This window comes from Mauremys reevesii, linkage group 1, assembly GCF_016161935.1.
Source record: "Mauremys reevesii isolate NIE-2019 linkage group 1, ASM1616193v1, whole genome shotgun sequence".
In the NCBI taxonomy this organism is placed as follows: Eukaryota; Metazoa; Chordata; order Testudines; family Geoemydidae; genus Mauremys; species Mauremys reevesii.
In genome coordinates, this window is record NC_052623.1 from 38,295,731 (window position 1) to 38,367,559 (window position 71,829).

Below are 71,829 nucleotides of genomic sequence, written 5' to 3' on the forward strand. Positions count from 1 at the left end.
TGAACAAAACACCCAGACTCACAAGAGCAATACCCTGGTCTCACATTTTTTCGGCAAGCCAAATGAATCCTTCAATAACAAGGTTATCGCTACTGAGCTAACTCAAGTTTACCACACAGTAGTCCATCAACACTCCTATCGCTCATGTGACTGTGAATTGAAACTGACGCCTACCTTGTACCCAGATTCAACAATTGTGAAGCACCTGAGCTGTGGCCGGTCTAAAGCAGAGGCATTGATCAAAAATGTGCTGTCACCGCTCTCAACAGAATTTTTAAAAGACCTCAGCAAGCCAGATGGTCCCTATTTTTCAGTTGCCACAGATGCATCTAACAAGGGCAATGTGAAAACTTTCCCCTTATCACTGAGATACTGGACACCTGAATATGGGGTCCACGATAAACTGTTAGACTTCTATGAGCAAAGCGAAGAGATTGCAGAGGCAATAAGCAACACATTACTTGAAAAACTTGCGACACACAAACTAGACCTAAACAAAGTGTCTTCCTACTGTGCTGATAATGCAAACGTGAATTATGGAAAGTGACAATCAGTGTACCAGAATTTAAAAAAACAAAATGAAAATATCTTGCCAGCAAACTGCCCTGCCCATGTTGTGCACAACGCCGTGAAACATGCTAGCAAGACCCTACAAGTTGACATTGAGACTCTGATGATTAAGATGTTCAATCATTTTAGCAGTTCTGCTAAGAGAGTAACAGCATTGAAGGATATGTTTGACTTTGTGGATATGGAGTATGCCACTTTACTGTGCCATGTTCTGACGCACTGGTTGAGTCTTTTCCCAGCTGCAAACAGGCTTGTAAATATGTGTCAGGCTGCTAAGTGCTACTTTGTTTCTCTGGGCAGTGAGAAGTGCCCAAAATTTCTATGGATGCCGTTCTCAGACAGGGAAAATGGTGAACAAGGTAAGGTGCCTAGCAAAGTTGAGGTTCATTTGTTTTTCCTCCAGAATGTCCTGAAAATCTTCAATGATACTGTGCTCTGTTTGAAAAATGAGAGTATGACAACATGTGAAGTGTATGCCATAATGAATACTCTGAGAATTAAACTTCAGCAATGGAAAAATGACATATTCTTTGGCTCCAAAGTTGAAAGTGCATTAACTGAGATGCTGCCTGTCACTGCTGCATGTCTCCAGAAGGACTTTACGATGTGTCGATCCTATATTTGGAGAAGTGGTTTGATTTTTCAACAACTGGCTACTTGTTCAATACCCAGTGCTTGAACATCAAAGTTAATAGGGTATTTGAATACAAGGATCTGTCTGCAGCCATGACAGCTGTAAACCTTCAGATAACAGTGGATCTTGATCAGCTCTATGATGAGTACTGTATCATCGAAGACATCAACTCCATGTTGGAGCCTGGAAACTATTCAGTTGGGGAACTTTGGTCTCAAGTGCTGAGAAACAAGGACAGTAGCACTGAATTCCTGAACATGGCAAAGCTGGTGTCATACGTGCTCAGTATACCCATAAGCAATGCATACTCAGAGCATGTATTTTCAATCATGAAAGGTGCATGGACTGATGTCTGGAATCGAAGCAGCGTAGACTTGGTGCGGAGTGAAACCCTTGTCAAAATTAATTGCCAGATGAGTTGCAAGTATTTCTACAGCTTTGTGATTGCCCAGAAGCAAGTCATGACTATGGCAAAGTCATCCAAGAAGTACTAGACTTCTGGCATATCTGAGAGGTATGCAAATTGGGAAGCTGATTTATTAACTGAATAAAACACCCGGCCCTTTACCCCTGTTGTTTGTTTAGTGTACAAATAAATCTGTATTTCTAAATATGTATTATGACTAAGTCTATAATTTAAGCTCACTGATTCCAGACCTCTGTGATGTAGTTTGCTTCAGCTGTCAGTGGCTGAAGCTGGGGCTGAAGGCAGGACTAGGGGCCTCCCCTCTGTGACTGCGGCTGGAGCCAGAGCTAGAACTGGGACCCTTTGGTCCCCTGCCCTGCAACTGCATCTGACTTTGCAACCAGGATCCTGCGCCCCTGTCCTGCAGCTTCAGCCGGGGGCTGGAGCCGGAGCCCTGTGCCCCCGGCCCTGTGGCTTCTACTGGTGGCTGAAGCTGGGGCCATGAGTCCTTGCCCTGTGGCTTGTGGTGCGGGCTGCAGCAGGGACCGTACAACCCCTCTTGCAGCTTCCTAGGGCTGTGTGTCCCCTCTCATGGCTCTGATCAGGGCTCTGCACCGGTGTTTATCCTCATCATCATCTCCCCCCCTCCCCGCACCCTTTTCCCCACTCTTGCGATCTGGTCACCCTACAAAGAGGTGAGTGTTAAAACTGGTTAAAGGAATCAAATACATACAACAATTGCAGAGTTCTTGTATCAGGTTTGGAGCAGCGATGGAATAAACTGCTGGCTTGTTAAGTCTCTGGGTGCTTCCAAAGAATTGGAAGGTCCTCAGTCCCTTGGTTAGAGTGCTCCCATAAGTCCACAGTCCAGAAGTTAGAGCAGGAAGGAGGCAAAACTGAGATGTTCCTAGGGTCTTTTATAACTTCTGCCCTGTGGAAAGAAACATCATTGTCCCAAACAAAGCCCTCAGCATTGTTTGTAGAAAAGTACAGGCACACAAGATGGAGTTTAGTACCATGTGATCCAGCCACATGCCCTTGGATGCTTCAATGAGTCATAGCAGAGGCAAGTATCAGAGGGGAGCCATGTTAGTCTGGATCTGTAAAAGTAGCAAAGAATCCTGTGGCACCTTATAGATTAACAGTCGTTATGGAGCATGAGCTTTCGTGGGTGAATACCCACTTCGTCATGCATCCGACGAAGTGGGTATTCACCCACGAAAGCTCACGCTTCAAAATGTCTGTTAGTTTATAAGATGCCACAGGACTCTTTGCTGCTGTTGTGGCAGAGGCATATACCCATATTCTAGCTAGACAGTCCATCCAGAAAGTCCATTAGGTGGGAATGGGCTTCTTCCATGGCCCATTGTGTTCATTGATGGGCCATCAACTGAAACATTCCCTTCACAATGTGCTGGCTAGACTGGATGTAAATACCTTTGGGTATTACCAGGAGCAAACACAGCTGAAATACAGTTACATAGTCAATATTCAGAACTCCAGATAAAAAAATGATACATGCATACAAATAAGATAATCACGTTCATCAAACCATAACTTTTCCATTGACACCTTACATGGCATACTTTGTACAAGACTTATTGCAATTGTATAACAGTGGCAGCTACAATGATCTGCATGGTCATATATTACTCATATAACATCACACCTTGCTCTTAGATTCATATTGTTTAATGCAAAACTGGTAACTGATACAATTCCCACCATCTGTGATTTAATTATCGATTTGGTCTTTAACTCAATGGCCCCTAAGTACTGGTCCATGACTGAAGCGCCTAGGTGCTATCACAAGATACATACAAAATAATGATAAGTGTCTCGTGAGTTGCACCCTTGTCCTTGGGGCTAGTGACAGGAAGTGGAGGGAAGCGTTGGGCCCACTTGTTCCTATAAGATGGTGCTAATATCAGCAATATTGGTTGACATTAATGCTTCCCTTCAGGTGGCTATTTCCCTGGGGGAAGAGTACTGCGTATTGATAACCATAGTTGTCAGCTGAAGCCCTCAGATTTCCTTGAGCCCTTTCAGTCATATTGTAGCTCTGGGTGTGGGACAGAGACCATATTGGTCTTGTTGTTTGTAGTTCTCCATGTGGTGGGTCCACACTCACCCTTAGAGAACTGTCAGTAGCCTCTTATACCACTGACCATGGATAACTCACCCATAGTCCCCACCTCGGAAACAGGACCTCTTTAGAGTGCTGCTGTCCTTTTAACTCTGACAAGGGTCAGAGGGTTGTTTTCGGCTGTTGTTCTATTTTAAAGGCTCTGTTTTGTGCAATGCTGCAATGTTGTGTTTTGCAAACCCCTTCCCATCCTTTTTACCAAGTATGTGAGAGCACAAGAGGAAACAGTGAGATATTTTGGGCCGGGCTGTCGTCAGCACACAGAAGTGATGGCACACAGCTCCATATCTTGTCTCCATCATACTTGGATAGTGCACTGTCTGTGCTTCCCTCAGTGCCTGGCTAAGATTGGGAATTCCAAGATGGCAGAAGGAGAGGGGAGCATGAGAATGTGCTGAAAGTGGAGGGGTAATTCAGATTGAATTTTCTGCAGTTTCCATCTTCGCCAAAGGATATTTTCAAAACCTTCCTGTACTGAATTAAATGAAATGCAGCAATTCTTCCATTTAGATGCTGCAAGAATCACCAATGGATAGTGGCCCCGAAGTTGCCACTCCACTGGTCAGGAATGCCTCCGCCACCTTGGCATACCCCTGTACTCCAGCCCACCCTACACCAGTTGAGAAATCCTCTAGCACAGGGGTTCTCAACCTTTTTCTTTCTGAGGAAAAGGCATTTCAGGAAAAAGAAATTCCAGAGAAGAGCAATAAAAATGATTAAAGGCCTAGAAAACATGACCGATGAAATAAGATTGAGCAAAGAGGGCTGGGAGCTGAGGAGCAGCTTCAACCTCCTGCATCATCATCATCATCAGCAGCAAGAGATGAGGGAACGCCGCTTCTGCCTGCTCCATGGCACCAACCAAAACAGCAGCTGTCTCCGACTGCCCAGCTCCGGCTCCCTGCCTCTGACCTGGCCAGGGGGTAGGGAGAGAAGGAGGTGGAGAGAGGTGTGTGTAGTAGCCCCAGGACTGCCTGCTCTTGCACTGTTGCTTGGGGGGGGGCAACACTCCTGTCCTGTGCCCCCCAACTCTGCCCCATGGGGAGCATTGGGGCTCAGAAATTCAGCCCAGCTGCTCCCAACTTCAGTCCCATGGGGGGCACCAGAGATCAGGGATTCAACCCCACAGGGGGGTGTCAGGGATCAGGGCTTCAACCCCGTGGCTCCAACCCCGAGGCTCCTGGCTTCAGCCCCATGGGAGGTGCTTGGGTTCAGGCTCTGGGTTTTAGCCGTGGGGCCCCACAGCCCCTCTGAAAGGGTTTGCACACCCCCAGTGGGCCGCAGACCGCCTGTTGAGAACCGCTGCTCTAGCATAGGGGAATCCTCAGCTAAATGAAATTAAATAAATCCTTAAGAAACATACAATAGATAGCTGAGTAAATAAAATTACTTAACCAATGTGTGTTTTACTCACTTAACAGTAATGTTCTCACAGGAAGAGGAACATCCATATTTTACAATGTAGTTAAAAAAACATAACCCTCATGCTTCAGGACACATGGCAGTCCCTAGATGCCCGAGATTAGGAAGAAATTCATCTTAAGTGCAACTTATTCCATAAATGAGACTGGGTACCAGACTACATGAATCACTACTTTGATTTGGTAGAGTAATTCCTACATCTCTTATGTTTATTAGTAGAACTGGTAGAATACTGCAAATACAGCAAGTGTTCCCTCAAATGCTGAATGGCTGTTCATTTTCACTATTTGCTAGCATTCGTGTGAAAGGTTTCACTCCTATCCAGGAGGAGTGGCTATTCTTTGTATGAATACTCATACCCCATGCAAAGAAAAGTATGCATCTAAACAAGAATATTTACAATTTATTCATCATCTGCTATTCATTACTCTCCCATTTTAGAAATTACATATGCAGTTTTGAGGGCAACTATATCATAGAAACATCATCTGCACCCCAGTATTGTAGAAATAGGCTCTGGGCAACTAGATTTGCCTTAAATAGCTATTTTCATGGCTTTTCTGTGGGATCTTCTTCTCCTATTGCTTTATGTGTGTCCAGTGCTTAGATCCCATCACTGTTCTGCTCTCCAGCTGTATAGAGTTTAAGCTACTTGTTCTCCCTTTCATGGCTCTGAACGTCTCTGTGTCACCTTAACAGGAAAATGAATGTGTAATATGTAGGTGGCTATAAAGCATCAGGCTCTCCAGTAATGTTGCCATTTTGTTTTCTATTTTTAAAATGTGGATTCTCTTAGGAGTTAATTCTGGGCCGTAAACAGGGCTGGCTCCAGGCACCAGCATTCTAAGCTGGTGCTTGGCGCGGCAATCTGCAAGGGGTGGCAGCTAAACATAGAAGCTGCCGCCGATTTGCCGCCACCGCGGAAATGCACCTTCCGCCCTAAGGGCACACGGACTGCCCCCGCCGCCCGCTGCGGCAATTCAGTGCGCTGCTTGGGGCGGGGAAAACTGTAGAGCTGGCCCTGGCCGTAAATGTTCCTGAATGTAGAAGGAGTAATGCAGCTCCGCTGTATGACAAAAAGGATGACATGAAGCATCAGAGAAGGAGAGCTCAGCAGTTGGCCATAGAGAGAAATTTGGGCCTGGGAAGGGGAGAGATTTGACTATGACTAGTGGATTGATGAGAGAGGGGATCTATTGGCTCCACAGAAATTTTCCAGTGGCCATGGATGGTAATGCAGCCTAGAGCAGTGTGGTTGCTCCATTCTCTGCTTTTGAGTTGAGGGAAGATTTTTATCCCCTAAGACTCCATGTAATTTCCTTGGGCACAGCCCATTTGCTCAGCCTGTGCTTGGGAGCAGAGTGTAGCTCTTGAGCAGTGGCAATGATCACAAGACACAGGAAGTGGTAGGACAAATATAAAATACTTTATGGGTAATCGGAAGTCCAGCCCATAATAATACAAAATAAATTACATAATGACAGTACTCGAACATTCTGAAGTTATTCAGACAGAAGTCCCAGAGGCTCAGGCCAGAGAACAGTACAATTGTTTTGATTTTTAAGATCTATTAATAGATTAATAATACTGCATATAAAACAATTGTAACACGCAAGAAAGAAATCAATGGAATTAATCAGCAATTAAACCAGCTATTGCTTTTCATGACACTGACAACTCTCTTGACGTTAGGATCAAACTGGAACTGTCTTGTTCCTATGAAGAAATAGATGTTTCCTAGAAATAAAAATAAATTGAATGGTTATATTTCATAGGTGAAATGTTTTCCAACAAATATTTCTATAAAGCAAAATATAAAATTGGCAGTACCTATATATTAATTTATGTTAATTTCTGATCTTAGTACACTAGTGAAAATATGAATAATGATTGTCTTTTAAAAGATTTCTTCAACCTAGAGAAGCACAAGTATTCTAGCATAGTAAACTGTTTTTAAAGATTTGTTTTACTTACTACCATACTGGAAAGCAGCGTCAATATTTTTGCTAATTCCTCGGAACTCATTGATTATCTTCTTTGGATAACCCTGATCCATGGACTGCCTGTTTTCATCGTATCTGCATAGAAGAAATATATTTACAATGTATGGTAAATAAATGACATTTAAAAAGTTGAAAACAAACTCTGACACATAAATGAGACTATTCATGGTAGAAAATCCATTAAGAATGAGCTAAACTAACTGAACCCTTAAAATCCTTGCTATTCTGTTTTCAGGTTTGTGTACAAAACTTCCATTGAGCTTTCACCTCAGGAGTGCGTGTGTGCATATGTATAGGAGTTTTGGCCCTGCCCGCCCCGTGGCACTTCCCCGGGGCCAGGTCAGAGGCTGGAAGCCAGAGCTGGGCAGTACAGGGTGCTGGCTGCTCGCAGCTGATAAGAGCTGCCCAGGCAGGGGGACCCAGCTCGGGGGCCAGCAGAGCCCTCGGGGACCAGCAACCGTGGGGGGCCAGGAACAGAAGCCTGGGCCAGAGCGGTTCAATCCAGGCTACTGTGAGTAGCCCTGGATCCTGCACCTGCCCTGTGCAGCGTGCCCCAGCAGGCAGGGACACAAGCTGGGGACTGCTCCCAGTACCCCTCCAGGGCTTACTTTGCCACTGCTGCCAGAGCTGGGCACCCAGCCAGCAACTGCCACTCTCTCCACTGTGCCTTCAGAGCTGGATGGCTGGAGAGCAGCAGCTACGGGGTGGCTGCCGGAGGGCAAAGGCAAATTTTGGAGTGGCTCCCCCATGCCCCTGATAGTGTGATTCCAATTGTGATTCAACTGAATTCTAAACTGTTTTCAGAGGAGAAGCCGAAGAGCCATTATGATGTGATGCAGGTATTAGTTCAATGGAGTATTTATTGCAAAAGCTTACTGAGCTACTATGAAATATAAACAAACCGTAACCACAAACTACTGCATAATCACACAGCATAAACCCACTTGACTGTTCACAGTGAAGGAACAAAAATCCAGTATATTAATAGTTCGTTTAGCTTGAAGTTTGAGAGACACAGGAGTACAATTTCAGAATATTGCATCCTTTGGGTAATTCTTAAAGTATTTACTAGATAATAGTGTTTCTACAGGTTTTGTGTCTCATCCTCTAGAACGTAATTAATCCCTGCCACAGATTTCTACAGGATGGTTGGAAAAAACTTATAGAAAGATTAGCATTTTCTATCAGACTCCCTAGATTTTAAAACTAACTTCCATCGAACCCTATTCAGTTTTGTGGAATCCAATTGGTTTAATCCCTATTACATTTTATTTTATGTTTCCATATTAATCCTCCAAGCCTAAAGAGAGAATATACATTAAGTCTGTTGAACATTAAATCTTACCTCCAGTACTTGTCACCTACAAAGAAGTATGTTTTCCCTGAATTCTCATCATTGAAAGCTGCATTAATTCTCTTAACAGTTTTTGGGAAGCCCAAGTCATAGATGCTTTTTGGGTGGTTATACACTAAGTCATACCCACTGAGGACCCAATATTTGTTCTCTGCAAAGAAAAAATAGAATTAAATGTTTCACCAGCAGCTTCTGCTCTTACTAAACAACATCTGATTATGGCTTCTGGCTTAGTACTTTCATTACAATGATGATAACAAAGCAACTTAATTTTCAAGAGACATGTATAGCTGAGTAGTGATTCTGAGATTTCATTCTCCCCTTTACTTTCAGTAAATTAAGGAATGGCACTGATCTTTGTATTTTAAACATAGCATAAATCCTAGGGGAGATGTCTTTCATGGTCAGGAATTAGACCTTGGAGCAATGAGTCCAAGAAGAACCCTTCCCATACATTTATACACGTTATACATTTTGGGAGAAGACTCCCTGAATTCTACAAATTGTTAAATAATCCACCAAGAGCAGTTTATTGGGATGCAGAAGATACAATACTTGGGATGTGTTCAGATACTTTGGTGATGGAGGCATATACATGTCTAAATAGATGTATATACAGAAACTTAACTATTAAAAAGTGCATATGTCTTATCTAAATGATCAGGTCATCTTATGTATCTTTTCTCTCTCTCCCTCTCCCCACTTAAGGGTATTGTTATGAGAGCTGGTTGAACTATTTCAAACAGACATCTATTCTCATCAACAAACGGCCTTTTTACTAAAACAAAGCTTTTCACAAACAAGTGTCAGCATTATCAACATTTTGGGTCAGGAATGGGGATTGTGGAAAATTTTGTATCCTTTTTAATATTCTTGTCAAAATTTGTAATACAAATATTATTGAAATGTAATACAAATATTATTGAAATGTTTCTTAAAATGTTTGCTTACCAAAAGTGGTCTCTTTTGAACACTTCCACTTTCACATAAATAGGTTTTTATTTTTTGACCATCTCTAGTGGTTCTTTTCAGAACATTTACATTAAATAGATGAACAACCTTTAATTTCATTATTCACACATTTTGGGGGCTTTTGTAATTTGAACATTTGAGTCGTTTCGTGCAGTGTCACCTAAGGAGAATTGCACAGTCTGTGGAGCAAAGTATTCCCAGTAAATTCATGTATCAGAAGAACTAACAAATGTCAGATTCCGTTACCTTTAAAAAGAAAAACTTGATCCCTTTCAACATTTTCATAAGCAGCTTGAATTCCAGATGGCAGATTTGGCCAGAATAAAGAAATGAAATTGAGTTCGACCTCTGTCATCTGAGGATGCTTGCGCCAGAAATACCTGGTTTAAATAAAATTTGCATATTATAAACTGTTCCTGCACCTACCATAAACGTAATACAAAGGTGAAGTGTGTCTGATTCTGTCTCCCCTTAGTGTTTGAGCCACAGTGTGGAAAAGAGTCTGCTATGATTGCTATCTACTAGAACTAATCCTTTAGTAGTTTTGGTGCCGGAGGTCACCGGTTCTATCCCTGCCAATGACCTACAACGTGGTGGGGTCATGACAAAGTAGTGGCCCAGTGTGTCACATAAACATACCATTGCAAAACATGAGTTTGCAGCTGCCCTCTTTTCAATTGAATCTAGACTGATAACACACCTATCATTCCACTGATTAGAGTGGCAGAGTAGTTGGAATAGAGTCTAGGGGGGAGTCCTGACTCATCTTCACCAGCCTTAGCCAATAGACCTCCGACATTTAAGTTCCTCTCCTCTGATCAGAGCTGTGTATAGCAGAATCTGGGTCATAGTTCCCTTTGAAAACAATTAGAATTCCTTAGCAACTACAGTACAATGGTTGGTGCCCTTTAGCCATCTCACCATTTGATGCAGCCACTTTGGAAACAGCTAAAGCATTTTGTCATGCCTGAGAGAAATGTTAGGTAAATCTAGGCACCCATCATCAGAGAATTTGGGCCACCTTTTGTATGTGATTTTTATTGTTAGCGCTACATTTCTAAGTGACTGTTTCCCCTCATGCCTCATGGGAATTAAATGATCTGAAATATTGTTTCCTTGTAAGTACTGCAGTTCAAAGAAGTAACTCAGAAGTTCTTTGTTGTTACCTGCCCTTAAAGAACATCAGTTCTCCACGCATGCTAGCGACAGCATCAAAAGTCAGTTTGGGGTCGCAAGTTACTGGCGTTGTGGGTCCGGTTGGTTGAACGGGGGTATCTGACTGTCCTACATGAAGATTAAAGAAAAATTGGCATTATATAATATGGAGAAATACATCTGAAAACCAACATTATGAAGGACTTGGTGGACACACAAAATCTTCTCATGAAAAAGTGGGGGGATGTGGTCATTAATCAGGGTTCTGTCAAGTAACTTCAGGTCTGTAGAGCTCCTAAACTCAGCACAGGTGAGGCTTAGTTCCTACAAAACTACTGAAGTGTGCAAGAATGGGCATGCAGAGGAGCTGAACTTCAGTGAAACCACCTTCAGGGCAATTGCCCACCTCTAGTTAACAGGTGCTCAGCAAAACTAGAATTGCTCTGTGCAGCAACACTAGAATGTTTCTAGAATTAGTAGAATATTTCTTAAAATATACATTTATTATTGATTAAGCAGCATTCTTCATAAAAGTGAAATTAACCCAGCATATGACTAAAAGTTTATTTTTCCTACCATAGACCTTTTGAATGCCATTAATGTCATCCTGAGGAAGGCGAAATTCATTAGGCTCAGTGTAGGAATAGGTGGGGTACATCAGGGCACCAGGATCAGTAGAATGAGACAGACCCAGTGAATGGCCAAGTTCATGGGCAGCAACAAAGAACAAGTTGTATCCTGAGGAATTAAAAAAAATGTACATTTAAAATAGGTGAACTGTGTTTGAATCTGTAGTACAGCTGTCTAAGTACCTATACATGCTGGCCCCAAGCACAGTAGAGGCACTCGAGATTCTTTCAGTAATCCGCAAACATTATAATATAAATAAATGTAGAAGGAGAAGATTTTTTTATATGGACATATAAACCAATCAGGCCCCAGTTAGTGCTTCCGTTGCCCTTTCTGTAACCCCCCAACCCTTCAAAAATGCCCCAATTTTCCTTCTTAGACTGGTGTAAATCAGGAAATATGCCATTGAAATAAATGGAGGGTCACTGACTTTAATAAAATTCTCCCTTATTAAAATGAAAGTATATGAGAGGAGAATTGTAGTGGTGCCCAAAGACCCCAGTCAGTATCAAACCCCACTGTGCTAGGCCTGGTCATAGAATGGCACCGTCCCTGTCTTGAAGAGTCTGTGATATTTTCAGCATGGACTAATGTTCCTTGCTGCCAAAGAAAACTAACTTTTCTAAGCACCACAATTTCTTTAGTGTAACCCATCATAAAACACGCCAGACTGAAACAACTCAATCTGAACCTCACCAAAACATATCATCCTACAGAGCCGTTTCCCTCAGATAAGTTTGCTGAAGAAGCAATAGAGGAAAAACCAGTCAGAGAGCCGGATTCTGCTACCCTCATTCACACCCTGACATCAAAGGAACAGCTCATAGAGTAAGGGTCAGTCCATGTAAGGACTTAGGTGCCTAAATCTCACTTTAGGCATCTAAATCCAAAATTTAGGTGTCACTAAGATCCTCAAAATCCCTGTTCAGCTGCACTTAACTCTCTAGGCACCTACGTTCCCCCAGCACTGAAATTTTCACTGTAAATGTCCCCTAGACATCCTATGTTTATACCTCTGGGCAGGCACAGGGCTGCTTCAGGCAGATGCCCAGACACCTGTGGGGGCTAATCCAGTAGATGTGCTCAGAACATGCCTAATGTCACACAAAATGGCCAGTGAACGAGGAGGAGGCAGAATCTTCCCAGAGAAGTTTTAGCCCTGTGATTAGGACACTCACTCAGGAGGTGAAAGATGTGGATTCAATTCCCTCCTCTGCCTGATGAGAAGGGATTTGAACATGGGCTTCCCACCTCTGAACCACTGGACTGTAGAGTCATGCTTCTTCAACCTCTCACCCTATTCATATTTAATTATTTATACACAGTGGATCAGCTTCAACAGGGGACATTGAAAGAGAGTCACATCAGAATATCCTATAGCCCAGTCTTTTGTGGGTCCGGGCCTAAGTTACAGCTTCACATGAGCAAAGATTGCACAATCTGATCCTGTATAAACAGGGGTAGTAATGAAGCTCCTACCATTTGAGCCTTTTGTCCAATATTCCTCCTCATCAAAGTGGACATCTCCACCAATACCATTGCCAGGCTGAAAGGCATGAGCCAGGTATCCATTAGGTCCATCAAAGGGAGAATTGTCACGATGATCTAAAAAAAAAAAAAAAGGATAATTAACTTAATTCTTATTGCCAAGCACTTCCATTACTGATGAAGGATAATGTTTGTATAGTATAACATTCTTACCTCCAGTTTCAAAAGACATCATTATATCTGCATTGCCATCATAGATCCTTTTGAATGTTAGGGGTGACACATCGCTCCAAACTTTAAATGCCTTTTGGATTGCTTTGTCCACATCTGCTGGATTCATATCTGGTGTGTAGCTCACAATCCTTTAAAATAACCCATAAAGTAATGACAGATTTCAGATTAGCAGCCGTGTTAGTCTGTATCCGCAAAAAGAATAGGAGTACATATGGCGCCTTAGAGACTAACAAATTTATTTGAGCATAAGCTTTCGTGGGCTAAAGCTCATTCTCAAATAAATTTGTTAGTCTCTAAGGTGCCACAAGTACTCCTATTCTCTATAAAGTAATATACACATTTTGGTATCTACACTTGTAGTTCATGTAGAATATATTGTTTTAGGCCAAAATATTTGAAATTTGCTGCCTAAAGTTAGACACCTTAAAGCTACGGTATATTTTGGCAGCATATTAACTGACTTGATTTTCAAAGTCTGAGCATTTACAACTCACACAGACTTTAACGGTGATTTGATCTTCTCTTTAAAAATAGAACACTTATCTAAGTGCCTAAATATGGAATTCAGTGCCTAACTTTGAAACTTTCGGCAAATCGTATGAAAATTTTGGCCTTAACTCTTTTGCTCAATAAATTCTTTAGACAAAGGTTACCTGTATGTCAGATTCTTTCTTTCCCATTTTGGATTTCCATCAGTGAGGACATACTGACCAATATCAGGTACACCACACCTGGGCTTCTTCATCACCTCCAAAGTATCAACATCTGGTTTCCCAGTCACTTTCAGCCCAAAAAATGCCTGCATTTCCTTGAGTTTTTCACTTAGAGGCTTAATGTTTTTACTCTTAAAGTGAGATTGCTTGTCTGTTTCAAGCTTGTAGAAATGTTGTAGATAAGCCTGACAAAAACAAGAACAGCGCTTTGGGTCATTTGTATTCATTAAGTCCTGCAGAACAGTTTAAACATTTACAAAATTACACCCATGTGCCTAGGGTCTATGTTTTCGAGGAGTCAAGACAGGTCACTTTCTGAAGGGATTTATTTAAACAGTAAGATATAATACAGTATAGTTTTCTTACTGACCTACTGATTTCCTGTTTTACAATGAAAGCTTTTGCAATGTGTATCTTTAAAAATCTAAAATTTACTCTTCAGTTATTTACTCTAAATTTGTATATTACAACCTCTTCCCACAGCCCTTTCTCTCACGAGTAATCCAGTTGACTTCTCCGGGGCTGCTCAAATCAGTAAAGGCTAATAGGATCTGTCCCTCAGCACTACTCAGTTATGATTTCCAATGAAACCAATGGAGGATGCTGGATGCTCAGCACTTTTGAAGCCAGCTATTTATCAACCAAATATGGATTTAGGAGCCTAACATTAGTTACCCAATTTAAAAAAATAAAAAGTGTTATAACATCTTAACAAGGGTTATATAACTTAGTTATTTTTTGTTCTGCTGCTCCATTGAGGCTCTGATTCAGCAAGATACTTAAACATGTGCCTAATTTTAAGTACATCCATTGAAGACAATGAGACTATTTATGAGCTTAAAATTAGGCACAGAGTTAAGTACCTTGCTAAACTGGGGCCTGCCTTTTTATAGAACAACACAATCTAGTTGCTAGATAACATTTCTGTAGTATTTTATCACTTTGTTATATCCTTCTGACAGTCATAATCATAATTCAGACAAAACTAAGCTAGTGCCAAGGGGAAATATTTCCCTTAAAACTTCTGCAACTTGGTACCTCTTGAACATCAGGACTGTTTCTAAAAAATAAGAAATACAACTGCAGTTTGACAGTTATAAGCTAAAATTTTGTAAAACGGATAAAAAGTTCCTTCCTGCCATTTAATTTAGAGTGTCTGAAATTCATAGTAAATATTTACCTTCACAAACTGGATGTTTTTGTCTTCATCTTCTGTTTCTGGAGCCACAGGAAATGCAGAGGAGGATGCTACATATAATAACAGCAGAAACAGAAGGGTCTTCATTCTTATTGTCACTTCTGTGCCTTGTAACACTAACACTGCTTACTCTATAGCTGCTACATACATGTCTCTCAGATAGCCCTGTTTATATAGCAACTGTGGACATTTTAGCTAGAAACTGACTCATCGCGTATAACTTCCTCTGATTAGCAAGAAAACCGATACATAACAATAGTTTCATCATCAAGGGGTGACACAATAACAGAACTCTCTCACCCATTTTCACAATTATATAATATTAATAAGAAAGCGGATGTCAAATGAAAGCGTTTTGGTGATTCCAAATTCCTTTCCTTCCTCTATTAGATTATGTCCCACACAAGTGGTCCCACTTTTTCAGAAAATTCAGAAAAACATTATGGTAGCCATAGTTATGAAAACAAACACAGCAACCTCCATCTAGAAGATCACCTAAGTACAAGCTTAGCCTTAAACTCGGAAGTAACCCGACTGACCTCAATAAAACAGCTGCAACTATATTATACTCCCCAAAGTCTTTAGTTCTTTGGGACAGGGACAATCAAAATTTACCCATTCAGCAGGGCTTGATTCTGATCTCACTGCAGTGTAATATCCCAATCCTGCATTTAGAGCAGATAGGTGTGCTTGCGTGGAGTCCCAGTGCACTCAGTTCCTGCTCCAGTAAAGTACTTAAGCAGGTGCTAAATCTTAAGTAGCTGAATGGTCTCATTGATTCAGGAAGAGTGCTTCAAGTTACACAAATGTGTAGATATTTGCATGTCCTCATTGCAGGATCGAGTCCTAAATTAGGATTAACACTACTGATTAAACCATTATAATGCATTGTAAGTGAAAGCAGAATAAAGCATCCACATCCATTGGCCTTTGTCAGAACTAATCTTTTTTTAAATGAAAAGTGACAGCTATCTAATCAAACTAAATCTCTCTGTATCTTTTTTCATTCTAACCACTGCAGACTAATACATCTTCTGTGAGATAAACTGTGAGAAACTGGCACAGGAAGTTTCAGAAAAAGGGAAGGAATAAATTAATGCCAACATTTACAATTATTAGCAAAATAACTCATCATGATGGATCTTCAGTCTCAAGATTCTCACATATCTTCAGTCTCAAGATTCATCATTCAAAGAAACACAATTTTTGATTATTCTTGTTTCGTCATCATTTTCAGGTATCAACAAACAGTGGCACGTATATTGGACACAACTCCAGTGACATTGCATTACGTTATGTGTTCAAAGCTGTCATGCTCTTACTCATCAGTTGGGGCTGAAAAGCCGTCTTTGTTTATCTAGTCTAGTCCTGTTGAGGAAAGAGACACTTCTCCATAAACACTTCTCCTTGTTGTGTTTTATACACACTATTGTATTTTTAGTTTTCCTCAGCTATCCCATGGGTAACTCACTGCTTTGCCTTCTTCCTTTCTTTTCTCATTTTGCCTTTATTTGGTTTTTGAAGGAAAACTAAACACATTTAAAAACACACATACATGAAGCACAAAGGACAGACAAAGATTAATGAAAAATAATGTCAGTTATTAACTTACAGGGTATTAGCAAATCACAATGATGCATCCTAGATTGCATGGAAAGACCCATACATATGACAGTTTTGACATAAGATGCCTGGGTAAACATCAGCTCAGGCCAGATTTAAAATATTATGAACAAAAGGATAATGAAGGAGGCGTATATTTTCTACCAGGTGTGATTTTTTTTCCACGCAATTTTCACAGCTCACTTCAATGTTTCCAGTAGCACTATAGATTCTGAATATGTCATTCTTCCTCAAAATGAGCAGCATTTGACCATACAGGTAATCTCAGTGAAAATTGTTACATTACTAGGATAGTGAGGTACTGCTGATAATGAATAAGGGTAGCAGAGTTGGACCCATAATGAAAGCTCATGTAACCAGAATAACTAGAGGGGATTTGCATTTTTCATTTCCTAAGGATTCTCTGTTTTCCTACTAATATTACAATCAAGAAGCATTTTATATGGTTAACTTTCCACCAGTAACTCTTATTCCGTATGCCACATTTATATCCTATTATATTTGCACACCTTTTCATATGAATGACTTTCACAGACTCTGTTTGTCTGCCATATGCAGGACATTACACCATGTTACAAAATGCTACACATGCACATCCGAGGTTGTAGAAAATGTTATATAATAACAATGCAGTATTTGAGAAACAGGGTGTGATCATGAAAAACTGTGTTTTGATGCATACAAACCCTGGACAGATTTGTGCTTGCTCATTATGGAACTTGTCTTCCAACTTGCTCTTGTTCAAGTCCCATTCTCAACTGGGCAGAAAGCAGGGCTGGCCCGAAAACAGGAATTCTATTTTGTGAAATGTTTTGAAATAGGGGGAATAAAACAGACCTTTCAAAACTAAAAACAGAACAAAACAAAAGCCCTGCTCAAGAACAGCCAATGGACTGATATTTAGGGCACTCCCTAGAGATGTGGGAGACACAGGTTCAAGTCTATGCACTACCCAGTTCAGAGTAGGGTCTTGAACCCACGTCAGAGGTGACTGCTCCAGCCTCTGGACTATTGCCTCTTCTGGAGCGGGGCTTTCTCTCTCTCACACTGAAACCAATACATTTTGGCTTCAATGAATCCGCATTTTCCACTGATCAAAACATTTCATCAAAACATTTCTGACCATCCCTAGAAGAGTTTCACTTCGTCTGTCCCCAGGCAGTTCAGAGTCCCCTCTTCATATTTAATGTTGATCTTACTTTAGACATACATTTCTTCGTTTACAAAGTGGCACCTCTGTTATGCATATCTAGGGCACAGCTCTTTAACTAGACCCATTCTTGCTACATTAGCTTCTTATTCCTGATACGTTAGGACTCCATCTACATTGGAGCTCAAAATTGTGTTTGAATCTGCAGGCTACTTTCCTTTGTTCCTTATTTGTAACTGATAAAATCTTTAAACGTTCTAGTGATTTTTATCCCCAAAGGGCTGGACCCAGGGCCTCTTCCTCTCAGGGGATCCTTCCCTCCCCAATAAAACAAGTCAGGAGAAATTCCTCAAGGGCAGCTACAATGGGGTTTCCTCCTACTGCAGGTTTTCCTTCATGAGGGGACAATTTGGCCAGTAGTTTTTCCATTTATGCCATTTTTAGTACTATGAAAATTAAGAACAATAATTTGCAATTCAAAGAACTGATTTTAACAATTTCAGCATGTGCTGTAGCAAGAGTTATAGTCAGTTTTACCTTTCCAACAATAGGTGGCACTAGCAAGTTCTGTATTTGTTCTAAGAGGACAATTTATACATTTATGTGCAAATATCTTGCACTGCCATTTGTACCCTACCGTGGTCTGCTTTTAATCTGCTCTGAAGCAATTAAAAGTAACGTTTTAATGGAAAATAATGTTATGCTGAAACAAGTTCTATTGCTAATGAGTCACTTTTTTATGCACAAAGTTGAATACAGAAGCCATATTCTGCTATTGTATATCAGTATTGAATCAGTTATTATCATGCTTTCTTAAACTGCTAGAAAATTCACATTGGGGTCCTGCACATTTTGATACTAACTTGAGAAAAAGGAGGCCTCCCATGAAATTTGTCAATTTAGGAGTTCATACAAGCTCCTGATGTGCGTTATTGTAAATGAGATGATAGCTGATGTTGGACAATTTCTTTAACCAAAGATTCTGCTTTAGGAGATTTATCAATCAACCAGATAAAAAACAAAATGCCCAGTTTTGCTAAAAAAGCCATGACTTCCGTGACATCGGCTCAGGCCAGCAGCAATGCCAGGTGGCTCGTGTTCCCTCAATTCAGAGAAGTGAGGAGAGGGCAGGGGAGGAGGGAAATAGGAACATAATGGGTCATAGAGAAGGACAGAGAGGAGGGGAGGGAGAAAAATGGGACGAAGAAGGACTGTGGCAGAATGGTCTATATTCACTCCCAGTGCCCTATTTTCAGTTGAGGGACATAGAGCACATAGAGCAAAGTACAGCTTGTTACATGCTGAATCAGTAGAGTCTGTTGTATTAAAACAGTAACATTCTGACAGGTGATAGATGGAGCCATCTCCTGAGTTACATCTCAATGACTTGCACAGTCTCAGACATAACATCATCAGCTGAAATCAGTTGGACTCTATTTTAAGGATAGGCAAAGGAGTGCCGCCTTTTCAAGCCAATAAGCTGGTTCCTGAGTACACAAAGTATATGGGGCAGATTAATCGTTCTTGCAGGCACACCTGTCTGTGCCAACCTGGTCTGCTGAATCCCAGGCTGGAATTTACCCAAGGGAAGACAGGTGAAGTTTCCATCACAGTCACACACTTTGTTTGCCACTACACTTCACAGATATCCCCAGATTTGTAGACATTCCAGGGAATTGACAGGAAATATGAGCCACGCTCTCTATCTATTACTCCCTCTGGAATACCCACTGCATGGAAAAGAAGATCACTGCCATCTCTCTGAGATCTGGATAACCTTCTTTGAGCCTGCGTCTACACTTACTGATGTGATATCTCCTTTCCATACATCCCTAACCCAAAATCATTCCCAAACAACCCCAGTAGGGGCCACTTGTCTTCTCCCATTCCTCCTCCACTCCATTTGACTCTAACCTCCTGACAGCTTCTCCAGTAAAACATAGCTGCACCTTTCCCTATCACATCATCAAAGCCCTTCCTGAGCTGGTCTGCAAAGCTGAAATTTGATGAGTTGTTTAGGAAAATGTAAAACATTGTAAAATGTTGACATTTAACTTGTTGGCGTTATGCTTCAGAGTTAATCTCTATTGAGCCAAATGACAGCAAAAAATTTCTTTTAGAGCTATTGCTTCTATCTATAATTATATTCAGACAGGTTATTATATTATATTCTGCACTGGGTTCCATCTGGAAGGTCTTCACCAGCAGCATGGCCAGAAAAGGAATTTTAATTAAAACTTCAACCCTATAGACAGTGAAGGGGCCACCAAAGCATTCAGGAATGGCATATTGGCCAATACTGGATCAACCAGACACATTCCTTCTATAGGGGAGAATATACAGTGTGAAGTATCAGAGGGGTAGCCGTGTTAGTCTGGTTCTGTAGAAAAAGCTCATGCTGCAAAACATCTGTTAGTCTATAAGGTGCCACAGGATTCTTTGCTGCTTATACAGTGTGAATCCCTGGCCCAACTCATGTCAGTGGCAAAACTTCTATTAACTTCACTGGGGCCAGGATTTCATCCTTAATAGTGAGCACTTTTGAAAATCAAAATGGTTATTCAATTCATGTTCTAGTTTTTATTTTTCTTGTTTCTATGATGAATGTAGACATAATTTAACATTGCCATTAATAGATGCATTTGATCGTCAGCACAAACACAATAGACCAAGGGTCGGCAACCTTTCAGAAGTGGTGTGCCGAGTCTTCATATATTCACTCTAATTTAAGGTTTCACATGGCAGTAATACATTTTAACATTTTTAGAAGGTCTCTTTCTATAAGTCTATAATATATAACTAAACTATTGTTGTATGTAAAGTAAATAAGGGTTTTTAAATGTTTAGGAAGCTTCCTTTAAAATTAAGTTAAAATGCAGAGCCCCCCAGACCGGTGGCCAGGACCCGGGCAGTGAGAGTGCCACTGAAAATCAGCTCGTGTGCCGCCTTTGGCACGTGTGACATAGGTTGCCTACCCCTGCAATAGACAAAGGAAAAATACTATTTTATGTTGGGTTTTTAAAAGCTTTTTGGTTGTTGCAGTAAATCATCTTGCAAATGAATGTTTGAATGGACAAAGGTGCAAAATAAGGCCAACCTTTTTAACAGTGAGGGTGTGTTATCCCTGGAACAGTTTACAAAGGAAAGTGGTCAATGCACCATCAGCTGGTGTCTTTAATTCAATGACTGGATGTCTTTATCAAAGGTCTGGCCTAGTTCAGCCACAAGTTATTGCACTTAATAGTGCTCAGTTATGTAGTAGGAAACATAATTCCCTCTGCTGCAGCATAAACTGGGTAAAACATTATGGCCTGTGTTATGTAGGAGGTCAGACTAGATGTTCACAGTGGTTTTGCATCCAAGGATCACATTAGCCCTTTTAGCCAAAACGTCACATTGGGAGCTCATGTTCAGTTGACTATCTGCTCCCATTTCCCAAAATCTTTTTTAAAGTCACTGCTTTCTAGGATAAAGTCCTAGGAATATAGACTACATTCTTTGTTCCAACATGTATATCTTTACATTTAGCCATATTAAAACATATGTTGTTTGCTTGCTCCCTGCTTACCAAGTGAACCAGATCACTCTGAATCAGTGACTGGTCCCCTTCATAATTTAACACTCTCCCAATATTGGTGTCATCTGCAAACTTAATCAGGGATGATTCTATGTTTTCTTCCAGGTCATCGATAAAAAAAAGTTAAATAGCATAGGACCAAGAACTGATCTCTGAGTGACCCCACAAGCTTGAAGAGATTGGAGGGCTGTTTGAAGGCCAGACATGGGAGTTCTGGCAAGATTTCCTTCAGGAGGTGGTTTCCATGGAGTATGGGTTATAACTGTTTGATGATACCCATTTGGGTTCCAGGCCTTGTCTACACTGCCTCTTTACAGTGAGAAACTTTCTCACTCAGGGGAGTGAAAAAATATCCCCCCAAGTGATGCAAGTTTCAGCACTGTAAAGTGGCAGTGTAGACAGTGCACCAGTGCTGGGCACTGTACTCCTAGCACTGGTAGCTATTCCCCTTGTGGGGGTGGGTTTTTTACAGTATTGGGAGAGCTCTCTCCCAGGCCTGGTGCTGTGACTACACAGACACATTAAACCCAATGTGGGGTGGTTGGTGACAACTGTGGGTGTGCAGGTGGAGAGGCTAAGTATATTACATCAACACAATTACCTTTATCCACTAAACTAGTAATCCCATCAAAGTGAGGTATCAAATTAGTTTGATAGTAGCTATTTTCCATAAACCCATGTTGATTGGCGTTAATTATATTACACTCCTTTAATTCTTTATTAACCTAGTCCTACATCAGCCACTCCATCAGCTTGCCTGGGATCAATGTCCGACTGAGAGGACTATGATTATCCAGATCATCCCATTTATCCTTTTTAAATATTGGCACTTCTTGAGCTTTCTTTCAGTCTTTTGAAACTGTTGGTGTTCCAAGACTTATTGAAAATCGACATTCATGGTCCAGTGACCACCTCAACCAGCTCTTTTAAAACTCAAGTTATCTGGGCCCACTGATTTAAAATGTTTAACTTTAGTAGGTGCTGTTTAACATTCTCCTGAGATACTAGTGTAATGGGAAGAGTGTTATTATACGTTAGGACTACATTGTCTGTGTTTTCCCAAATATAGACAATACATTTTGATTGAATACTTCTGCCTTTTCTGCATAAGTATTGATAATTCTACCCATCTAGTAATGGGCCAATACCATTGTTAGGATTCCTTTAGTTCCAAATATATTTTTAAAAACTCCTTATTGTCCTTAATTTTGCTGGCCATAGATCACTTCTTGTGTCCCTTTGCTTCTTTTATCAATTTTCTATAATTCCTACTTTCTGATTTATATTAATTAATATCAACCTCTCCTTTTTTCCATTTGTTATATATATAATTTTTATATCTCCCTTCACTTCCCCTCTAAACCAGGTGGGGTTTTTTTTGTTTTTTTTTAACCAATCGTCCTTCTTCCTCACCTCTGGTATTCTGGTATTTGGCTATCTAGTAAAGTGTTCTTAATCAACCCCCAATTATCTTTCTCATTTTTGTGATTAAATGCTTCCTCCTAGTTGATTGGGCTCATAATTGTTTTCAGCTTTCTGAAATTGGTCCTTTTAAAGCACTGGAGATATATATATTACTGGTCTGGACGTTATTCTATTTGTATATTATAAATTACTGGACGTTATTCTATTTGCATATTATAAATGTGATCAAGTCCTCAGCATTTGTACCTAAGATACCATTCATTTTTAGTTCTATGAATCAGTTCCTCTTTACCTGTCAGGATGAAATCTAATATAGAATTCCCATGTTGGATGCAACACTTTTTGAGTTAGGAAATTATCATCTTTTGCAAGTAAATACATCATCTGGCAAATAACTACAAAATCTCTATATATGATACATATTTATTTACATATACACATATTCATGCTAAGTATTGCATTTCTGTTATTTACAGAACTGCAGATTGTACAATAGCTATAGTTTGACTAGTGGACGTACACTGAAACCTGCAGAATCCTGACTACATATTTTAGAAATTAATTAATGAAAAGTAATCCCTGGTGTATTTACAGTATTGTTTACTTCTTTTATACATCATCCAGGACTTCATGTTCTTAGCATGGAAACCAGAAGTTAGTCTTTAGGACACGAGTAACTTTCTTGGCAATAGGATCAAACTCAAACTGCCGTGATCCACGAAAGAAATAGAAGAACCCTAGGAATAAAAACAAGTTGAATTACTATATTGCACTAATAAATATTAAGCTGTTACAATAAAGTTTGCAACGGGCTAGAAAAGACTATCTGAGCCACCCAGTCTAGCAATTTCCAGAACTATTCTATCTAAATAATATCCTATCTGACATAATCTCAGCACAGTAACTTTACTGTCTTAGGGCCAGACTGTGATATCCTTATTCATGCTGAGCAATACCTTACTTCACAAGTGGTTCCATTGACTTCAGTGGAACTACTTATGGTGTAAGGTACAATGCAGCACGAGTAAGGGTTTCCCAATCTGTCCCTTTGTACTGATCTTTTCCTAGCACTGTGCAAACATTAATTGACTTTCAACACACCTCAGGATGTATTTTTATCCCTACTGTACAGATAGGGAAACTGAAGCACAGAAAGGTTAAGTCACTTGTCCAAGCCACAGAGGAAGTACCGGAGCCAGGATTAGCATGCAGATGTTTCTGGCTCTCAGTCCTATGCATCCCATTTAAACATGTCTCTTATCACTTCTGAACCATTTAACGCTTCTTTACCTGAGAGTTTCCACTTACTTTTATTCTGGAAAACAGCATCAATCTTCCCATTAATTCCTGGAAATTCATCTTTTATCAGCTTTGGCTTCTTGTCCATGGACTGTCTTTTTTCATCATAACTGAGGAAAGTTAAAAACAATATGAAGACAATTAAAAATAAGCCAAATGCCATGTAAGCCAGTCCCACTCTTTACAGAGAGCCCGTTAGCAGTGAACTAAGTGTAACCCACACACCTTCTGGGTGTGGTGTTCTGGCCCTTTTAATATAATTAGGAATTATTGTTTGCTTTAAAACGTGCAGTAAAGCTTTAGATGTCTTTTTTCTATGGCAGTAAAATAATTTAAGCAGAACTTTATGTATCTTTAAAAGAACTGTTTCACCTGCCTTTAAAGAATATTATTTTTCTACAGGCAGTGGTGACAGTGTAAGAGACTAGCTACCCAGTGTGCTACTAAAACATCATAAGGCAAATTAAGGGTACAGTTATTGGTGATGTGGGTTTTGTTTGCTTAGTGGTCCCTATTACCTCATACTCAAGAATGCTGAACATGAAATCTTACCTCCAATACTTGTTAGACACAAAGTAGTATGTTTTTCTTTTAATTGCATTATAAAGAGCTGCATCAATTTTCTTCACACCCTTAGGGAAGCCCAAATCACGGATTTTCTTTGGGTATCCAGACAGTATAGTATCTCCTTTGACAACCCAGAATTCATTTCCTATCAAGAAAAGTTGTTGAAAACTTTTTGCCCAGGAACTTCTGTTGAAAATTATATTCCTGTGGCTACAGTAAACAATGGACCATCGCCTTCTGTTGTATTTTAAACACACTTAGCAAAATCCATCCCCCATGTAACTCTTCTGAATAAATTTGCGCTACTATTTTTAATTTAGACAAATAGTTCTACAGAAAAAAGTGCCATTTCACATTTCCTTGGATAGAGCTTGATTTGTTAGGGAAATTTAGCTTCGTTAACACTAATCAAATAAGTGACATGCATTTTGATGCCGAGTGTGGTCTTTGTTAGCAATTTAATTGCAAAACAATACCAGTAAATTGGATTAGATCAGAGTTCATGAAATCCCATTAAAAGAGTACAAGGTTCAATTTCCTTAACTACACCTCTACTCCGATATAACGTGACCCGATATAACACGAATTCGGATATAACGCGGTAAAGCAGCACTCCCAGGGGGCGGGGCTGCCCGCTCCGGCAGATCAAAGCAAGTTCGATATAACGTGGCTTCACCTATAACACGTAAGTATTTTTAGCTCCTGGGAACAGTGTTATATCGGGGTAGAGGTGTATTTTCAAAGCGGGTAAATTCCATTTGTGTCACATGTAAGAAGAACATAGAGAAATTCCGATGCTTACCTTTAAAAAGAAATGTCTCATCTCTGTCTGTAATTTCATAGGCAGCATCCAAGCCAGATGGCAGAGGTGACCAGAATGAAGATATTAAATTAAAGTCAACTTCTCTGCTTGTAGGGTGTTTACGCCAGAAGTACCTGATCCAAATACAGTACAACTTGCATATTCAATCATATCTTTATACATAACAATATGTGCCATTCTAACCATAGCAATAAGAGTTTACAACTTCTACAGCCCAGAGAGTATTCTATATTGGCACACAAAGAAATTCCATTGCTCCCAAATCATGTCTTCTATGCATTTACTTAGATTTTGCACTTTTGAATCACTTAGGACTAAAACCGACCTTTACCACTGATGTTAGAGAGGGTTCCCTGGCATGGAACTAATGCAGTTCTGCTACACGAAAGGCAAATGGGACTCAGTTCTGCAGCACACTACTGACAAAGGGAGGTGGTAGAGTTGGGTGAGACCAGAGGATTCCCACTTCCCCCAGGTGTCTCCCCAAGACCTACTCCCACATACCCGTGCTAGGCTCTGGGCTGAGGATTTTCCACTGAGAGAATTTATTGCTGGATAAATCGCTGGATTTCAGGGAAAGCAGATTTCACAATTCTTATTTGCCTGGTCTCCTGGCATTAGTATATTTTGACTGTAGAATACAACATTATAAACTCCTTCAGACTGTGAAGTCTTTAGGCAGAAGCATCTTACACCATTGTGCAGCACTGAACACATGATAAAATATACGATGGTATTTGGTTTCATTATCCGAAATCATTGTTGCAAAGGGTGTGCATGTGGACTTGGTATTTGGGATGGCAACTTTTCAAAGTTTAGAAAGCTGCAGTTAAAAATGGATAAATGGCTAACTTCAGTGTCCCAAGTAATGGGTTCAGAGTCCAAACCTGAATTCTCCTGAATTCTGAATGTTGGGACCTGTTCTAATTTAACCATGTCTTTTAAGGCACCCTTTCTAACTCTCTCCCTGTCTTCTCTGCATCCCATCCCTCTTCCTCTACCTCCATTTTCTTAATGCAACCAGATCTGTCTCTTAACCCATTAATACTTACCTCTATCCTTTCCCCAACCCCCTTTTTCTACCATACCATATCCCACATCTCCACTAGGACTTCCTTTTATCCCACTTTCCTCTTTATGAGTCCTACGAACCCACAGCCTTTTCTCTTTAAGCCCTTGAGAGCACCCTAGTATTAGTGATTTTCCATGGAGGAATGCTTCAGCTTTGGCACACTTACTGCTAGTCTCTGGTCAGTTTTTTTAAATCAATGGATTGTCCTGGGAATACTGCAGAATCCCAGTACCCAAGTAACACTTGCCAGTGTTAGATGTCACGATAGAGTCCAACATATAGAGGTCACAATGAAGAAGTCAGAATTTGTCAACAGGTACCACAATCTTATCTAAATTTGACAAGTTTTCTCCTATGATTAGAATGGGAAATAAATGTGGCAAGTGTGTATTGCTGTTATTATTATTATTAGGGTTTATCATTTGCATTGTGGTAGTACCATGGACCCCAGCTATGTATCCTGTTGTGCTAGGTACTGCATAAATAACCAGAACTGAAAGATAGCCCCTGACCGAAAGAGCTTACAATCTAAGGAAATATCCCTTAATGGTCACCTCTGTGCAGGTAAGTAGGAGGTCTGTTGGCACTTGGGAAGAAAGACTGGTGATATTTATCTGAACCTTTTTTGAACATAATAAAAGGTATTGGTTTGACGAACATGCTGGACAAAATTTGGAATGTTTCTTATTTTTCCAAACTATTGTGCCATTAAATGAAGATTGAAGCAAAAGATATGATGTTGCTTTAAGACAGTCAGCTTACTTGTCTTTAAAGAACATTATTTCTCCACGGAAAGTGGTGACAGCATCGAAAGTCAGATTAGGGCCACAAGTGTTTGGTGGTAGAGGTTCTGTTGGCTCCAGGGGTTCTATGTAGACAGTAGATTCTGTTGGATCTTCAGGGGGGTTAGATGAAGGTCCTAGGGGAAACAGTTTAGAGAAGAAATTAAAACTAGTATTTGATATTATAAAATTCAGATAACTTCAGTGGATCTGTCATTTTTATTCAAGTTATAGTTAATATAACCATTCAACATGGATTTCATTAAAAGTTATTTGAACTTGTTAGAGGCTATAAACATTGAGCATTAATAATGTTTGATTACCATAGAGGTATTGAATGCCATTAATATCATCCTGATGAAGACGGAAAGCCTTGGAATCAGAGTATCTATAAACTGGGTACATCAGTGAATCAGGGTGTCTAGAATGGAAGAGTCCAAGTGAATGGCCAAACTCATGCGCAGCCACGAAAAACAAGTTGGAACCTAAAACCAGCAAACAAAATGTATAAAAGAAAGTTAAGTCTTTTCATGTTCTTGCCCATCAATGAGAAGTACAAGCCAGCCAATTGCACTCAATGCAATAGAGGTTTTTAGTGCTTATAGTAAACTCAGATATAGTTGAAATACAACTAAGTACAATGAAAATACATTGAAGCACATCAAAAGCGCAAAGGTGCAGTGCTTGTAGGTCTGATCCAGCATGAAACAACTCCAGCAGAGATCAATGTGGGTGAAGGAGTCCAGATGTTGTGATGCCTTTGGAAAACTGGGGCCTGAGGAAGCTAATTATGTGGGATGGTTTTCAAAAGTGCTGAAATCCTAACTTTGTTGGGAGCTGTTGGTTGTTCAACACTTCTGAAAATCAGCCACTCACTCAGGTATCCAACTATGGATTTAGGAGTCAAACTTTAAGTACCTCATTTTGAAAATCCTACCAAGCCCTGGTATGTAATATTAAGAGTTGTATTACATACCCTGTGAGCCTTTGGTCCAGTCTTCATCCTCATCAAAGTGAGCATCTCCACCAATACCATTGCCAGGTGCGTAGGCATGAGCAACCGTCCCACCAGGACCATCAAAGGGATTGAAATCATTGTGAACTAAGAATGGAACAAGGTGCAATAGAACTTTTTGTGAGTTTACAACACTCCAAATTTCTCTGACATGCAATTTTGACAACCCCATTATTTGTTAATTTTTACTGAAACCGGAAAATTTTGACTTTCTAGTAGATCTGCAGACACTAAACAATTGGAAATGAAACAAAAATCTGTCCAAATGGAAGAGAGATCATGAAGCAGTGGGTATTGAGTAAGGATTGGAGATGGGCATGAATGCAGGTACAATGGCTTGGTGGGAGGAGAAATAAAAAGGAAAGGAAGGTAAATAAAAATAATGGCGAGCTATTGTACAGCTTGTATTTATACAGTTGAACCACAAGACGGTATGTGAGAAACCAAAATAATCACGTATCAGAGGGGTAGCTGTGTTAGTCTGGATCTGTAAAAAGCAACAAAGAGTCCTGTGGCACCTTATAGACTAACAGATGTATTGGAGCATTAGCTTCGTGTGTTATGCTCCAATACATCTGTTAGTCTATAAGGTGCCACAGGACTCTTTGTTGCTTTTTACAAAATAATCACATGACCTTTTATTGTTCCCTCTACCATCCTCCACTACTTTCTGTTCTCTTTACCCACTGCATCATGTCTAATTATGATCCTGCTACCTCCTATGCACATAGAAGAGAGCTTTGGGGGGAGAAATCTCCCTGAGGATCCACCCACATCATCCCAGTAGAGGGTGGAGTTCGCCCTCCTCCACCACAGAAAAGCCCCTGAGGAGGAGCCAGCCCCAAGCACTGAGCTCTGTGGACCTTATTTAACAAAGCACTTTAACCTGTGCTTATCTTTAAGCATGTGAGTAGTCCCAGTGACTTACATGGAACTACAGTCATGAGTAAAACTATGAGTGAGACCCACAAGCCCTGATTCTGTGCAGATGTCTGCCCAGGCTGAACATTATACACCATGCACAGTCCCGTTGAACCACACACAGTGTGTAAAGTTATGTACCGATATAAATCTTTGCAGTATCAGCGCCTTATAAACTCTTTCGGGTGGGGACTGTGTTTTTGTGTGTGATTGTATAATGCCTTGCACAATGGGATCCCCATCCTAATACAAATGATAATAATGAATAATAATTTCAGGAAAAATCATTCACAGACCTCTGGATGGTAATATTTACAATGATTATATATAGGTAGATAAATAGATATATTTACCTCTGGCTGCAAAGGAGATCAATATATCTGCATCACCTCTGTCAACCCGGGTAAATGTCAATGGGATCACATTGCTCCAGACCGTAAAAGCTTTCTTGATAGCTGCATCTACATCAACTTGGGCCATGTCTGGTGTATAGTTCAAAATCCTTTCAAATATAATATAGAGAAACAGCTGAGTTCTTTACAATATTTATCATCTACTTGGAACAACTTGTTTCCCTTTAATTCAAGAAAACCCCTCTACTACTGCATGGTTACCTGTATGTTAGATTCTTTTTCCCCCATTTTGGTTGTCCTGCAAAGGTGGAGAAATCAGCAACATCAGGGACTCCACACCGGGGTTTCTGCATCACCTCCAAAGTGTTAGAATCCAATTTCCCAGTCACCTCCAATCCGATGAATTCCTGCATTTCTTTGATTTTGTTGACTATGGGACTATCACTTTTCCATCTTAAAACTGGCTTCTCATCTGTCTTAAAGCTGTAGTAATTTTCCAGGTACTTCTGATGAAACAGATATATTATAAGACACTAGGTTCTTTTTTAGATCTTGGAAAATAATATTAAATATTACAACATGAGATCTACCCTGGGCTTCTGCTGCTTGTTCCCCCTCTGTGTCTCAGGAACTCACTTTGTTTAGAAACTTTGTAAACTGAAATTAGTTTTCATTTTCCATTTATATTAATACCTTGACATTATCTTGTTGTGAGATAATGTGGCTACAAGAGTTCTGCATGAATGTTTTGCAATTGTACAACAGGATTAATGCTCAGAACAAATTCAGAATAAACATTTGCCCTGTAAATGGAACATTTTGTGACAAAACACCTTAGACTTACTCTCTGTTCTAGCACTCCATGCAGTATTTAAAGACAGACAATGATAGATGTTTGAAGAACATGATTGAAAGCATGAGTTGCCAATGGCATTACATTTTATCATGTGCAAAGATTCAGACAAAATGAAGATCCTGATCCTACAACCACTTATGCATGAGAATATCTTTACTCCCCTGAGAAGCCCCAAGTGAGCCAAAAAGATTATTTGTGTGTAAAGTTATTCACATGTTTAAATGTTTGTGGTATCAGGCCCTAAACAGGTGCACTGTAATTTTAAAATGCTTCCCGCAAAACAATGTAAAACAAAATAATAATAAGATGCTTCCTGGCAAATTTCTATGGTTCATGATGACAGCGCTGAATTATTCTTCAGAAATATTGCCTCACTTTGAGCATTACACATCCATTAAAACAGCACCCAAGACAAACACTTCCCAAGCTTTTGAAACCAAGCGCCCCCTCAGGAAAAAAAACAAGTCCTATCCACCCTTCCACCCCACCATTTTATAAGGGCAGCCTTGGGGAACCTTTCACGGACAGTGTGTCACACCCCTCCAGGAGGGCATACTTCTATTCTTTGGGAAATACTGAACCAGACTATTCACCCCATCAGCATGTATAGGGTCAGATCCTCAGCTGGTGTAAATCAGTATAGCTCCATTAACTTCAATTAACTCCAGCTCATGATCTGGTCCTTTGTGTCTGCAATCATTACCTGAACAAGCTTCGTATCTTCTTCCGCTTTCCTTTTTGGATCTATAGGAAAAGCACAAGATGCGGCACATAGTAACAGCAGAAACAGAAGGTTCTTCATTCTTTTGCTTCTATGTCTTGTCTTGATGAAGATCTCAATCTCCGCCCGCTACATACAAGTCTATCACATATCCCTGTTTATATAGTATTTGTGTGCTTCATAAAGTCACGTGTAGCCTGACTCACAGTTTAGAACAGCCTCCAGTTACCAACAGAAGATATGCAAACACTGGTTTAGGCATGAAAAGCTTGACAGATTTCATGTGAACTGCCTCCCATCCCACTCCACCCCTTTGCAAATTTTGCAATCGGACAATATGATTAATGCTCAGGAAATAGGATGATATTCCTTTCCTTTATAAATCCACTGTTTCTTCAGGTAAGAAAAACGTTATTTTAGCTACTTAAAAAAATCCAGCCTTGAGCCTCAGAACATTTATAAATGTCTTTAACTTTAAGCATCTGAACAGTCCCATTAACTTGAAACCTCTCAGGTGCTCAAAGGTAAGCACAGATGCAAGTCTTTGCAGAATTGTGGCCTCTAATAAGAAACAAAATGAAACCTTGGCAGGTTCCAGTTTTTTTGTAGACAACTGAAACAAGTGTCTTCTACGGTCACATGTATTTTGGGAGAAATCTCATTGTTAATATAGTGCCATATTCTGCTCACTTTACCCATTGGAATAGTCCTTGTGCTGTAAGACACTGAAAAAGCAGTGCTGACTATTTGCATCACTTCCAGGTTATCTTTAATAAAGTTCTTAGCCCATTGCTCCTGCCTGTACTACCGAGCAACAAACCCATGCAGCAATTACAACTTGATTCTCAGGCCTGGTTAAGGTAAACTGACTGCAGGAATTGGGGATGGGGTAAAGGACTGTTGCACCACCACCTTAATTCTGGAGACAGTGAAGGAAAAGAACAATAAAAGCTAGAACACTCCTTAGGAGTTGCTCTATCTTACACTGTGCTGAACATGGTATAGAATAGCAGGAGTGAACTGTGCTCTGACTATATCTCCTCCTTCAACATGTCCCTCCATAATCTACCACTACACCCCTGGTGCTCCCTTACACTGGGGGCTGTTAGCAGGGTGATATGGGAATGTCCTGCTGGCTCTATCCTACCAGAATCTCCCTTATGCCAGGGGTGATTCCCAAATTGTCAGTTTGGCCTGCTTTGTGGCCCTGGTATACCAGCAAAGCCAGAGTACTGAGCCACCACAGAGCTCAGAATCCGGGCCTAGCCCTTATGCTTTGGATAATATGTTCCCCGCTATTGTCAGGAAGCTTTCTCTCTGCTTCATATGGTGCATGCACCAATCAGCATCAGCATCCTGGATACTGGACATGAGGCCTTAGAAAGTCCCCTAAAATTCATAAGCTCAAATTCTTCACGAATGGTTTAACACCACCATCTCCACATCAGGGTAGAGAATTATCTTTTGTTTCATTCTTCACCACAAGGGGCACAAAGGGCCTCCATCCAAAATATAGTGAGAGATGGCAATAGAAGAGATTTCTGAAAGGAGAGATACATACATTACAGAGACCGTTGCTGAATTATTTCCCTCTGGGACACATCAGTGGAAACCAGCAGAAAGGAGCCACAGAAGATAGGTGTCATGATGAAGTCTCAAGTATATGCTTTCTCCCCCTGGATGGTTGGTTGGTCTTGTTGAAACAGGACAGAGATTCAGGAGGAAGCAGACACTTGGTCATGGGGCCTAAATTTTCCACACTCATCATTGTTTGCATTAGAGGTCCCACCCACAGGGGTACTGGGAAGGTTTTAGTGAGGTTGTTGTGGTTCTTTGATTGCCAGGACTCAGCAACATTGTCAAGTGTGCCCCGTTGCTAACTTTTGTCCTCTTATTCTGTTCCCTCTTTTCTCCCCATTTCTTGGTGCTGTTCATCACCCACTAAAATCATTCACTTTTCTTAGTTTCTATATCATCCCATATAGAAACTTTCATAGATGTTTTTTGAGGCCTTACCCATGAAGTGATCAAACCTAGAAGTGACCTCCATAATGAGAATCTCTTCTTCTTCCACAGAGATTTGACTTGCTGATTGCTACCCTCTCCTTTCTCAAAGCCTCTCACTCAGGAATGTCTCATACCATTGTCTGGTCCTTGCTATGCCAGAGTCGATACCCCCACCAGCAGCATTCCCTTGGCCAGAGCCCCTAGTAACAGCACCAGCAGAAGACGACATCTTCCCGTGGGCACAATGCTGAGTAGGAGTCTCAGAATTTGGCCCTTTTTAACTGTGTTCATGCATGCAAGTTGCCAGTCAGCATATGTAAATGCTACTTTAAATTGTACAAATACAAACCTGAAAGGAAGAAGATAAGAGTGGGGGTCCCCACATGGCTTGCCAGTGAGGTAATGAGTACGGTTTGTTTTGAAAATGCTTCACACACCCAGCCATGTTCTGGCCACAGTGTACTCTGGCAGCAGTGTGGGAGCCACAGGCTAAAGTACAAGAGTGAAGACCCACACACAAGGAGTGTTTGAGCTGTAAAACTACAGCTCTGGCTGTGCCACTGATGAGTGGCGTCTAACCGAGAGATGTTTACATCTCCCAACTGGCTGCGTAGTTTACTGCCAAACCCTGAGGCTAGTGTGTTTAAATATGGAGCCATATGTATGTATTATGTTGCTGAGGATGCCAGCCACAGAGGGAGAGGCATGTACCCCTCTTCTGACAGCTGCATAATGACAGCTCATAGGAATAAGATAGTCTTTGTTTAATGGCAGGGCTTGCTGTCTTGCTTGTGCCTTCTGTGAGGCTCCTGGTGGATCTCCCTTCCTTTCCAGCCTAGGGTGTGTGCTCCTCCCAGAAGCCTAATCTACCATAATTTCCTCTACGACAATAAGGATTCTGGATCCACTAACATCCCTTCATGCAGGAATCACTTCCAGGTCAGACTCGATTCATTTGAAAATCTCCATGCATGTGTGTCTATTTATAGAAGGGACTAAACCCTGCCAGGCCAGGCAATGATAGAACTGAATTTCCAAATCCTCTGAAAATTCATCTCCCATTCAGACCATGCGAGAGCATTCTTTTCTCCAGCAGGGATGTCCACTTTGCAACTCCTCTGGAAATTGCCTGCTAGGAGCATTATAACTTTTGTTTCTCTTTCCTATGAAGCAACTCAGACTGGCCACTGCTGCATACTGGACTAGACTGAATAATGATATAATTGTTTTTGGAAAATCTCGACTGTGTATATGCATTTGTTACAGTAATAAGCAATGAAATACATTCATAGGATCATAGAATCATAGAAGATTAAGGTTGGACGAGACCTCAGGAGGTCATCTAGTCCAATCCCCTACTCAAAGCAGGACCAACACCAACTAATTCATCCCAGACAAGGCTTTGTCAAGCCACGCCTTAAAAACCTCAAAGGATGGAGATTCCACCACCTCCCAGTGCTTCACCACCCTCCTAGTGAAATAGTGTTTCCTAATTTCCAACCTAGATCTCCCCCCATTGCAACTTGAGGCCTTTGCTTCTTGTTCTGTCATCTGCCACTACTGAGAACGGCCTAGCTCCATCTTCTTTGGAACCCCTCTTCAGGTAGTTGAAGGCTGCTATCAAATCCCTCCCCCTCCTCACTCTTCTGCAGACTAAATAACCCAGTTCCCTCAGCCTCTCCTCATAAATCATGTGCCCCAGCCCCCTAATCATTTTTGTTGCCCAATTTGTCCATATCCCTTCTGTAGTGGAGAGACCAAAACTGGATGCAATACTCCAGGTGTGGCCTCACCAGTGTCAAATAGAAGGGAATAATCACTTCCCTCGATCTGCTGGCAATGCTCCTACTAATACAGCCCAATATGCTGTTGGCCTTCTTGGCAACGAGGGCACACTGCTGATTCATATCCAGCTTCTTGTCCCCTGTAATCCCCAGATCCTTTTCTGCAGACCTGCTGTTTAGCCAGTCGGTCCCCAGCCTGTAGCGGTACATGGAATTCTTCCTTCATAAGTGCAGGACTCTGCACTTGTCCTTGTTGAACCTCATCTGATTTCTTTTAGCCCAATCCTCCAATTTGTCTAGGTCACTCTGGACCCTACCCCTACCCTCCAGCATATCTACCTCTCCCCACAGCTTTGTGTCATCTGCAAACTCGCTTAGAGTGCAATTAATCCCATCATCCAGATCATTGATAAAGATGTTGAACAAAACTGGCCCCAGGACACAACCCCTGGGGCACTCCGCTTGATACTGGCTGCCAACTAGACATCGAGATGTTGATCACTACGCATTGAACCCGACAATCTACCCAGCTTTCTATCCACCTTATAGTCCATTCATCCAATTCATATTTTTTTAATTTGCTGGCAAGAATACTGTGGGAGACTGTATCAAATGCTTTGCTAAAGTCAAGATATATCACATCCACCACTTTCCATATATCCACAGAACCAATTATCTCATCACAGAAGGCAATCAGATTGGTCAGGCATGACTAGCCCTTGGTGAATCCATGTTGACTGTTCCTTCCTCTCCTCCAAGTGCTTCAAAATGGATTCCTTGAGGACCTGCTCCATGATTTTGCTGGAGACTGAAGTGAGGCTCACTGGTCTGTAGTTCCCTCGGTTCTCTTTCTTTCTTTTTTAAAATATGGGAACTATATTTGCCTTTTCCAATTGTACAGGACCTCCCCCAATCGCCACGAATTTTCAAAGATGATGGCCAATGTCTCCGCAATCACATCAGCCAACTCCCTCAGCACCTTTGGATGCATTAGATCTGGACCCAAGGACTTGTGCACATCCAGCTTTTCTAAATAGTCCTTAACCTGTTCTTTCACTACTGAGGGTTGCTCACCTCCTCCCCATACTGCGTTGCCCAGTGCAGCTGTCGGGGAGCTGACCTTGTCTGTGAAGACCGAGGCAAAAAAAGCATTGACTACTTCAGCTTTTTCCACATCATTTGTCACTATGTTGCTTCCCCCATTCACTAAGGGTCCCACACTCTCCCTGACGGTCTTCTTGTTGCTAACATACCTGTAGAAACCCTTCTTGTTACCCTTCACATCCCTTGCTAGCTGCAACTCCAATTGTGCCTTGGGCTTCCTGATTACACCCCTGCATGCTCTAGCAATATTTGTATACTCCTCCCTAGTCATCTGTCCAAATTGCCACTTCTTGTAAGCTTCCTTTTTGAGTTTAAGCTCACTGAAGATTTCACAGTTAAGCCAAGCTGGTTGCCTGCCATATTTGCTGTTCTTTCTGCACTTCGGGATGGTTTGTGCCTGCGCCCAAATAAGGCTTCTTTAAAATATAGCCAGCTCTCCTGGACTCCTTGCCCCCTCATATTATCTTTCCAGGGGATTCTGCTCATCAATTCCCTAAGGGAGTCAAAATCTGCTTTTCTGAACTCCAGGTTCCATATTTTGCTACTCTCCTTCCTTCCTTTGTAAGGATCCTGAACTCAACCATCTCATGGTCACCAGTGCCTAGGTTGCCACCCACTTCTACTTCTACTTCTACCAATTCTTCCCTGTTTGTAAGTAGCAGGTCAAGAGGAGCACGGCCCCTAGTCGGTTGCTCCAACATTTGTACCAGGAAGTTGTCCCCAACTTCCTGGATTGTCTGTGCATTGCTGTATTGCTTTCCCAGCTCCTGTCAGGGTGATTGAAGTCCCCCATTAGTACCAGGGCCTGTGATCTGGAAACTTTAGTTAGTTGTCCAAAGAAAGACTCGTCTACATCATCCTTCTGATCCGGTGGTCTATAGCACACGCCCACCACACATTGTCACAGTGTGTGTTTATTCAGGGCCTGATACTACTCTGAATGCAGTCATTAGGTTTGCACGTGACTTTTGTCATCAGTGAGAGCAGGGTTGGACGCACACTACATAGACAAGATTTTCAAATGGTACTGGTGATCGTGGGTGCCTTGGATTTTGGGTGCTCAATTTAAGACATTATGAAGGGACCTGATTTGAGTAAGTGCTCAGTGCTCTATCTATGAACAATTTCCACCTGGTGCTAACATAGCTATATCCAGTTCCAGTCACCAACAATAGAATCATAGAATCATAGGACTGGAAGGGACCTCGAGAGATTTTCTAGTCCAGTCCCCTGCACTCACGGCAGGACTAAGTATTATCTAGACAATCCCTGAGAGTTGTTTGTCCAACCTGTTCTTAAAAATCTCCAATGATGGAGATTCCGCAGCCTCCCTAGGCAATTTATTCCAGTGCTTAACTAACCTGACAATTAGGAAGTTTGTCCTAATGTCCAATCTAAACTGCCCTTGCTGTAATTTAAGCCCATTGCGTCTCATCCTATCCACAGAGGTTAACAAGAACAATTTATGTCCCTCCTCCTTGTGACAACCTTTTATGTACTAGAAAACTGTCCCCTCTCAGTCTTTTTTTTCCAGACTAAACAAACCCAATTTTTTCAGTTTTCCTTCATAGCTCAGACTGACCTGAGCTGCATTCAGATTAGAGGCCTGAAGGTTATAGCCCATTGTCACTCATCTGAGCCACCAAATCTCACGCCTTTGCCATCCTACACCCTCATCTTTAGCAATACCTTTATCTAAGGTTATGTCAGTCCCTTCTACTTCATTACAAAAGACAGTTCAGGTAGTGCGTGATGATAGGATCAGTTGTTTAGAATAATATTGTAATGAACTGGGGGTGTGACTGCCCTCTACTGGATGGAATCAGAACTACTCAACTGCTTGTCATAAGCCCTGTGCAAAATAGCTCACGTAGTCAAGATGTGCCTTAGGAGTAAACATACCAGAGCACAGTGAACTTCCACATGGTCACAGTGTCCAGCATAACACTGACGGTCAAGGTCCTAGATGGTCATAGCTGTCTTAGAACTATCAACTCTTATGAAGAAGGGAGTGAACATCTAGTGCTGTGATTCTATCTTCTTCCTCTTCTTCTTCTTCCTCTAATATCTATCCCCTTCCCTTAAGATCATTTCCCCTTGCTTCTACCTTGGAGTTGCCCTCTTACTTCTGCCTCCCACTCTGCCTCACCTCTACACTTAGTGCAGTCTCTTAAAGTCATCATATTGCCTGAAAGGCTGAGCTGGGAGTTCACACTGCAAGGCAATTAAATTAAATTCACTGGCCCCTTCTCTAGTGCTGCTGACCAGAAAGACCAGGAGGCTGGACCAAAAGAACCCAAGACTGTTATATACACAAACATAAAATAGCTTTATTGCTCAGTGACAGCTTAATAAATAGTCTAAATACAATACTAAGATAAGTTAAAACTATATATTAAATTTAACATTTCTCTGTTATTTAAAATAATATTTATCAGGGATCACAGCTCTTATGTGGCTCAGACATAAAGTAAAAGATGAATAACACTGATTAGAAACAAAAAATCGATGAAAAGCCATCTGAAACGCATACAAAATTGGGTTCTATTTCTTTTGCACCATCACCTTGTGTGTCTGCTCTTATTTGCAATCAAACCAACTATTGCTCTTCATTTCACGAATAACTTTCTTGGACTTGGTGTCTATCTCATACTGCTTTGAGCCATGGAAAAAATAGAAATGTCCTAGAAATAAAAATAAAATGAATAATTACTTTGTAAAAATGTATATTCATTCTCTTTCCACAAACACTGCTGTAAATTAAAACGTGTACATATAAAGAATCATCCTTACTAATTTCTATAATGATTCTTGAATCTATGGAAATGCAAATTTTCCAGTATATTCAACTATCAAAGTATTTTTTTCTATTTACCTTTTTCCTGAAAAGCAGCATCAACCTTATTGCCAATTCTCGGAAAGTCAACTGATATGCGTCTTGGATAACCCTTTTCCATGGATTTGGTGACTTCATCATAACTGAATGAAGAAATGAAATGAAAATAATACATAGGCATGTGATATTTAATATTGAATCCAACTGACCTTTATAACAAGTAAGTCCTGCCCTTAGCTAAAACTCACTAACCATGAGCTACTGTAAACTCACTAAATTGTATCAAACCTTAATACATGAATACTTTCACCTTTACTAATCTATGCACAGTTGTTCTTAGCTATTCTGACTAAATAGTTTGTTTTTCCTACTTGATTGCTGTAGGATGAGCGGTGTGGGGCCCAAGTGTGCAACCTTGCCATCCTGCAAAGACATTGCAACCTCATCCTGCAAAGACATTTCGGTATGTGACTTTCTTTGTGCTTAGGAGTTGTCAATGGGACTAGTCACCCAGGCCCCAATCCCCAGCCCCACCCCCCCCCACATACAAACTCCTTTCCTCTTAGTTAACCAGTATTTTTCACATACCAGCACCCTCCATTCCCCCGACATGCCTCATAAAAAAGCTTTTACTCAGAGGCGGCTCTAGGAATTTGGCCGCCCCAAGCACGCCGGTCCCTGCGGAGGGTCCTCTGGTCCCGCGGCTCCGGTGGAGCATCCGCAGTCATGCCTGCGGGAGGTCCACCGGAGCCGCGGGACCAGCGGACCCTCCGCAATCATGCCTGCAGAGGGTCTGCTGGTCCTGCGGCTCCAGTGGACCTCCCGCAGGCATGACTGCGGAAGGTCTGCCGGAGTCGCCTGCCGCCCTCTTGGCAAAATGCCGCCCCAAGCGCGTGCTTGGCGTGCTGGGGTCTGGAGCCGGTCCTGCTTTTACTGTACTAGCAGCAAATGGAAAATGTTCTTTAACTCTAGTGTTTTAAGGAGAAGAAAGATCTGAGTTCTATCTCTATTGTCATTGAAATTCAGCTTAATAATGGGGTGTGCGGTCATGAAATCCTACTCAAGGGAGCCACAGATTTGTCATAATTCCAAATGTAAAGGGTTAATAAGGCTTTAAAGAAGGTGCATGAGTTATTTGCTGGGAGAATTTAATCTTACCTCCAATACTTGTCACCTACAAAGAAATACGTTTTTTTGGTATTCTCGTCATAAACAGCGGCATCAATTTTCTTAACATATCTTGGAAAGCCCAGGGTGTGGATGTTCCTTGGATAACCTGGATGTACAGAGTATCCACTGACAACCCAGTATTGATTGCCTGTCAAGAAAAGCAAGATAGAAAAGCTCGATAGGGACTTCTGATGAGATTAAGCAGTATTTAATTACAGTCTTGGAGCCTCCCCAAGGAAACATTTATGTTCCCTGTGGGGTGAATTCCATTGATAGCACTGAATTTGAAGACACTCCTTTCCTGCAAGGCAGCTGGAATGTTTAATATTTCAGGACACTTGGATTTTTTGCTTTATAATTTCATTAGAGTAGTTAAAAAAAACATCCCCCCCCCCTCCATTGGAGCTGGGAGTGCTCAGCCCCTCTGAAAATCAGGCCACTTAGTTAGGTGCCTAAATATGAATTTAGTTGACTAAATGTAAGCACTCCATTTTATATAACTGATCCTCTCACCTGCCTTAAGCACATCATTTAACTTCACTCTCAGTTTTCCTCTCAGTTACGAAATAGGCACAATATCTTATTCCACAGGACTGTTGTGAGGTTTAATTAGTTAACGACTGTGAAACTGCACTTTGAAGTGAAAAGTTATGTAAGTGCTGGGTGGTGGTGGTTATTAATAATAATAATAATAATTGCTTCTTCATTTCCACATGTAAGAAGAATGTCTAGAAATTCAATAGAAATACCTTTAAAAAGAAACACTTGATCCTTCTTGTCAATTTCATAAGCAGCTTGAAAGCCAGATGGTAGGACTGGCCAGAAGGAAGAAATTAAATCATGCTCAATACCTGGGAAATAAGGACTCTTGCGCCAGATAAACCTGATTGAAAAGACAAGTTGCTTGTTTTTATAATCATATTTTACCAATAATTCATGAGATCATCAACAGGGAAATTTAATAAAAATTCCAACTACATGAGCTGTTTATTTGCTCATTAGTTGCAGGTGGTGGGACATGCCCCCAACCCACAGATCATGTCCCCTTGGAGATGCAATGCCCATTTCCTAGTGCCCTCTTCAGCGCTACAGAGAAATCCTGTCCTTCTATTTATTTGCACTGGGGATCTTCCACCCTGCCCTTTTACCTCACCCTTTCCCTCCCATTCCTTTGATCCTCAGTAAGGCACAGGGAAGAGCTGAAACCTATCTGTAATGCCATGTCAGGAGGAATCCTTTTGCCCATCATGTAAATGCAGCTATCACTTCGGTGCAATGTATCTGCTTTTTGACAGTGCACAGCAACACTAAACTGCACTTTTTAGGAGGGACATTTAAGAATAATTTCTTCCTTTGAATCTTCAGGAGGCATTTATGCAGGCAGAATGTCATTCCCTGAGTTGGTTTTTGGCCAAAACCCTGGGGATGCCACTTTTATTCCATCTTGCAAGAAGTGCATTGGGATCTTTAAATGACCCATTAAAGGGTTAAGTATCAGATCTCATTGAAAAGATGGCGCCTCTAACAGCAGAGTGTCACCAAGCACTGCAGCTGCAGCCTTGACTCAATGCTGTCAGGAGGCTAAGAATGCCACCTACTGAATCACCAACAACACTTTCTATAGCCCCATAGTTTTCCCTTTAGATCTGCCATCCGCAGTCTGACACCAGTCTGTCAAGAACAATGCTTCATGTGATATGGCTGCAGGCCAAAGTACAATGCTCTGATTGCACAATTGGCATGGAAATGTAACAGACCATGCACAGGATGACTAAGGATGATTTAAAATACTAATATTTACTCACCTGTCAGAAAGCCCAGTTACTTCACCCAGGTTGCATGGGCAAGTAGAAATTTGTGAGGTTGTGTTGACTATACATTTGGAAGGCAATCCCCCCTCTTGAACTAATTGTCAAAGCATTGCCATTACAAGTGTAATCTAAGCAAAACTTGATGTTGACAAAACAGAAATAATTTACCTGTCTTTAAAGAACATTATTTCCCCACGGAGGGTGGTGATGGCATCAAAAGTCACGTGAGGGTCACAGATGCCTGTGGTTGATGTTTCTGTGGGTGTTTCTGTGGGTGGTGTGGAAGCTGGTGGCTCAGTAGAGATTGGGGGTCCTTAGGGAAGAGGTTAAAAGCAGAATTGGAAGGTCAGTTAGTATTGCTACCACAGCCCTTGGAGAACAGCAATACTGGGCCAAATTCTCAATGTGTTTGAAACAGTGTTTTCCCATTCTATCTAGGTAATTATATGGCCACCACTGAGCCATATGATCTGAATGCTTCACAATCTTTAATGTATTTATCTTCACAACACCCCTGTGGGGGAGGACAATGCTATTATCCCCGTTTTACGGAAGAGGGAACTGAGAGGATTAGTGACACAGAAGCTCTAGGGCAGAGCAAGGAATTGAACCTGGGTTTCTGGAGTCCTAGCCTAGTGCCCTGACCACTGCCTCTCTGAACTCCTCCTTGATATTAATGGAGCTGTGCCAATTCACGTCTGCTTAGGAGCTGGCACAAGACTGTCACAAAGTTTCATACAGAAACATATGTAAACCTTTCGGATTAGTGATGCCCAGGAAGCACTCACCTCTGCAGGGGGGCGGGGCGTGTGTGCCTAATATGCACAAAGAAGAGATCACACTACGTGCTCCTTCTCACAGCTAGCCAGCTGAGCTAGCTCGTGCAGATGGAGTTAGAGTGAGCCATGGCGTTACCTGCTTCTCATCCCTTTGGCTATGATTAGCACCCAGAGGACACAAGAGGGAACACAGTCCCTGCGTAAAGGTAAGAGCAAGGACTGCAGTTACAGCCAGCCCCTGTACACTGCTCTAAGGGCGGAGGCACCTTACCCCCTTCATGCCCCCCACTGGTAGGCCACAGTATGGCTCTTGGTTACACGTTCTCATCAGATTGTTTGTAACCTGTATGAGAGAGACTTTAAAAAAAGGTGATGCTTCCTCCTTACCATATAGGGTCTGAATGCCATCAACATCATCCTGAGGGAGCCTGTAGTTTCTGGTATCCATCGGCTTATAGGATGGATACATCAAGGAGCCAAAGTCATTTGAATGAGAAAGACCCAATGAGTGGCCAAACTCATGAGCAGCAACAAGAAACAAGTTGTAACCTAAAAATATAAAAAGCATAGCATGCATGTAGATTAAATAAATGTCCCCGTAAAACAATAGGAAAGGACGGGTGAGGTCCCAGAGGAGTGGAGAAGGGCGAACATAGTAGCTATCTTTAAAAAAGGGAAACAAAGGGTATGTCTACATTGCATTGTAAATCTGGCTCTGTGTGACTGGGATTGGAAACACAATGTTTCCAAGCCCATGCTTAAGCATCCATACTGCATTGTAAATCTGGGCTTACACTTGCTGGACCCAGGTCTCATAGCCGTATTAGCCCATCCATATGACACTACACACACCTTCTGACTCTGATCTGCAGCTTGAACTATGTCCACCCTGCAAAATGACAGGGCTTGGATCCAGGTCACAGTGGAACTCAGGCTCTGAGCAACCTGGGGTTATAGTGGATCACAAACGGAACCTCAGCCACAAATGTGATGTAGTTGCAAAAAACGCTAATATGATTCTAAGGTGTATTAACAGGAGTGTCATATGTAATACACAAGAGAGAACTGTGCCTCTTGTGAGGCATCAGCTGGAGTACTGTGTCCAGTTTTGGGTGCCACACTTTAAGAAAGATGTGGACAAATCAGAAAGCATCCAGAGCAGAGAAACCAAAACGATAACAGGTTTAAAAAACATGACCTATGAGGAAGGAGTTAAAAAAGCTGGGCATGTTTAGTCTTGAGAAAAGATTGTGAAAAGATTTAGTTTTTGATTATGTAGAGAGCATTACACTTTTTTTCCTTTGAAGAAACAAATATGAGGCCAGCCAACATGAAAGCTTCTGTTCAGACTGCAGAAATATCCCTCCTTACGTATAACCAAGGTTTTGATCATATTGATGAATTCAGAGGCCAAAAGAGGCTATTATGTTTGTCTCAACTGACTTTCTGAATAACACAGGCCATGGAATTTCACTCCGTAATTCCTGCATTGAGCCCCATAGCTTGTGATCCCATAATCTAACCCACGATAAAGCACACTAGAGAGAAACACCCAACATGCACCACAAATACACTCATCCACTGAACACACATTGTTTTCCCTGCACAAGGTTGTTAAAAGTTATCATCACTTTATTGCTATATTTTATTTTTAAAGTGGTGAGTTCAGTATTTTACAACTGCTAAGAGCCTCAACCTAAGGGCACAATTCCATGCCATACACTAGTAATGCCTATTGACTAACTCAGTCAAACAGTCCACCTCCATGGTAATTCCAGTCACTCCACGGGAGCCACAGATGTAGTCATTGCATTGATTTCAGTGGAATTACTATGGATTGTCATGCGTGTCACTGAGCTCAGAATCTGAACCACTGATTTCAAGGAGAATTTTGCTGAGAAGTACACCAGGCTCAGACCCTTTATATGTAGTTTATTACTAAGCTGCATTACTTTTGTGCTCCCATCTCTTTCCAGTGTAAAAATGAGCTAATAGCTCTTACAATCAAATACTGTGCAGCAGAGAATGCTAATAAAATGGTAAGGAATACCTACCTTTCAAATCTTTGGTCCAGTATTCATCCTCATCAAAGTGGGCATCTCCACCAATACCTTCGCCCGGTGCATAGGCATGAGCAAGAGTGTTACCCATTCCATCAAAGGGAAAGAAGTCACCATGAACTAGAAAAGGATACATAAAAAGTAAGATTCTTCTCAATCAGGACTGTAAGTAAAGGAGTCAATACTCATCATTGACACATGGGGATTATCTTACATCCAGCCTCAAACGAGATCATTATATCTGCGTCGCCTTCATAAACTCTGGTGAATTTCAGTGGGGTCACACTGCTCCAGACATTCCAAGCCTTCTCAATCGCTTCATCTACATCAGCTGGTTCCATGTCTGGTGTGTAGTTCAAAATCCTTTAAATGCATAATAAGGAAATAAATACATAATAAAGAAATAAATTTAGGCAATTAAAAATGCAACTAACAGGACATGTACTTAACATTAAACATTTTGCATCCTTTTTGTCTGTATGTTACTATTTGTATGTCTTGTCTTTTTAGACAATGTGCTCCTTGATACACAATATATGTCTACCTCTGTGTTTGTTTAGTGCCTACAACAATAGGGCTTTGATCCTCATTCAGGCTCCTAGGTGCTACCATAATGATAAGAATAAATAATAATTAACATATAAATCTAATTCTTTCTGTAATTCCCAATGGCAATCCAGGAAACACATTGAAATATTACCTATATTTCAGATCTGTTTTTGTCCATCTAGGAGACCCTGGAAAGGTGCTGAACTGACCAACATCAGGTATTCCACACCTGGGCTGCTTCATCACCTCCAAAGTATTGGAATCCAGTTCCCCAGTCACTTTCAGCCCAAAGAATTCCTGCATTTCTCGGATTTTGTCAGTTATGGGTTTGCTGTTCTTCGTTTTAAAGATAGGTTCTGCCTCTGTTTTAAGTTTATAGTACTTTTCCAGATATTTCTGATCAGAAAAAAAACAGCCACATTTTATGACATTCATGTTTCTTTTAGAATGTATAGAATAATCTTAATAGTTATATAGTTATTGCTGTGATCTTAATATGATAAAAGACTAATTCTTCCTATCAGCTTTATTCATATATACTGTCAACAATCATTACCTTAGCAAATTGCATGTCTTCTTCATTTTCCTTCTCTGTTTCTGGAGCTAGTGGAAAAGCATAAGAAAATGCTACACAAAGTAAGATCTGGAATGAAAGACTCTTCATTTTCAACATCACTTCTTTGTCCTATCACTAGTTTAACAAAATCTCTCAGTCTCTATCTTTTCTATGCATGTCTCTTCAGTGTCCCGGTATATATATCACTTGGGTGCTCTGTAAAGTCAACAGTGACATGACTCACAGTTTATAACATCCTCTGATTTTTCACAGAACATACACAATGCTACATTTAGCAGCTGTATGACACACTATAAGTGACCTCGTCTGAAACCCCCTGATTTTGCAATATTGTCAGAGGATGTCCAGGATACTTTCCTATTCCTTTCCTTCCTGTTTTTCCCCCTTTCCTTCCTAAATTAGTCTAACATTTTTAAACATGAGTTCAGCACCAAAAGTCGTATCTAGACATCTGCATAAAAGTAGTCTGATTTTTCACAGGTGTTAAAGGGCTGCAGTGTGAGAAAAAATATTATGTTAGCAAATATTCGAGTTGTCTTAATCTAGTAAATTGTTTCAATTTGTTGTCAGTAGTTGTCTTGTTTTATAAGCTAAAATTGTAATATGAAATTGTTTTGCTTGAAAATAATTTTGTTTTGTTACAAGTCTAGTCTGCTTGTTAAAAGATTGCTTAACTATTCCCTTTGCTGTTCCCTTTAATTGCTCATTAGAAAATTGTTTAGCCATTCTTTGTGTGAGTGAGGATGCAAGTGTGTGAGTAAATAGGAAGAGACACCAGCAATGGATGGGATAATCACCAAAGAGGGAGTGAAGAAACAAAGACGCCAGTATTATCTTGTCCTGGTGGCCAAAGAGTGCAGATTAACAACCTAAAGTACAGAGGTATTCGCTCAAAAACAAGAACAAAATTCCAGATAAGAAGATGAAAGATGGTTATGTATACAACCAGTTCTGTGATAAACAATGGAAATATGGCACAGCAAGACCCATAGACTTGCATGAGAACTTACTACTATCAAAGATGGGCGAGAACACAGAGCTTTGAGTTCATTCAAGAACAGAGCATCGGAACTGTCCGACTTGAGGTCTCACATTCAAAAATGGCTAACTTGTTTTTCAAATCAAATTTCCATTCCGACTCTCTCCTTCCCAAACCATGTTTGTGCACAAACCAACTACGGGAAATGTCAGCTTCCAAAAGTGAATGTTTCAGAAAGATGCAAGCAACTAACAACAGGACTAAAATGGAAATAGTTGTGCAATCTTAACTCTGGCACAACATGATTAGCACCCCACTATAAATAATTATATCCCCTCTGGAAGCAGCAAGCATATTTAATAATGGGTGTTGCCACAATAGGTCCTGGGGAAGGTATGCGTAACCATGTCATAATCTTTTCCCAGTTTGATTGCTAATCCATGGGCCCTACCACAGGACTTTATGTGGGAGAGTAGGACTTTGACCTCACTTTCTTCCTGCCTCTCCACAATGCTTGAAATGCTGTATCTTATTCAATGTCATTTGACACATGGGACTATAATGTTCTTATCTGTAAACTTCAGTCCCTAGGATTGGCAACTGAGCATGTTAGTAACTAAAAAATTACAGACCAGATTGTGCCTGGCTCTTGCCCAGGGCTCTCAGAAGGGTGAGGTAGGCTAATGAACAAGTTCATTTGCTATGCTTTGCAGACTGAAGCTTACAGATAATGATTTTATGGTTCTGAGTATCAGATGTGATGAACTGAGAATCAGCATGACTGTGAAGGCCCAGATATGCAAGCCAGGTCAAACTGACAGCCACAGAGGTGAGTTCTGCAGGTTGTCAGAGAGCAATTCACACATTTCTAAGTAATGGTACAGGAACAATGCCAGGGGTATCCAGGAGACATTGTGACTCAAATTGTCCCTCTGAGGCAATGGTTTTCAAACTTTTTTTCTGGTGACCTAGTTGAAGAAAATTGTGGATGCCCACAACCCAATGGCTCTGGGGTTGAGGGGTTTGGGGTGTGGGAGGAGATATGGTCTGGGGAAGAGGGGTGAGGGCTGTGGGGTGGGACCGAGAATGAGGGGTTCAGGCTGTGGGAGGGGGTGCTGGGCAAGGGGTTGGGGTACAGGAGGGGTCAGGGCTCTGGGCTGGGGGTGCAGGCTCTGGGGTGGGGCCGGGGATGAGGGGCTTGGGGTGTAGGAGGGGACTTCAGGTTTGGGGGGGGGGGGCGTCAGGGCTGGAGAAGGGGTTTGGGCCACCATGACCCAGTCCCTTCCATTCTGCGACCCAGTACTGGGTCACAACCAGCAGTTTGAAACCCCCTGCTCTGAGGCACAGGTCCTTCTTTGCTTCCCCATTGCTCTGGGGATAGACAGGGAGAGATAAGTAATCTGCTACTGGCATATACCAGTAACACCATTACAATTGACTGCACTGCCTGGTGCATGTGTGTGGGGGATGGGTGGGGGAGACCAGGAGCCACCCTCCTGCTCCAGATGGGGGATGTACAGAGTTTAAAACATATATTTGTATAATAGAGAAGTGAAAAAGCAGAAATCCCTACAGTATCAGTGACAGGCTCTCAGGAAGCAGTGCTCACTTCTACAGAAGGGCCTTTCAGTGATCTAGCTTAGTTACTTATATTCATCGCTAGAGTGACTGAACACCCCACAGTCCTTAATATATTATCCTCACAGCACCCCTCTGAGGTAGAGAAGTGCTATTAGCCCACTTTTATAGGCAGGGAACTGAAGCACAGAGAGGCTAAGTGCCTTGCCCAAGGTCTGTAGCAGAGCTAGGAATTAAACCCAGGTCTCCTGAGTCTTCAGGCTAATGTCCTAACTGCTGGACCATTCTTCCAGTATTATAGATCACCACTAGTGCAACATATTTCTCCAGTTCAACTCACATGGTTGTCTGAGATCTCAAAATGTCGCTTTTAATTAAATTTCAACAGTACTAAATTTTTCTGCAGATAATCAAAATCCCAGTGCTAGCTGGAAATTTTGTGATTTCTTAACTACAGATATTTGAAATTCTACTCAGAAGTAGAATTTGGTACTTTGGCAATTATGGTTTATGGAGAGAAGGAAAGGAAAGATAAATTAACACAGTCAGAAACAATCATGCTCACAATCACACTCATATCTTGACTTTAGTAAGGCTTTTGATACTGTCTCACATATTCTCATAAACAAGCTAGGAAAATACAACCCAGCTACTATAAAGAGGAGGCATAACTGGTTGGAAAACAGTTCCCAGAGAATAATCAGTGATTCACAATCAAGCTAGAAGGGCATATCAAGTGGGGTCCTTCAGGGAATAGTTCTGGGTCCAGTTCTGTGCAATATCTTCATCAATTATTTAGATAATGACATAGAGAGTACACTTATAAAGTTTGTGGATGATACCAAGCTGGGAGGGGTTGCAAGTGCTTTGGAGGATAGGATTAAAATTCCAAATGATGTGGACAAACTGGAGAAATGACCTGAACTAAACAGGATGAAATTCATTAAGGACAAATGCCAAGTACTCCACTTAGAAAGGAGCAAGCAGTTGCACACATACAAAATGGGAAATGACTGCCTGGGAAGGAGTACTGCACAAAGGGATCTGGGCATCATAGTGGGTTATAAGCTAACTATGAGTCAACAGTGTAACACTGTTGCAAAAAAAAAAAAAAAAAAAAAGGCAAACCATTCTGGGACATATTATGCATGTTGTAACCAAGACATGAGAAGTAATTCTGCTCTACTCTGTGCTGATTAGGCCTCAACTGGAGTATTGTGTCCAGTTCTGGGTGCTACATTTCAGGTAAAAGAAATTCCAGAGAAGAGCAATAAAAATGATTAAAGGTCTAAAAACCATGACCTATGATGGAAGATTGAAAAAAATGGGTTTGTTTAGTCTGGAGAATAGAAGACTGAGAGGGTACATGATAACAGTTTTCAAGTGCATAAAAGGTTGTTACGAGGGAGAAGAATTGTTCTTCTTAACCTCTGAGGATAGGACAAGAAGCAATGGGCTTAGATTGCAGCAAGGAAGGTTTAAATTGGACATTAGGAAAGACTTGCTAACTGTCAGGGTGGTTAAGCACTGGAATAAATTACCTAGGGAGGTTGTGGAATCTCCATCATTGGAGATTTTTAAGAACAGGTTAGACAAACACCTGTCAAGGAGGGTCTAGATAATACTTAGTCCTGCCATGAATGCAAGGGACTGTATTAGATGATCTCTTGAGGCTCCTTCCAGTCCCACAATTCTATGATTCTATGATTTGTAATGTATTGTATACACAGATGCACACCATGTCCAGTGGGGATAGAAAAGACCAAGAGCATATGCACTCTAGTTCCACTTCTGGAAAAGGTAAAGGGATCTATTATGGCTCCTGCCCTCCTTTCTTCACCCTTTTATCCCCCACCCTAGGATCTAGCTAACACAGAGAGCCAAGCTGAAGAATCAAGGCCTTGGCAGGCCTAAGGATGGCAGAAGTAGCTAGGTCTTTTCACTCTGTCAGAGGAGGTGGTGGCCTATATGAAAACAGGTTCCCATTGCTTTAGTGCTGTTACTACTTACTGGGCATGGGATGAAATCACACAGGCTTTGAATGACCAGAAATTCTGGCTGCCCACCTGGAGAGACAGACCCATCCTGTCATTATGCAGCCAGATTCCAAAGACCCTGCAGATGACTGAGGTGTCCATAAGAATAGGGAAATTTTAATGTTTATTGGAACCTATGGGGACTCCACCAGGTCTCACAGCTCTTTCTACACATAGTCTCCCTCTACCCTAGATAATGGCATCTTCCTGCTGGGAAGGTGGACTATTGTAGGGATATTAAAGAAGGTTTATATTAGACATGGTTTATATGAAAAATGACTTATTGTTAATTGATACCTTATAACTGAAGGTTTATGGTAGAAGTAAATTTGTGATTCTAACCTGCAAGCCACCAGCTGTGTCTGTGTGAAGCCTGCTCAAAGAAATACTTTGTATAAAACTTTTTAAACATTAATTAACTCTAAGTAAACCAAAACCGTAGCTGTTATAGTATATAGATAAAGACCCCCACCCACTGTAAGTTTTCATCTCACTTTATTTTTGATTGTTAAAAGACAGAGAGTCTCACATAAATTGGTAACACCCCAAAAGGTAAAGAGACAGTGAAATAGATGTGATTAAGATAGAGAATGTATGTGAATGAGTGCCTAGTTTAAATAATGAATGAATGGTTAGGGAGTTACCAGCCTGAAGAATTCAGTGTCGGCCAAAGAAGGTGTCAACTGGGATCAACCAGATGACCCCCACCACCTCAAAGGAAGGAAAAACAAGCATCTGACAACATGGAGCCAGCCACCTGCTGATTGATTTAGTACCAGCAGAATGAAGCAACTCTCATGGACTGACATAGGAATAAATTCCTATAAAACTGGACTCTGAAGACTGAGGACTTTGAATCTATGGTTCTGCTGCCAGCCTCCAGGAGCATCAGATGCATCTGACACAGACTCGGCTCCATCCTCATGACCAAGATACCTGGCCAGTAACTTGGCATGAGCAACGTCTAGGCTGGTAACTATAACACCTATACAGAACCTGAATGAATGATTGTGTGAATGAATTTATATGTGTGTGTGTGTGTGTATATATATATATTAGTAATCATAGAAATAAGTAGTAAAACAACGTTGTTTGCTTTTGTGTTTTGCTTTACTATTATATTTACAATAAATGTGGCATCTTTGCCTTATCCCTCTTAATAAGATCCTGCTGGTTTTTATTATATTGGTATAACACTATTGCCTTCTTCTGTATCTTCTTTGGAGCAAGTACTGTGCTTCCCTCCAAAGTCTTTGAGGAATGCTAAGCAGGACCACTGCTCGCCTACAATCCCAAGAGATGGAGATAATCTGCTCTCTCCACCAGACTGCAGCCAGGAGGAACATGGATAACCCCACCACCACCGACAACCGTTGTTGCTGGCCATCTGAGAGAGAACACACTAAATGCAGCCACTCCATCTGACCAAATGAATTAAAATGCCTTTAACTATTTGTCCTGCAGGCTGCCGAGGGTAGACTCATCCAGTCAGGAAAATAGGCCCAATAACACACGACAACAATGAAGACCAGCTAACCCAGTGCAAAATTTGAGAAAGCAGTCTGAAATTTTGATTCTAGTGCACAGAAATTTTCAAGTTTCTGAAAAATGGCTTCTCGTTTGATAAAAGTTCCATAAGATTCAAACACAGATACATCTTAATAAAACAGTCTGATGTCAAAGAGACTACAGCTGGACAAATCCACTTTAAGTAAATTACCTGATGAATTTAACCCTTTTTGTGTGTGTGTTTGAGAATTTTGTGTGAACAAATTCTGATTACTACAAATATCTTCGCTATTCAAAATTACAACCCAAATAGGTGGAATTAACATGTGCCAGGCTAGGGCTTACTTGCAAACCCTTCATTTTAACTACCCATTCCTTGTCACGTGATACTAGTCCACTGTCACATGACATCATTTTGGCTTCCTAATTGGTTGACCGAGACTTTAAAAAAGGAATAAAAAGTAACAAATTATCAAACAACATGAGTGAGAGATCAGAGACACACAGATGTGATCATGTGGTCATTGAAGAAGAGACAGAAGAACAGACAAAAAAAAGCTCTTTGCTTGTGTGATGAATAATAGCATTTACTCACTATCCAAATTTACTGAATGAATGCTGAAATGCCTGCCAGCTAGCTGGGAGTGAGAGAGAGAGGTGTTTTGTGTGTTATGTGTATATCCAGCTCCTCCACGCTCCACTAAGATATCCAGAGCATAGTTTGTGTTTTGCTCAAAGTAATTGGCTGGCTGGTGGTTACAAATCACTTACTTTTAGAATGCAAGGGTAGTGAAATGCAGTTACCAATGTTGTAATTATTATAGGAATACAGGGAAGCAGGTCTGTGCTTAACCTGTCCAAAATGAGGGGCGCCACCCTTAGCTGAAAGGACCTCGTTTAATCAGGGGCTCAAATGCCAGAGGCCTGTAAAAATAAGAGGGGTGGGGATAGGTGTCTCAGCTGGGAGAATTGCAAACCCACCCCAAGGGTTCCTCATAGAATATTAGGTGGGGAACTAGCAACCTCAGGAGGTCATCTAGTCCAGTCCCCTGCTCAAAGCACGTTTAATCTGTTCCTCCCCACTGATCAAAGAAAGAGCTACCGAGGCTTCATTAGGAGCCTCTTTTGTTATTTTAAATGCTCAATCAGAGCCAAAATCACTTGAGATGGGGCAGCATTTCTGCCCATCCTGCAAAGAACTGAAAATCATTAAGAGATTGATGTACAGTGGTCACAGCAGAAAGACAGGTGGTAGCAGAAGGTGACTGACAGTCAGCTGGCAAATGAGTGGCTGGAGAAGCTCAGCAAGCGCCTAGCAGGGCGGCTGGTGGAGAGGCATAGGGAGTAAGGTGCCTCCTTACCTCCACCCAGGGTGGGAGGTGAACTCTGCAGATGCACCTCTGAACAATGTGTCTGCACTGACCAAGGTCTCTCTCACCAACAGAAATTGTTCCAATAAAAGGTACTAAGTTACCCACCTTGTCTCTCTAATTTCTTCGATAGTCATCATTAAAAAAAGTTGAAAAACGAGTGAGGATTTTGTTTTTCTACCCACACAGAGACAGGATGAAGAACAAATCCAAGACTTTTAGCTTCTATTACTGCACACGCTTTAAAGTAGCCAAAGAATATTTGTTAGGGTGATTTTTGTGACTGAAAAAAGCTGACTCACTTTCTGTCTGTATTTTTGGTGGTACTGTAACTATCCCAAAATTCAGCCTCAAATTACTATTGTTCTGAATTCCAGTCAAAATTCTGACACCGAGCTTTAGGTAAATACATTTTTCAGTACCTGTTTGAAAGTGAATGGTAAGGAGGCAGCACAGCTTAGTCCCTGTGATAACTGTACCATGGGTCTTTTCCTGATGGCAAGTCAGCCTGGTTTGGGTGAGGAAAGGAGGCTCTGTTCCCTTTTGGTCTCTCCTCACATCACCAACTCTTTCTTCTCCCCTTCTCCTTATGGTTTATTAATGACAGCTCCCCTATTGTGTGGTTCCCCTGTCTCATTCAGGCACTTCTTCCTCCCTTCTCATGGTTTTTGCTGTACCACTCCTTTCCCCAGTGTCAGATTGCTCCCCACTTGTGAGCCAGGCAGACTGAAAGGAAGCTGTGTGGGAGGGGAAAGAGACTATTTGAAATGGAAAGATGGCCTATGACAGAGGTTGGCAACTCCTGGCATGCGGCTCGCTAGGGTAAGCACCCTGGCGGGCCGTGCCAGTTTCTTTACCTGCCACGTCAGCAGGTTCGAGCGATCACGGCTCCCACTGGCCACAGTTCACTGTCCTAGGCCAATGGGGGTGGCGGGAAGCCACAGCTAGCACATCCCTCGCCCTCTCCGCTTCCTGCCACCCCCATGGGCCTGGGATGGCGAACCGCGGCCACTGAGAGCCACAGTCAGCCAAACCTGCTGACGCGGCAGGTAAACAAACTGGCCTGGCCCACCAGAGTACTTACCCTGGCGAGCCATGTGCCAGAAGTTGCCGACCCTTGGCCTATGATAAAACCAAAGGTGTGGAAGTCAAGATCTTGGTTCCATTTCTGCCAACTGCCATAAACTTCCTGCATCACCATGGGCCACTCACTCAGTCTTTCTATGCCTTGATTCCCATATATAAAAGGGGGTTAATAATACTTCCTTTCTCTTGCAAGCATTTGTGGACAGGAATTGTCTTTTACTATGGATTTGTTCTGTCTCAATGTTAGCTGGAGCCTCTCAATGCTATTCTCATAGTAAATAGTGATATTAATGTTTTGTATTTATTCAAATTCCAGTGAGCATATAGGCCAGGTTCCATTGTAATGATACATAGAAAAGTGATCTACGTGACTATCAGTGGCTGATCTCAATTATTAGGGATGAATTCCCAGCACTGTCTTGTAAAGTCAGTTTCCTCTCCTCAAGTGACATTAACAGTAACACAGATTAAAGCAGTTCCGTATTTGTATTTAGTGGATGTGTATAAACAAATTACTTGAGCTACATTTCATTTCCCAGCAGGAATGTTTAATCAGGAGGTTTTTTTCCCCAAATATGTGATCTTAAGTGGTGTTATAATTTATTATGATTATGTCATGACTCTTAAAACCAGAGATAGGCCTAAGCCAAACACCCCAGAACTTTGAGGAATGGGGGAGGAAAATCTAGATCCAAATTTTGAAACTTGAGCCCTCTCAATCGAGCTTTTCTGTGACAAGATGCTGTCATTCATTTCAGAAGACCAGTTTATTGGAGCTAGGTATTGACTTGAGGGACAACCTGGAGTAATGGGTGGTGCAGAAAAGCAAGAGGAGTTGCCTCTGAGACACAATTCATTTACTGCTTCCTTCTTGCTCTGCTGGCCTCTTCCAGTTTCAATTTGTGACACCCTCCCATCAAACCAGTTCAACTTTTCTGGCCACCAGCTGTGGGGTGCAACCAAGTCACTGCCCACCTTCTCCAGCAGAAGCGGGGAGTAAGTAAACATGCTGCACCTATTTAATCAGAGGGCTTGGCTACACTTACAAGTTGCAGCGCTGGTGGAGGCTTTCCAGCGCTGAACCAGCGCTGCAACTCCTGGTTGCAGCGCTGGCTGAAAACCCATCCGGCAGCGCTGGTGACACCAGCGCTGCTCAGCAGGTGTGGACACTCACCAGCGCTTTACCTGTCCTCCAGGGAATAAGGAGCTATCCCAGAATTCCTGTTCAGCCACTCTGCACATCAGTTTGCACTCTACTGCTCTTGCCTCAGGTGACCCGCCCTTTAAATGCAAATTTAAAAATCTCCTTCCTGTTTGCTGCAGCCAGGTGTGGAGTGCAATCAGTTAATCAGTTACAGGTTACAGGTAACCATGCCTCCATGCGGCAAACGAGCCCCAGCATGGAGCACAGGTGAATTGCAGGACCTCATCAGTGTTTGGGGTGAGGCGTCTGTTCAAGGAATTACGATATCTTTGAGCAGATAGCAAGGGACATGCTGGATAGGGGCCATCAACGGACGCACTACAATGCAGGGTGAAAGTTAAAGAGCTGCGGAGTGCCTATTACAAAGCAGATCCGGATCCGCCCCACGACCTGCCGTTTTACTTGGAGATGGACAACATACTTGACCCCACTGCCAATCCCAGGGTAACGATGGACACTTCTGAGCAGGCTGGGGACAGGAGGAGGAGGAGGCTGCGAACCGCGAGTGAAGCTCCTGGGATGGGGAAGAAACCGCAGATTCCTGGAGGCATGCAGCCAGGAGCTCTTCTCAAGCCAGGAGGAAAGTACCCAATCGCAGCAGCAGCCAGCAGTTGCAGAAGGACAAGCAGAGGATTTTCTGGGTGGAAATGTTTCTGGAGAGGAAGGGGGTTATGGATGCATGCATGGCAGCGTCTAGATGTGGAATAGCCCGTTGATGTGGTCTATCACGCGCGGTAATCTGCTTCAGTTATCTCAGCAAAGCTTCATCCAGAGCGTGGGCAATATGCCTGCGCAGGTTTATAGGCAGAGCCACTGTGTCCCTTGTCCCAGTTCTTCGGCCGGGGTGGGGACCATTTCTGAACACAGGCACGCCGCATAGGGTCAAACATCTTCCAGGATTAAGTCCTGTGAAAAATGTTGGGAGACTCTTTAGTGAAGAGATAGGGAGATAAGATCACCCCTGCATCTGCATCTTCACTCAACCCCTCTAGCACTCCAGATTACAAGCAACCAGCTCCTCTCACTCAAGCCTCCTCACTCACCATTTCGTGGCTTCTGTTGTGTTTTCCTTTTGGGATAAAGAATGCAAGTGAGAACTTGCAAGTGAGAACTCCTCAGTGTAACAATTCATGTCTGGAGATAGTGGATACAATGCTGCCCGTGTTAAATGTTGTCATTTCTGTGTGTACAGTGACCTTGACTGGACTGCCCAGATGTTCAACATCACAGAGGCTTCAAAATTTGAGAAAAATCCCCGAAAGAGCAAAGAGGACATGCTGAAAACTGTTCTTCAGCACTCTGCTACAGAGAGAAAAGAATTGAAGAAGAGAAATGCAGTGGCCAAGAGGAAAAATGTCAGCTCCAACCAACTTTCCCCAGCATCAAGGATCTTACCACCACCAGCTGCCTCCAACACCTGTACGTTCCCCAACCAGCCCTGATACCTACCACCACCCTTACCCTCTGCATTCAACCCCCATCACCATGCAGTATATGCACCCTGAAGTGCAGGATTCATTAAACAGCAGTCCAGACATGGCATATGCAAACTTGTGACTGTACAGTTCACCAATCCACACCCTTGCCCTCTTGTGTTAATGAAATGTTGTGTGTCTGTCTGTCTGTCAAGGAAGTTTTTTTCTTTTCAATAAAACAATTCTTGGCTTTGAAAACAGTCTTTATTATAGCAGATAGTGAAAGACACCTTAGCCCAGTAAAGAAAGAGGCACTGCAAATCATATTATTATTATGGATAATAGAATAACAGTGTAAGCAGTGCAATTCACTCCCATGCAAGGCAGCAAACATTACTGTTGGCTTTCAGCCTCAAATTCTTCTCTCAAGGCATCCCTAATCCTTGAAGCCCTGTGCTGGGCCTCTCTATTAGCCCTGCTCTCTGGCTGTGCATATTCAGCCTCCAGGACTTGAACCTCGGTGGTCCATGCCTCACTGAATGTTTCACCCTTCCCTTCACAAATATTATGGAGGATGCTGCTTTCCCCAAGTCTAGCTTCCCATACAAACATCTCCAGCGAGCCTTTAAACGCCCAAAAGCACACTCCACAGTCATTCTGCACCGGCTCAGCCTGTAGTTGAACGGATCACAGTGGGCATTTCGACATCCCCTACTGTGATCTTCCTGTCTGGGAAAAGTCCCTGCCTGCATCTTCCTGAACAGGCCACTGTATCATGCACCTTTCCAGGCCAGCCTGTCTGGAGAACCATAGAGAAATACGATTAACGTACTCTGATGCCAGGTGGGGGCCAGAATAGGAATATGCGTCCCATCTATCGCCCTCCACAGTTAGGGAAACCCATTTGTGCAAAGCCATCCACAATGTCCTGCAGTCACGGTCTTTCTTAGCAGGATGCGATTAATTGCCTTGCAAACTTGCATCAACTTTCCCACACCAAACTGGTTCCGACCGACCCGGTAGCTGTCTGGATTTGCCATCTTCCAGATTGCAATAGCCACCCGCTTTTCCACCGTCAGGGCAGCTCTCAATCTTGTGTCCTGCGCCGCGCGAAGGGGGGCGAGCTCAGCACACAGTCCCATGAAAGTGGCTTTTCTCATACGAAAGTTCTGCAGCCACTGCTCGTCATCCCAGACTTCCATGACGATGTGATCCCACCACTCAGTGCTCGGTGCTGAGCATTTCCAGACAAATCCATATTGATATCATCGCCGGACTCCTCACTGTCACTTTGGAGCTGAAGGAATAGCTCGACTGCCAAACGTGTTGTGCTGGTGACACTCATCAGCAGAGTCCTCAGCAGATCGGGCTCCATTTGCCACAGAAATCGCGATTCACAGAGAGTAACAGAAAGACACTCACAATGGCGCCAAACGCTGCCGGAATGAATGCTGGGATGTGAAGCGATGCACCACGGGGCGCTGGCAAACAGGAAGCGGAATGACCAGGTGTTCTGTGGGATAGCTGCCCACAATGCACCTCTCAATACAGCGCTGGTAGCTGTCAGTGTGGCCACACTCCAGCGCTGGCCCTTACACAGCTGCATGAGCAGCGCTGTAACTCCCAGCGCTGCAACTTGTAAGTGTAGCCAAGCCCTTATATACATGAGTCTGGGTAGCCTGTATAGATGGGTAAGATGAGTTCTTACTTCCCCTCATTCCCTTACAGTCCATCTGGAAAGTCCTTTAGGTGGGGATAGGCTTCTTCCATGGCCCATTGTGTTCATTGATGGGCCATCAACCGAAACATTCCCTTCACATTGTGCTGGCTAGACTGGATGTAAATACCTTGTGGGTGTTACAGAAGCAAACAAAATTGAAATACAGTTACATAGTCAATACTCAGAACTCCAGATACAAAAATGACACATGCATACAAATAGGATAATCACATTCATCAAACCATAACTTTTCCATTGACACCTTACATGGCATACTTTGTACAAGATTTATTGCAATTGTATAACAGTGGCAGCTACAGTGATCAACATGGTCATATTTTACTCATATAATGCCACACCTTGCTCTTAGATTCATATTGTTTAATGCAAAACTAGTAACTGATACAATTCCCACCGTCTGTGATTTAATCATCTATATGGTCTTTAACTCAATGGCCCCTAAGTACTGGTCCATGACTGAAGCGCCTAGGTGCTATCACAAGATACATACAAAATAATGATAGGTGGCTGGTGAGTTGCACCCTCGTCCTTGGGGCTAGAGACAGGAAGTGGAGGGAAGCGTTGGGCCCACTTGTTCCTATAAGATGGTGCTAATATCAACAATATTGGTTGACATTAATGCTTCCCTTCAGGTGGCTATTTCCCTGAAATGAGCTGCATTTAGGCCATTATTCAGGAAGCCATTACTCGATGCTGGCAATTTTGCCAGTTATTGCGCTGTTTTAATCTTCCTAACTGGGGGAAGAGTACTGCGTATTGATAATCATAGTTGTCAGCTGAAGCCCTCAGATTTCCCTTTCAATCCTATTGTAGCGCTGGGTATGGGACAGAGACCATATTGTTGTTTGTAGTTCTCCATGTGGTGGGTCCACACTCACCCTTAGAGAACTGTCAGTAGCCTCTTGTACCACTGACCATGAATAACTCACCCATAGTCCCCACCTCGGAAAAAGGACCTCTTTAGATTGCTGCTGTCCTTTTAACTCCGACAAGGGTCAGAGGGTTGTTTTTGGCTGTTGTTCTATTTTAAAGGCTCTGTTTTGTGCAATGCTGCAATGTTGTGTTTTGCAAACCCCTTCCCATCCTTTTTACCAAGTATGTGAGAGCACAAGAGGAAACAGTGAGATATTTTGGGCCGGGCTGTCGTCAGCACACAGAAGTGATGGCACACAGCTCCATATCTTGTCTCCATCATACTTGGATAGTGCACTGTCTGTGCTTCCCTCAGTGCCTGGCTAAGATTGGGAATTCCAAGATAGCAGAAGGAGAGGGGAGCATGAGAATGTGCTGAAAGTGGAGGGGTAATTTGGATTGTTTGAATTTTCTGCAGTTTCTATCTCCACCAAAGGATATTTTCAAAACCAGCCTGTACTGAATTAAATGACATGCAGCAATTCTTCCTATTTAGATGCTGCAAGAATCACTAGTGAATAGTGGCTCCAAAGTTGCCACTCCACTGGTCAGGAATGCCTCTGCCACCTTGGCATACCCCTGTACTCCAGCCAGACCTACACCAGCTGAGAAATCCTCTAGCACATGGTTCTGAATCTTTTTTTTTTTTGAGGCACCCCACAACATGCTATAAAAACTCCAAGGCCCAGTGGGGAAGGAGGGAGCTCTGGGCTGGGGAGGAGGGTATGGGCATAGGTGTAGTTTGATTTCTATTTTGGGTGGGCAGGAGCCAGCGGGGCTCAAGCTAGCTCCTTATGGCAGGGTCCGGGGAGAGAGTGCTACCTCCACCCCCTGACTCACCTCAACAGGCCACCTGCCAGTCTGGGTTGGGGGAATGGGCGCAACCAAATTTTATAACTCAAAAGTGGGAGGCTCAGCTCAAAAAGTTTGAAAACAGCTCAGGGTGCAGGCAGGGGGTAGCTAGGGGCTGTGTGCGGGCAGGGGGGTAGCTCAGGGTGCAGGCAGGGGGTAGCTAGGGGCTGTGTGTGGGCGGGGGGATAGCTCAGGGTGCAGGCAGGGAGTAGCTAGGGGCTGTGTGCGGGCAGGGGGGTAGCTCAGGGTGCAGGGAGGGGGTAGCTAGGGGCTGTGTGTGGGCAGGGGGGTAGCTCAGGGTGCAGGGAGGGGGTAGCTAGGGGCTGTGTGCGGGTAGGGGAGTAGCTCAGGGTGCAGGGAGGGGGTAGCTCTGGTTGCAGGGAAAGGGGTAGCTAGGGGCTGTGTGCAGGCAGGGGGGTAGCTCAGGGTGCAGGCAGGGGGTAGCTAGGGGCTGAATGCAGGCAGGGGAGTAGCTCAGGGTGCAGGGAGGGGGTAGCTCTGGTTGCAGGGAGAGGGGTAGCTAGGGGCTGTGTGCAGCAGAGGGGTAATTCAGTGCAGGCAAGGGGGTAGGTAAGGGCTGTGTGGTGGGAGGGCTCCCCTACGGTCCCTGTTCCCCAAGGGCTCCCCCAACCCAGGTCGTTCTTATTGAATGTGTGAGCAAAGAGGGCTTGGAGCTGAGGAGCAACTTCAACCCCCTGCACCAGCAGCAAGAGATGAGGGAACACCATGGCTGACTGATCCATGGCACCAACTGGAGCTGCCCTGCACTGCCCGGCTCCGGCTTCCCGCCTCTGACCTGGCCAGGGGGCAGGGAGAGAACTAGGTGGAGAGAGATGTCTGGAGCTGCCCCGGGACTGCCTGCTCTTGTTTGGGGAGGGGGCCAACACCCCATGTCCCCCAACTCTGCCCCTGGGCTCAGGGATTCTGCCCCATGGGGGGCATCGGGGCTCAGGAATTCAGCCTAGCTGCTCCCAACTTCAACCCCATGGGGAGTGGGTGGGCGGAGATCAGGGATTCAATCTAATTGGGGATTACCAGAGATCAGGGCTTCAACCCTGCAGCTCCAACCCCGAGGCTCCTGGCTTCAGCCCTGCAGGAGGTGCTGGGGTTCAGGCTCTGGGTTTTAGCCATGGCACCCCACAGCCCCTCTGAAAGGGTTCACGCATCCCCAGGGGGCCGCGGACCCCGCGTTGAGAACCACTGCTCTAGCATAGGGGAATCCTCAGCTAAAGTGGTTCTGTCTACTAGCATAGATGAATCTTTAGCTGCTGCCTTAGAGCTGCTCTAAGTTTCCATTGCAGCAGTATAAAGGGGATGTAGGAGGACTGAGTGTCTGGTCCATTGTCTTTATAATAAAACTAAAAAGTAAACTATTGTAGAGCATCAGACTGAAGAGGTGATGTGGGTAAATGTCCCTGCTGGGCAACAATATTTGCTCAAATTGTTCATTGATGAATAACAGCTATATGAAAACCATTACTGAACTTGACTTCAGGGTTTAATGGCATGGATATGACTTGAGGAGAGGAAAATGACTTAACAAGGGAGTGCTGGAAATTCCATCTCAGAGAACTTAAGTCAGCAAAAGCACCAGATCATAACAAAGAAGATTGTTTACAATGTTTTGGCTATTTATCAGTGGTTGACTATACTCATCTAAAAAAAAAGAGTTCTGCACTCATGCAAAATGGCATTGGCGAATATTTCAAACTTGTGTGGCTTGATTTTCAAAGGTGCTTAATGTAACAAGGGTGTTCTCTGTCTGGTTATTTGTGAATAGTTAGTTAATAGAAAATGTGCAGCTCTTTACATCAGGTATTAACTTGTAGCAGCACTGAAAATCAGGCCAGAGCTTAATAACCTGCCTAATATTAGGATCCCAGTTGGAACATTTCTAAGCTGAGTTTGATTAAATACCAAAAAATAGTAATTTCATAGTCATTGTCGTTTGTGTGCATGGCTGGCGTATATTCCTCATATAAGCTTGATCCTATGCCTAGTGAAGGTAAAGGAAAAGCACCCATTGATGTCAATGGTATAGGATGAGCCGATAGTAAGGCATAAATCTAAGTGTTTCTGTTATTTTCCAATTTTAGAAATGTAAGGAACTTGATTTAATCTGATTACTTGAAACACCAAATGCTATTAAGAAATATCATGTGTGTAACATTCATAATACAAAAACTGATATTTGCAAACTAAAAGATAGTAAAAAAATGCCAGATGTAGTCATTTGATTTCTTATTTATCATAAAAATTACTAAGAATGTCAACAAATCAAGAACCAAATTTTGTCCATGTTACACTCATGACTTAGTGGTGTATGATGTGTATAACCAAGGGCAGAATTTGATCCTTAATATTAAGAACATAAGAACATAAGAACGGCCGTACCGGGTCAGACCAAAGGTCCATCTAGCCCAGTATCTGTCTACCGACAGTGGCTAATGCCAGGTGCCCCAGAGGAGTGAACCTAACAGGCAATGATCAAGTGATCTCTCTCCTGCCATCCATCTCCATCCTCTGATGAACAGAGGCTAGGGACACCATTCCTTACCCATCCTGGCTAATAGCCATTTATGGACTTAGCCACCATGAATTTATCCAGTTCCTTTTTAAACATTGTTATAGTCCTAGCCTTCACAACCTCCTCAGGTAAGGAGTTCCACAAGTTGACTGTGAGCTGCATGAAGAAGAACTTCCTTTCATTTGTTTTAAATCTGCTGCCTATTAATTTCATTTGTTGACCCTTAGTTCTAGTATTATGGGAATAAGTAAATAACTTTTCCTTATCCACTTTCTCAACATCACTCATGATTTTATATACCTCTATCATATCCCCTCTTAGTCTTCTCTTTTCCAAGCTGAATAGTCCTAGCCTCTTTAATATTTCCTCGTATGGGACCCTCTCCAAACCCCTAATCATTTTAGTTGCCCTTTTCTGAACCTTTTCTAGTGCTAGAATATCTTTTTTGAGGTGCTTAACTATCCTGAGTAGTTTAGTATCATCTGCAAACTTGGCCACCTCACTGTTTACCCTTTTCTCCACATTAAATGGAACAATCTTTCTACATTAACAGTAGTTTCGGGGAATCTGACCTAAATTAGTGTTGCAGTGGTTATTCAATGTGACTTTTGACAAACTGTAGCCTCCAGCTAATTACAAGAGTACAGGCAAGGCTCATCAGGATATTGCATCACTGTAGGTTTGTAAGACCTGATCACAGTCTCATTCTTCTTTCTCCTAACTGCAAAAGCCCATTTGGGTGATGCTAGACAGGTCAGAGAACCAATTTATTTGCTCTCAGAGATATGTAGACTAATTTGTGATAACAGACTATAAATCTGAGACAAACTATTGAGGTTAGTCATGGGGATTTGTATCCTGAAACAACAAACATTTACTGAGTTCACAATGACTGATCCAGTCACCCAGGAAGTAAAATATTTTATTTTATGAATCAAGTGTTATTGTTCTCAATACCTACAAACTTTGTGTTCTTACCTGTTCCTCTTTCATTAAAGCATGTACAGGCATACAGAAAAAGCTTTCTTACTCTGTCTATGATATATATGTACTTTAGATAATCATAATTATTAGCTTAACTTCCTCTTTAGTGACAATTGTTAAAGCTTAAAAATGTGTCATTTTTACATTTGCCTCTTGAATTGTGACAAATAAGATGCATCTTTACTCGTTTGTTTCAATTTATTCCATTTGGTTATAAATCAAAAAGAATGAGAAAATAGCAAAAATAATTATTATGAAATAAAAAAATAGATTCTTTGGAGGAAAAGACTTGTTCATGTAACATACATGTGTCTTACAGAACTGTCAGTGGGTCCTGGGAATGCACTGTACCATTATAAGTTATTGGGCTAAATACAGTAGTAAATGGGTGAAATTCTCTGACCTGTGTTACGGACCACCGAACCAAACTAGAGAACAGGATGAGTTATTCCTTAAGCACCTGTGTGTAATGTATACAAAGAAGCATTGTGTTGGTATGGGGGACTTCTGCAAAGGAGACATTTGTCGGAGGTGTCATGCAGCCAGTAGTAAATCATCATTAGAGTTTCTAAAAGTTAGAAATGATAGTTTCTAACACAAGAGATATTGAACCTCATTATGATGGATAAAGATGGATTAATCACTGGACTAGAAATTGGTGGTTGCCTAAGGACCAGTGATCATGATTCAATTGCATTCAATATGGGCAAAGGACAGTCCCAACTAGTAATATATATACTTGGTGCTTCAAAAGGACTAATTTCCAAAAAGCTGAGGAAAATTGTTAGCAAAATTGACTGGAAGAAAAATGGAGACAGAAAAAATGTGAATAAAAATTGGGAGTTCTTTAAGAAGAGTTTATTAGGTAGCCAAAAAACCACAATTCCACAATCAAGAGAGAGGATAATTTTGGGTCAAAGCCCAACCTGCAACAGGGGTGAAGTGAAGGCAGTAATTAGAAATAAAAAAGCAATATATAACAAATGGTAAAAAGGACAAATAGATAGCAATCAATATAAATTAGAAGTTATGAAGTGAAGAAAATTGATAAGTGAAGCTAAAGACATCAGGGAAAGATAGATGGCTGGAGGGCTAAGGTCAATAAGAAGAATTTTTAAACAAGTATATTACAAAGAAAGAAATCCTAGCGGTGATATAATCCCATTACTAGATTTAGATGGTAAAATTGTTAATGATAATGCAGAAGAGGCAGAAGTATTCAATAAATATTTCTGTTCTGTATTTGGAAACAAGCAGGATGATATGCTTGTATCTTGTGAAGTTAATGAGATACATTTCAGTCCATTAGAAACTAAGAAGGATGATAAACAACATTTGCTAGAGATAAACATTTTTAAATCAACAGTTCTGGGTAACTTTCATCCAAGAATCCTCCAACAGCTGGTAAAGATCTCTCGCATGCTGACCTTAATTTTTAAGAAATCTTGGAATAGTGAGGACTTTTCAGAAGACTAGAAGAGTGATAATGTTATGCTATCAGACGAAGCCACGAAAGCTCATGCTCCAAAACGTCTGTTAGTCTATAAGGTGCCACAGGATTCTTTGCTGCTTTTAATGTTATGCTAATATTCAAAAAGGGAAAGCAAATCCCTGCTAAAACTCATTATTTATGTAAAGCCTGTGAGTTGAAAGTTGATCAAAACAAAGAAAGAACCAGAAATAGTAATAATAGGTTGTTTTACTCTCCTCTGGATTTGCCAGTGCATCCTGTCCTCCTCTATATTTGCATTGTAGAATATCAGCTCTTCAGAGCAGGGGACTGTCTTTAGATTTTGTTTTGTACAGCACCAAACACATCTTCAACATTTAACAAATAAATAATTACCAGCAACAATAATAATAAATGGTCATCTACCCCTCAGACTTAATTTGCTTAGTGGTAATAAATGTACAAGACCAGAGGGAATAGATTGTAGCCTGCTTTCTCACATTTTTATTTCACTTTTTTGTTATGTTTGTGTTTCTTGATTCACTAACTTTGGATAAGACTCAGGGCTTGTTTTCACTATGGTGTAAGTCGACCTAAGTTACACTACTCTAGCTATGTAAATAACATAGCTGGAGTCGACATAGCTTAGGTCAACTTACCCGAGTGTCTTCACAGCACCGAGTCAATGGGAGACGCTCTCTGGTCAACTTTCCTTACTCTTCTCAGAGAGATGGACTACTGGGGTTGACCGGAGAGCACTCTGCCATCAATTTAGTGGGTCTTCACTATACCTGCTAAATTTCTCCCTGCTGCATTGATTGTGGAGAGCAGCCCATAGTGGAGATCAGCCCTCAAGAAATGTGCTTCAAAGCACAGATCTAGAGGTAGGAATATCCTCACAAGAGCTAATATTGTACGATTTATTGTCTTATGGGGATATTGCAACTGCCTTGGGACATCCACATTTGGGCCTGTCATAGACAAGTGTGATGATCTGAGAAATCTTGTCATTGTACATCTTATGAATAATCATTAATTTTATGAAATTGATGTTCTATTGAATGCCTCAGTATGTAATACTCAACCATGCGCTGACATTGTCCTTACATGCCTCACCCACTCTATTTGGAAAAAGCTAGAGAACAATTAAAAAGACATTGTTAACTTTACTGACTGTGCTCTGGCCGAACAACGGGTATGCTAAGGTGGGTGCCTGAACCAGAAATCCAGTTTGACTAGGTTTATCTGCAAGGAGGGGGAAGTGGAGAGTGGAAAATCCCCAAATAGGAGATCAAAGGGAGATAGATTGGGCGTTTAAAAAGACAAATGAAGTTTAGGCAGGAGAGAGGAACAAAAGAGCATGCTTTGGTAGCAGTATGAACCTTTTCTGAATGAGGGACCAGCCAACTTTTAAAAAAGCTGGCTGGAGGGGAGAAACCAGAGTAGCAGGTGAAAGAGAGAGAGACTCAATGATCTGGAACAGAAATCATGTCAAAAGTGGATATCCTAGAGGATTCTGGCCAAATTCCAAAGAATACTCAAGGCAGGAGATGGCATATGGATGTTTTAATGTTTTTACCTAATTCTGTATATTTCTTGTGCTGAATAAAGTAAACAGTAACTGTGTTAGGAACCTTTACAAAGCCTGTGTTTTATGTACTTCAACCATCATAGATCCTTGAAGAGGTGGACTATAAACCAAATCACATATGGGTTGGAGCCCTGGAAAACGATGTGCTTAAGCAACTGGGGTGTTCTGGAGGTCAGGACTTGTCTTGGGGCCTAGAACAGCTGGGCTGTGGGGTCCTACTTGTGTGAAGGGAGAGCAGACAGAGAGCCTATACCCAGGAAGTGTGTTAGAGAGGTCAAAGAAAAAAATGCAGGAGTCTACTCTGACCCAGGGATGCTTAAGACTACATGTCCAGCATGGCTGAATCTAAACACAGCAGCCTGATGAGTGTCCAGCCAGGGGAGCCTAATTAGGGCTGTGGCAACAGAAGACTGGTAAACAGAGCATTGGTCTGTTCCAATAATGTTCATGTCCCTGTATCCGCTTTTCCTTTTACCCTGTGCACATAACTCATATTTAAGTGCTTTGAAATCTACTGATGAAAAGTGCTATGTAACAGCTAGTTATTATTATTATATACATGCTATAGTGAGGGAGAATAAACCAGATCTCTTAAGGCTCAATTGTGCATTCTTCATATTGAAATCAGTGGCAGCTTTGGGTGTGCAAGGAAAGCTAGATTGGTCCATCAGAAAAATTTAATTCTTTTCTATTTTGTTGTTCTATGACTTCTTTCAGATGACATATAAAATCTTATAAAAAAAAAGTGTCTGTCTCCCAGATATGTTCTGGAAAAATACACAATGTGAATCATGCAAATAATTCTTGGACATATTAATGGGAGAGTTTATTCAGTATGTTTCATAACAATTTCTAATAAAATTATCAACAATATTTTTGTTCATTATTTGCCCAGTGCTGGCAAAGGAAAATTTAATTCACAGTGAATTTTTAACACATATTTACAAATAACTTTTCTCTGCATCATTTGTGCATTTCCTCTCTTTCATATGAATATTTAAGGCCAGATTTGCCTCTCACCCTGGTGTAAAATTAGGAGTAGCTCTATTGAAGTCAATGGAGTTACACTTATATAAAACCAGTGTAGGTGAGAGAAGAATTCTTGCCAGCAAGTTAAAGAAATCTGGGCTGGATGAATGGACGGTAAGGTGGATAGAAAACTGGCTAGATGGTCGGGCTCAACGGGTAGTGATCAATGGTTCCATGTCTAGTTGGCAGCCGGTATCAAGTGGAGTGCCCAAAGGATCGGTGCTGGGGCCGGTTTTGTTCAATATCTTCATTAACGATCTGAAATATGGTGTGGACTGCACCCTTAGCAAGTTTGCAGATGACACTAAAGTGGGAGGAGTGGTTGATATGCTGGAGGGTAGGGATTGGATACAGAGGGACCTAGACAAATTAGAGGATTGGGCCAAAAGAAATATGATGAGGTTCAACAAGGACAAGTGCAGAGTCCTGCATTTAGGACGGAAGAATCCCATGCACTGCTATAGACTAGGGACCGAATGGCTGGGCAGCAGTTCTGCAGAAAGGGACCTAGGGGTTACAGTGGATGAAAAGCTGAATATGGGTCAACAGTGTGCCCTTGTTGCCAAGAAGGCTAATGGCATTTTGGGTTGTATAAGTAGGGGCATTTCCAGCAGATCGAGGGATGTGATCATTCCTCTCTATTCAGCACTCGTGAGGCATCATTTGGAGTACTGTGTCCAGTTTTGGGCCCCACACTACAAGAAGGATGTGGATAAATTGGAGAGAGTCCAGCGGAGGGCAACAAAAATGATTAGGGGGCTGGAGCACATGACTTATGAGGAGAGGCTGAGGGAACTGAGATTCTTTAGCCTGCAGAAGAGAAGAATGAGGGGGGATTTGATAGCTGCTTTCAACTACCTGAAAGGGGGTTCCAAAGAGGATGGATCTAGACTGTTCTCAGTGGTAGAAGATGACAGAACAAGGAGTAATGGTCTCAAGTTGCAGAGGGGGAGGTTTAGGTTGGACATTAGGAAAAACTTTTTCACTAGGAGGGTGGTGAAGCACTGGAATGGGTTACCTAGGGAGGTGGTGGAATCTCCTTCCTTAGAGGTTTTTAAAGTCAGGCTTGACAAAGCCCTGGCTGGGATGATTTAGTTGGGTTTGGTCCTGCTTTGAACAGGGGGTTGGACTAGATGACCTCCTGAGGTCCCTTCCAACCCTGAGATTCTATGATTCTATGAATCTGGCCCTTCATTCCCACTAGCATCAATTGGAAATTCATTTGTGCAAGAAGGAAGAACAGATCCCTAAAAATGAGAGATGCAAAATACATTGAACTATAATCACAATAATTCCTGAGCAAATAATGAAAAATATTGTTAGCCATTTGAAAAATATCATGTAATTGGTCAAAAGTCATTTACTGAACGTGTTCAAATTAGTTATGCAAGACTACTAAAATGTTGTTTGAGGATTCTTCATTAATTGTCTCTCTCTTTCTCACACACATGCAGAGTGAAAACTGTTTGCTTGGCATCTCCGTATTTTTCTTTTCTCAGCCAATGAAGTTTCCTTTCCTTGGAAAATTAAACAGCCAAATGTGTGCAAAATTCCCCAAATATATGTTTGCCATCCCAACCTTCACCACTGTATATATCTTAATTTGCCTTGAAAAATATGCTCAGTCCAGGGTTTCAATTAAAAAAAATCTCGTTTGTGCTAGATTTAGAACCACTTGAAAATCATGGGTTCTAGATAGAGACCAGAATTCAAAACACTTGAGGTGAGAATTCTGTCTGCTTCTGGCAAGTCATGACTTCTGGGATTCTACACATTTTTATTTTATTTTCCTAACATCCTACAAGCAGGACAAGATTTACAAGAAATAATGATTGTTGTTTGAAAGTAAACCAGCATTTAGTGTGAACAAACTTTTTAAAAATTAAATTTCCCTTAAAACACAATACTTAAAGGAAACAATGTTTAGTCAAGCTCACAGAAGTCTCACAAAACCCAATGTTTAAAAGACAAAAATGGTTTGCAAAAATGTACACTCATGCCATGTTTTCCATCCTTGGAACCAATCCAACATCCACTGACTTCAAAGAGAGTGTGTTTGGACACAGTTAAATGGAGAACATGTGCAACAGGAAGCTTATTCCCTGCCTCTTTGTGGAAGAATAATGCCTTATCTCTCTCTATCCTCCCTTTGAGTCTTGAAGAACTCCCTTTTCACACTAATTCTCTCTTTCCAAGATTGTTCTTCTTTGCAAGAAGGGCTAAAGTTGTTCCTTTAGACCTTTCATCTGTGCTTCAGAATCATCCAGAGAGGGTCATTGGAGAGCTACATGATAGGGTTTTCTCCTTGTAACTATATTTTATTTCTATAGTATCTAGCTTCCAAAGCGTCATAGCCTTAGGTACTTTACATAGAATAAATACAAATTAATGACTACAAAACATACACAATTAAAACCACAATTCAAATAAATATAAAACCATAAATAAAATCAATTACACCAAAGGCTTCCCTGAAATCTCCAGACTCTAACAATCACTTCCCATCAGAGCACTGGGGAGCCAGACACTCAGAAAGGTGCCTGTGATTCTACCTATAAAGGGTGTCAAAGTTAAGAACAGGCCCACCACAAATACAGTACAGTGTAAAGAATTGCAGCATGGGGACTGGCAAACACGGAAAAATCAGGTTACCTGTGTTGAAATTAAAGCAACCCATTCATCCGTGATAGGGGATGAATGCCAGACTGTCTTTATTTCCTGTTCACACAGACTCATACCTCCTTACTAAATATATGCCCTCAAGTGGCTACCCTGAAGAGTATCTAGAAAGGTTCACAACTAACACCACACCATGTGCCTTTCCCGCACAATGTATGTACAAATATAACTGATCCACACATGGTCGTGGGAGGTCATTGTTAGGAATATAAAGGTAAACTGAAGGGGCAAGGCAAATGGAGAAAAGACAGCATGACCACTTTTAATGGGAATTGATTGCAGAGAGCACAATTGGCCTTAAATCAGTATATTACGTGCAGCAGTTGTCAATGTGGCTATGACAAAAATATGTTGGGTGCATTCATCGAGAGATGTTATGAAAAGAAAATTCCCCAGTGTAGTAACTGTTACCAGATGCCAATGGTTGGACTAACTTGTCTATGTTAGTGCCTCCTCCCAGAAGGCATTCCCAGAAAGAGATTGTCAAAGATAAGGCGTGTTTCTGCGAAATTACTTTGATTCAGTGGCCCGTAGTCAGATTACTTGTACCTGGAGCTAATTACTTTTTAAGATCATCGACATGACACATGACTCAAATGTTTTTGGGTTATTTAGCAGAATGATTAAATGATTAAGACCGGCTTGGGGCTCTAGTATTTAGCAAAGACCGTTGGCAGGAATGTGCTTTTCCTTGCAGCAGTCACGTCCCCACCTTCCACACATGGCAGAGTTATGCAGATGGAAACTAAGCAAAGACACAGCAAACACAGCTGGAACAAGGGAATACTCAGGCAATTCCATGGTCTCCTCTCACAGATAGTTTAGCATTTGTCTCTACTGAACAGAGCCACGCTTGGAATCACCTCAATGGTGTTGGCTCCATTAAAGGTCTTCAGAGCCTCAGCTGTGTTAGGGGTGAGGAGGAACTGGGGTACTGCTTAGCAGCCATGCCTGGAGGCATTAAGTGTTTGCAAAATATTTGCTTCCTGGGCAGTACAGGGAGAGATACCTTTGCTAAACCTTTGACAGCAATGTCAGTTCACAGCTAGGGCATGGAATCGATCCCTGCCCAGACACGTCCCTCTGTGACCACTAGCAGCA

The 71,829-nt window shown here is 41.9% G+C and overlaps 3 protein-coding genes across 3 annotated transcripts; all 3 read right to left on the reverse strand.

Annotated features, from left to right (window-relative positions):
* Positions 1-6,717: 6,717 nt before the first annotated feature.
* On the reverse strand, positions 6,718-15,077 carry LOC120395357 (matrix metalloproteinase-18-like). The gene is made up of 10 exons (XM_039519706.1): positions 14,908-15,077; positions 13,668-13,912; positions 12,994-13,142; positions 12,772-12,897; positions 11,239-11,400; positions 10,674-10,791; positions 9,754-9,887; positions 8,527-8,686; positions 7,153-7,256; positions 6,718-6,915 (listed from the first exon to the last, which is right to left on the reverse strand). The coding sequence occupies exons 1-10, from the start codon at positions 15,010-15,012 to the stop codon at positions 6,815-6,817; spliced, it is 1,404 nt and encodes a 467-aa protein (XP_039375640.1). The 5' UTR covers positions 15,013-15,077; the 3' UTR covers positions 6,718-6,814.
* Positions 15,078-23,336: 8,259 nt separating this feature from the next.
* LOC120407101 (stromelysin-1-like) lies at positions 23,337-31,224 on the reverse strand. Its single transcript, XM_039542443.1, has 10 exons — positions 31,092-31,224; positions 29,794-30,038; positions 29,533-29,681; positions 28,220-28,345; positions 27,567-27,728; positions 27,224-27,380; positions 25,369-25,502; positions 24,552-24,711; positions 24,009-24,109; positions 23,337-23,437 (listed from the first exon to the last, which is right to left on the reverse strand). The coding sequence occupies exons 1-10, from the start codon at positions 31,188-31,190 to the stop codon at positions 23,337-23,339; spliced, it is 1,434 nt and encodes a 477-aa protein (XP_039398377.1). The 5' UTR covers positions 31,191-31,224.
* Positions 31,225-38,346: 7,122 nt separating this feature from the next.
* Positions 38,347-45,916, reverse strand: LOC120395683 (stromelysin-1-like). The gene is made up of 10 exons (XM_039520328.1): positions 45,766-45,916; positions 45,361-45,605; positions 44,875-45,023; positions 44,655-44,780; positions 42,988-43,149; positions 41,990-42,134; positions 40,760-40,893; positions 39,999-40,158; positions 38,880-38,983; positions 38,347-38,688 (listed from the first exon to the last, which is right to left on the reverse strand). The coding sequence occupies exons 1-10, from the start codon at positions 45,880-45,882 to the stop codon at positions 38,585-38,587; spliced, it is 1,446 nt and encodes a 481-aa protein (XP_039376262.1). The 5' UTR covers positions 45,883-45,916; the 3' UTR covers positions 38,347-38,584.
* Between the last annotated feature and the right edge of the window lie 25,913 nt (positions 45,917-71,829).

What these genes read in the sequence shown, in the direction of transcription:
- LOC120395357 (XM_039519706.1), bottom strand. Translation starts at nt 15,012, where the DNA reads ATGAAGACCCTTCTGTTTCTGCTGTTATTATATGTAGCATCCTCCTCT. An exon ending in CTGATGTTCTTTAAGGGCAG is followed by an intron (nt 9,888 to 10,673) that starts GTAACAACAAAG and finishes TATTTAAACCAG; the next exon opens with GTATTTCTGGCGCAAGCATC. An exon ending in GTAGGTGACAAGTACTGGAG is followed by an intron (nt 7,257 to 8,526) that starts GTAAGATTTAAT and finishes TCTTCTATGCAG; the next exon opens with ATACGATGAAAACAGGCAGT.
- LOC120407101 (XM_039542443.1), bottom strand. Translation starts at nt 31,190, where the DNA reads ATGAAGAACCTTCTGTTTCTGCTGTTACTATGTGCCGCATCTTGTGCT. An exon ending in AAGATACGAAGCTTGTTCAG is followed by an intron (nt 30,039 to 31,091) that starts GTAATGATTGCA and finishes CTGTTTCATCAG; the next exon opens with AAGTACCTGGAAAATTACTA. An exon ending in AAAAAGAATCTAACATACAG is followed by an intron (nt 29,682 to 29,793) that starts GTAACCATGCAG and finishes TATATTTGAAAG; the next exon opens with GATTTTGAACTATACACCAG.
- LOC120395683 (XM_039520328.1), bottom strand. Translation starts at nt 45,882, where the DNA reads ATGTTGAAAATGAAGAGTCTTTCATTCCAGATCTTACTTTGTGTAGCA. An exon ending in GATCTCGTTTGAGGCTGGAT is followed by an intron (nt 44,781 to 44,874) that starts GTAAGATAATCC and finishes ATCCTTTTCTAG; the next exon opens with TTCATGGTGACTTCTTTCCC. An exon ending in TCAAGTGTTTCTTTTTAAAG is followed by an intron (nt 40,159 to 40,759) that starts GTATTTCTATTG and finishes TTTTCTTGACAG; the next exon opens with GCAATCAATACTGGGTTGTC.